The following is a 64969-nucleotide window of genomic DNA, read 5'->3' on the forward strand; positions in this document are numbered from 1 at the left end:
GGCCACTTCCGGAGTCCAGAGTACTCTATGTGTATGCACAATCAACAGTCTTTGGCAATTTCTGGGGAAGTCTGATCCTAGGCTTTTTTCTACTCAGTGCTTGATGGTGGGGCTAACACTGGCACATTAAGGCAGTGTTGGATTGCTGGCTAGATTCTCCTTATTTGTCTTAATTGATGCTTCCTACTAGGGAGTAAGTTTTGACACAATCTTTTTTTTTTTTTTTTTTTTTTTTGGTTTTTGGGCCACACCCGTTTGACACTCAGGGGTTACTCCTGGCTATGCGCTCAGAAATCACTCCTGGCTTGGGGGGACCATACGGGACGCCGGGGGGTTGAACCGCGGTCAGTCCTATGGTAGCGCTTGCAAGGCAGACACCTTACGCCTAGCGCCACCTTCCCGGCCCCAAACACAAGTCAAAGATTTTTTTTTTTTGGCTTTTGAGGCCACACCCGTTTGATGCTCAGGGGTTACTCCTGACTAAGCTCTCAGAAATTGTCCCTGGCTTGGGGGGACTATATGGGACGCCGGGGATTGAACCACGGTCCTTCCTTAGCTAGCGCTTGCAAGGCAGACACCTTACCTCTAGTGCCACCTCACCAGCCCCTTGACACATTCTTTTAAAGGTGCTATTGACCCTACCTGGGGCAAGACAGCTCTGGTTTTCTGAAAAGTAAACAGCACTCCCAAGGCTGTACCTGAGATCTCCAGCCTTAACATTAGAGTCTGGCTTCCTCTGTAATTTGATCTTGGGGCTTGTGTGTTGCCAGGTTGCTTTCCTGACACATTCTCATACCCTACAGAGAAAGCTAACCTCTCCCCCACATTTCTGGGGGTTTCCTTCTGGACAAGCATAAAATGAGAATTCTCAGGGCAACTTCCCTATCCCAGGCCCTGCACCCCTGGGGTGGTACCCAATTCTTAATACTTACATCTCAGTAGTGGTGTAACATACTGTATTTTCCGGCATATAAGACGACTTTTGAAACAAAAAAAAGTCAACCAAAAATTGGGGGTCATCTTATACGCCGAGTATATCCTGAAAAATGTTTCAATATGCTGCTAAACAAAAATTGTCTGAATATGGGCCCGGAGAGATAGCACAGTGGTGTTTGCCTTGCAAGCAGCCAATCCAGAACCAAAAGTGATTGGTTCAAATCCCGGTGTCCCATATGGTCCCCCGTGCCTGCCAGGAGCTATTTCTGAATAGACAGCCAGGAGTAACCCCTGAGCAATGCCGGTGTGGCCCCAAAACAAACAAACAAAATTGTCTGAATATTGCCACAAAACGAATTTTCCAACTCGATCCTGCACCAACTCAGCCAATCCAAGCAGGCTTTTTATGCATGCAAGTTAGACAATGCTCTGGACCCGAATCTACACTGTAAAAAGCCTCCTCAGATTGGCCAGAGTCAGAGAGGAAGTCTATTACAGTATAACCTTTAAACCTTTGCTTTGTGATTGGCTCACTGTGGTACATACAGTTGCAGCACAGGAACGTTCTGATACAGCGAATATAGGCCTAAACCTATGTTTTAACTGTAAAATTAGGGGTCGTCTTATATGCCGGCAAATACAGTAATCAGAAAACCCAAACAAATTACATAGGGGAGGAATCCCTGGGTTGATTGTTTGACTCACAAATCCTCCATCCCCAGTCTGGGTAAGAGTTCCAAGTATAGTCCATAAGCAAATGGTATATTCATTCTTACCAGTCATTGCACAATGGGGGCCATCAGAAGCATCAGAATGATCTACATTCAATCCTGGTCCTGGGAGCTCAGTCAGATGAATCTGCAGGAGGTCCTTTTGACTCTCCACTGTGAGAACATAGGAGGTTCCTGGGTCTTCATTAATCCTGAAACTTAAATACCTGTTGAGGTGGAGAAGGTCCTAGAATCCAGTAGCTCAGGGATGTGAAGGCGATTGCCTTTCCTGCTCTGGGTCTGAAAAAATATCTCCCACACCTGGTGCTAATTCTTTTACCCTTAACATTACCAGGAAAGCCACAATATTTGCTCTTTCTTTCTTTTTACCACCCAAACCATTTTAGTGTCTGTTCCAATTCTTTCCGTATAGATTCACCTTCTCAGAAACAATTGCCACTTACATCGTTATTACTGTTTTTTTTTTTTTTAACTCTTATCCTTTCTAAAAAAAAAAAAGAAAGAAAGAAAAGGATACTAAACTTTCTGCTGGTACTTTAATTAATTCATTATGATTCAATAATTTTCAAAAATATTCTTTCCTTTCTCTTCCATCTCTTTAGTTTTTCTTTCAATTTTCTATTTTTTTTAATCATGTTTCTTTTGGTCTTCCTAAAACAAATGTATTATTATCAGTTATGCCAACTATGTAATGCATGTTTTTTAAATAAATTAAAAATAAAGAAACTAGTGCTGCAATAAACATACGAGTGCAGAGGGAAATAAAAGCTCTTAGGCTTCTAATCTTTATACTTTTACTTTTAGAAATGAACATAGTGATTGTAAAGTTGGTGGAGCTTGATGAAAGTGAAATACTAAATATATATTTTTACTTAGTAAACATCTGCAAAGAAAACTCAAAAATCACTAAAAGGGAATGTGGATGAGGGTCTGTCTTCAGAATAATTTCTTCAGGCTGGCAAGGAACTGTGTAGGCTCTATCCATAAGAAGGGGTGAAATATTATGTTATTTTGGCTCTTAATTAGGCAGTTTACTGGTTTGATTCTGCAGTTATCAACATCTGAAAAATATCAAATCAATTAGACAAGGGGAATATTATTTAAACCAAACAAGTCCTGGAGCAGTAAATGGTCCTCTCTATCCTTGGGAGAACATAGCTCCCTCTATAATGAATTACTTCTCCTACTGTCCTATCTAGCCAGACTAGTGACCTCATGTACAGCTTTTAGTTCATTATGACCAGTCTATTACCACCAAGAAGTATACTTTCATATAGGTTACCCAAGAGGAGAGGGCTTTAAATTAATCCTACTAGAATGCATTTAATTCAGTCAGCTTCAGAAACATAGTTTCTCTCCATCTTCACATCAAACCTTGCCAGATGACTGAATAAACTTGGCTTGTTCCTTTTCATAAACCCAGCAAGACTGGTGACATTTCCATATGAGGTACCCATTATTTACAGAGGATTTATTGGTCAAGGACAGAGCAGGTTGTTTACTAATAAAGGCACTAATACTTTACCCATCACATCAGGGTTATCCAGGCTGGCTGATGTAAAGATGCAAAGGTAGGTCAACATGATGAACCAGAAGGTGACCTTGGGTCTCTCATTCTCTGTAAAAGTGTCCTGGTAGGAGGGGGTCTGTCTCATCCCTCTTCAGGATTGGGAGAGATAATGATCTCCAGAACTTATTTTGATGCTGAGAGCAGAGCCCAGGCTGTGGCCAGTTGGTGCAGATCCAGACATTCATAGACAATCTCTGATTTCCCTAGGTCAATTCACCTCAATGGTCTTCCTGAGATCAGCATAGTACTTGTAAGAGTACTGGACCTGCTTGTCAATTAACCGCAACCCCTTTCAACTCTGTTTTCCTGAAAGAGGGCTCTGGGGTCCCCTAACTGACTTTTAAGATCTCCAGTCTGGAGGAGTAATCCCCACTACAAAGAGAAAAACTTGGGGCCGGGCGGTGGCGCTAAAGGTAAGGTGCCTGCCTTGCCTGCGCTAGCCTTGGACGGACAGCGGTTCGATCCCCCGGTGTCCCATATGGTCCCCCAAGCCAGGAACAACTTCTGAGCACATAGCCAGGAGTAACCCCTGAGCGTTACCAGGTGTGGCCCAAAAACCAAAAAAAAAAAAAAAAAAAAAAAAAAAACAAAGAGAAAAACTTCCTGCCTATATTAATGCAAATCAACATAATGCTGTGAAGCATCAAAAATACTGAAGGTGCCAAGAAGAGAGAAAAGGCAATGTTTCTCAATTTACAGAACACAGAGAACAACCATGATGTAAATAATTTTAAATTCCATTTGGAAAATCCTGTAATTTCTACAGATCCAATTTTCCAAGAGCACTATAACATGAGTTTAGAGCATCTAAGCTCCTTTTCCATAGAATTCTCTGTACAAAAACATTGGATCACCTCTAATTTAGAGACATACTAATAACACTCCAGTTTGACCATGCAGGATTTTTTCCTTATTTCACATACTTCAAACCTTCTGCACACTTCTTTATATTAATTCTATAACTTTTTGTTTGTTTGTTTTTTTTGCCACACCCGGCAGCACTCAGGGATTACTCTTGGCTCTCTGCTTAGAAATCACTTCTGGCGGGTCCGAAGAGATAGCATGGAGGTAAAGCATTTGCCTTGCATGCAGAAGGTCATTGGTTCAAATCCCGGCATCCTATATGGTCCCCGAGCCTGCCAGGAGCGATTTCTGAGCATAGAGCCAGGAGTAACCCCTGAGCACTGCTGGGTGTAACACAAAAACAAACAAACAAACAAAAAAATCACTCCTGGCAGGCACTGGAGACCATATGGGATGCCGGGATTCGAACCACCGTTGGTCCTGGGTCCACCGCTTGCAAGGCAAATGCCATACCACTGTGCTATCTCTCCAGCCCTGTAACTTTCTTTCATTTCAATTTGTAACCAACCGGTCACACTTTCACAAAATTTCCTTTCTTTTTCCCAACATCCATAAATGTTATTATCTTTTTGCTTAAAACAGTATCTTCCTCCTCCTTCATTGCACTCCAGCTTTCCAGGTTAGCAAGCTAGCTTAGCACTGCAACTCTAGGAGGGAAACTTGAAACTGACCTCTGACAATTTTGAACCGAATTGCCTTTCTCCCTACTGTTTGTTGTTCTCCTGTCTCTGTGTGTCAGGATCCCAAGTGAGCCCCCAAATGTTAGCTCCAAACCCACAAAGACCACTAGGAGATGAGTCATTAATGAAAAAGCAGTTGAGTTTATTACCAGCATGTTGGATCTGCACCACTTGCGAGTGACCTATCATGGCTGCAGTTATGTCTATACTAAGGCTAGGTTACAGAAGTGGAACAAGCAGTTAATTCTAAACCAAACTTAGTTTTAAACTTACATTCTAACAATAGTGCCTAAAAAAAGTTTATAAATGTTGAGGATTTTCTATCATTTTCTGGTTTGTACCAATATTTCTATCAAAATTAAGGCAAAACAGTGATCCCTGAGTATCGCCAAGTGTGACAGACCCCCAAAACTCCAAAAATAATAGGGGCCAGAGTGATAGTATGAAGGGCAAAGCACTTGTCTTGCATACAACCCATCCAGATTGATCCTCAGCATCTAATATGACCTCATTAGTGCACCAGGAGTGATTCTTGAGTGCAAAACCAGGAGTAACTCCTGAACACTACTGGGTATGACCAAAAAACAAACAGATACATTAATAAAGACATCTAAATTAGTTATTTGGTTTTTGCTTATTTTTATTATTTGGGGCCACAACTGGTGGTGCTTAGGGGTTACTCCTGGCTCTGCTCTCAGAAATAACTTTTGGCAGGCTCAGGGGACCATGTGGGATATTGGGAATTAAACCTGGGTTGGCCACGTGCAAGGCAAGTGTCCTACCCACTGTGCTCTCACTTCAGACCCTCCAGAGTAGTTTTTAAAAACTAAATACAAATAAAATAATAGAAATAAATACAATAGTACAATAATATAATGAAAATAATAATACAAATACAATACAATATAAATGCAATAAGTAAATACAAATAAAATAAATGAAAACTGCTGCCCTAAACTGACAGTGGTCTGAGCACTACAGATGATCATCACAACAAAGTTCTAAAACCCTGATATAGGAGAGAATACTTCTGACTCACCTCTCCCATTCAGCATCTTTGCGTAGGGTTGCACAATTTTGCAACAAAGTGGAAAACCGTTGGAAACCTTGAGCAGGAGAATAGGTCAGAGAAGCTCCTGAGGAAGGATCCTGGTCTCCATCAGAAGGGAGAGGACAAGACAGCTGTTTTTCCAGGGGGAAACCCCTATAATTTTCTCATAAGGCAGGATAAGAGAATATAAAGTTCAGGCACATTTGTATAAACAGGGCTCCATGCAGGATCTGGAGTAATAATAGTGTAAAGTGTAATATACTGGGCACCTGGCATGGTTCCCTGAGTATCATAAGGATGTGTACCAAAATCCTGTGCTTTTTATTTCATGCCATTTACTTTATTATTTATGTAAAACTTTCCTTTTTGCAGGGGTTAAATCTAGAGGTTTTCAGAACCCATTATTTCTGGTTCAGAGTTGGGATCCATGTTGCCCTTTTATGCTGGAACTCCAGCATAAAAAGCAGTTGCTCTGGTTCATGATGAGCCTTCTCTCCATCTCAAACTTGCCTTCTAAAAAAAACATAAGCTCTTTGAAAGCAGGAAATGAGACCCAGAGAGATAATACAAAGGGCTGGGCACATGCTTTGTATGTGGAAGGCCCAGGTTCAATCCCCACCATAACATGGTTCTTTGAGCACCACTCAGAGTCCCTGAACACAAAGCTGGGAGTAGTCCCCAATCCTGTCAGGTTTGGTTCCCAAAACAAAGCAAAACAAAAAAGAAAGAAAATGTTCTACACAGCACCCTATATCCACTTTTCCACAGGCGCACAACCCAAAATCCTAAAAGCAAGACTTCCGTTATGTGAGGCCATGAGTTCAATGTCTGGCATAACACACACAAATCCAAAAACTCTCTTTTATTGAATTAAGAGCTAAATTTATAGATGTGATCACTAGTAATATACACTCCCCTGAACCTAGGAGGGACCCAAGCACCAATTAGCTCCACAATTGCTCTGGTGCTGCTCAAATTGTGCCCCCACAAAAGAGAGTATGTATGTTATAGTTATCATTTTATTTGTGCAACCTGCTTAGATTCTTTTGGGTCCAACTATGGATTTTAGGATAGAGAATTTCTGAGAGTCTAATGGTTTATAATTGTATTTTACAGAAAACGTTTTAGCTAAAAGGTTAGTTTTATTCTCTGTTGTATAATAAAATCAGACTATGAAAGTATACTTTAATATTTTTTTATTTAAGGACCACTCCTGATGGTGCTTAAGAGAATATGCAAAACTCGAGTTCAAGCCAGAGGTGCCACAAGCAAAATATATGCTATGTCTGTGCATGGCTACTAGGTCTATGAAAGCATTAAGCCATACCACAGCCTCCATATCATTCCCACCCAGAGAATTCCTGAGCTTATCTAGTTAATTTTACTGGGAAGTTCCAGATTTTTACTGAAATCACACCAATAATGTCCCAGGAAGGGAGATGTAGTAATGTAGTATTTCACTGAGAGAGAGAAAAAGAAGAAAGTGGGATAGAGAGAGAGAGGAAAGAGAGAGAGAGAAAGAGAGAGAGAGAAGAAATGAAGTAATTTCCCATTTGTTTTTTTTTGTTGTTGTTTTTCTTTTGTTTTTGTTTTTGGGACCACACCTGGCAGTGATCAGGGGTTATTCCTGGCTCTGCTCTCAGCAATCACTCCTGATAGTACTTGGGATGCCAGAGATTGTACTTGGGTCAGCTGAATGCAAGGTAAATGCTCCAGCCTCTAATTTCCCATTGGAAAAAAGATTTCTGTGTCTCCCCAATAACTAACTTTACTTATTAATTTAACGAATAAGTACCAAAAAAGAATGTTTTTTTTTTTCCTTTTGGGAGATAGTGTTGGGATCCAACCAAGACTTCCTCATTAAAGGCATATGTTCTACTACTGAGTTAAAGTTATAGCCCTAACCCTACTTTCTATTATCTCTATTTTGTTTGGGTCTTAAAGCCATCTCTGGCAGTGCTCAGAGATTACTCCTTGTTATATGCTCAGGGATAAGCCCTGGTATGAATCAGGGGACCATATAGGATATCAGGGATTCAGGTGCAGGCAAGTTTTTTTTTTTTGGGGGGGGGGGTTTATACAGGTGGTGTCCAAGATTTACTTTATTAACAAATCACTCTTAATAAGCTCTGGGACCATATGGAGTGCAAAGGATTGAATACAGGTTGGCAAAGTGCAAGGCAAGCATCTTACCTGTTATACTGTCTCTCTTTCCCCTGACATATTATTGTTTGGGGGCTGCTTTTAGCAGTACTCGGGTGCTACCACCAGTTCTATGAATAGAAAATGTGCATTGACTCAATAGAAGGCCTTTATCTTTAATTTATTGTGGGCTTGCAAGAGGTCTTCATATTTTTCGAAATTTTGCTTGATATTGTTGTGTATATAGGAGTTTGTGGGGAGCCTAGCTGATAAACCTAGAACATAAAGACACCTCAGTAATTCCTAATCTGGTCACCCACGTGACCAAAGGCACCCATGCCTTGAGGACAAAGGAAATAGACAAAGTAATTCAGAGCAGCCCAATATATCCAGCCAGAAAGAAAGATATAGAGCAACTTGCCTTTGTATTAGCAAACATTATTAAGATTATAGCTGATGTTCTATTTATACTTGTTGAGTATAATTTATAGAACTCTGTTTGAATCTTATGCCTTTTAGTAAAACGTGCTCAGGTGTACCTCTTTGCCCCTCCCTATTACCTGCCCCAGTTTATGCTAATGAATGCTTGTAACTGTGATTGGTGTAAAACTTGTAACACCTTCTGACGTATCTCAGCCCTTAAAAGCTGATCCCCCAACAATAAACTTTCCTTTTTGAACAGCATGCATTGTCTTGAAGGCTTCTCTTACTAATTTCTCTAGTTCTTCTTTACAGGTCGGTTCTGCTCGAGTGAACCCACTAATAACTAGCAACCTTCATTTCCAAACCCCCGCGGGTCGGGGGTCTCCCACGGGAGGTTGCAGGTGGCGCCCAATGTGGGGCTCGAGTTACAAAATACAACCGGGTGGCAGAGTGCAACGAGTCCCGGAGCTAAATTACGTCAGGTAAAGTAAATTAAAGCAACGTAATTTAGTTAGTTTAATGCCTAGGTGAAAAACCGCCACCCCATTACAGTCCCAGAGTAAAAATGGGGACCAGTCTGAGCAAAGGAGCAAAATTTATTAAAGGTATACAAGAAGTACTTAGAAGTAGAAATATAGTAATTGAAGAGAAAGACTTGTTGAAATTTTTAATGTTTGTTAATAAAATTTGTCCTTGGTTTGCTATTACTTGCCCAAAAATAGTTTCCAGTACTTGGGATCTAGTCGGGGCAGAACTCACTAATCATTTTAACACACATGGCAGTGAGTCCGAGAAAGAGATTATACAACAATATTGGGATCTCCTCAAAAGCATCATAGTAAAATCTGCTTTTGACCCTAAGAGCTTGCAAATTGTGAAAGATGCCCAGGAGCATTTGAAGCACGTCTCCAGACAATGCTCTCACCCCAGTTCCCGCTCCAGCTCATTTTTGCATATTGATTCCCTTTCTCCCCCCCCCCCCAGGAGCCTTCTTCTCTTATGCAAAAAACTCTTTATCCCTCTCTGCAAGCGGCAGCCTCAGAGCCCCCTGAGGAGAAGCAGGACTCGGAGGAAGAAACTGAGTTGCAGGATAAAACTGATCCCTACCATGGGAATGCAACCTCTCTTCCCTCACAGCCTCCCCTGTATGATTTGCCCGCACCCATAAAAATGCCTCTTCCAGAACCCGATAATCCTTTATTGATAGAGATTCGACAGCTCAAACAGCAAATTGCCCAGCTTCAAGCTACAGATCCATCATCTCCACATTTTTTGTTCCCCGTCCATGGCCGGACGGGGAGGACTGGGAGGAGGAGGGTGAACTCCCCTCTTTACCCCTCGGCAAACCCCGCACGAGGGCGCAGGCCAGGCAAGAAGCAGCCGCAGCTGCTGCTGCTGCCACTTCAGCAGCTCCAATTCCAGCTGCCAGAGCCTTCCAACCCCCAGCCCAGCCCGACAATGGCTCCCTGAATCATAGTCCCAATCAAGCAGACATCCCTGAAGTCCCCATTCGCCCGCTTTTAACCCTTACCATCTCGGGTAAACAATTCACAGGCCTCCTAGATACTGGTGCAGACACCACGTGCTTTTCTCCCCTAAATTGGCCTCCTGACTGGCCCACTGCTTCCACCTTTGACAATGTTTCAGGGATAGCTGGCTCCGTCAAAAGAGTTCTTGTCAGTGCCAACAAACTAGCTTGGCAGGATGAAAATGGTAACACAGGTTTTGTCCGTCCTTGCATTATCCCCGACTTACCCATTAATCTTTGGGGTCGGAACATTATAAAACAAATAGGTGTTTATGTTATAAAAGTGTAAAAATCCCGTTGCATTGCAGCAAATGCTACAACAGGGCTACGCACCCTCCAAAGGCCTGGGCAAACATTTGCAAGGTATCACTCAACCCATTAACCCTTCGCAAAAATTAAATAGGGCTGAATTAGGTTTTTCACTCCCTGCTCAAAATTTTCGATAAAGGTTATTTTATTAGCATATTAACAACAAAGTATCAAATATAATTTTGGTCTTAAGTTCTAGATGTAAAAATGCATCAAATGTCTTTTACATATATTTTATAATGTCTACACATCTTGTTAATTTGGTATATAATTTTTACAAATTATTCACTTAAAGTCTTCAAAGTAGAAACAGTTGTTTGTCAAAAATTTTAACACTTTATTGCAGCTGCCTCACTGTAGGAGACCATTCTTGGCTCTGTATTAGGGGTTTATTCCTGAAGTACTCGAGGGACCATGTAATGTCAAGGATAGTGCCCAGACTAACCTTGTGCAAACTTCCTAGCCACTGTATTATCTCTCCATTCCCTCTTCATCTTTGTGTCTGTTTTGAGGCCATCACTGGTGCTCAGGGTCTAGTTCTGGAGTGAACAGTCACACGTGTGAAAAAGAAATAAATATTTTTTAGGATAATAATCATTGGCTAAATTTCATTATTTGTTACCAACTTCATAAACAAGTAAAAAGAAATCCTAGGGGCCCGGAGAGATAGCACAGTGGCGTTTGTCTTGCAAGCAGCCAATCCAGGACCAAAAGTGGTTGGTTCGAATCCCGGTGTCTCATATGGTCCCCCGTGCCTGCCAGGAGCTATTTCTGAGCAGACAGCCAGGAGTAACCCCTGAACAACGCCAGGTGTGGCCCAAAAACGAAAGAAAGAAAGAAGGAAGGAAGGAAGGAAGGAAGGAAGGAAGGAAGGAAGGAAGGAAGGAAGGAAGGAAGGAAGGAAGGAAGGAAGGAAGGAAGGAAGGAAGGAAGGAAGGAAGGAAGGAAGGAAGGAAGGAAGGAAGGAAGGAAGGAAGGAAGGAAGGAAGGAGAGAGAAAAGAAAGAAAGAAAGAAAGAAAGAAAGAAAGAAAGGAAGGAAGGAAGGAAGGAAGGAAGGAAGGAAGGAAGGAAGGAAGGAAGGAAGAAAGGAAGGAAAGAAGGAAGGAAGAAAGGAAGAAAGGAAGAAAGGAAGAAAGAAAGAAAGAAATCCTATGTACAGTGTCATAGCCAGTGGCTCAATACAATGGGAGCAAGGGAGGTAGACAGAAGAGTGCTTCCCCCTCTGCTCCAGGCATTTCCCAGGCCACTAGCATTTCAGGAAATGCCTGGCTTGGGTGAGGACTGGTAAAGTCAGCCCAGAGCACCTACACAGTACAGATGTCAGGCCAAGCCAGTTTTTTTTTCTTTCATTTATTTGTTTTGGTTTTTGGACCACACCCAGCTGCTCAGATGTTACTCCCAGCTCTGCACTGAGAAATCACTCCTGGCAAGCTTGAAGGACCATATCATATGCTGGTGATGGAACCTGTGTTGGCCACATGCAAGGCAACACCCTACACACTGTGCTATTGCTCCAGCCCCCACGCCAAGCCAGTTTTGAGGCAACCACTGGCTGTGCTTAGAGTCCATTTGTTTTACGCTGGAAACTGTGGACTCAGGCTAGAGTGACTGCAGGAAAGCAAAGTCAGGTCCAAACCTTGGCACAGAAAACACTTTCAGGAGGTGAAAGTGAAACAAGATATTTTTTATTTGAGGAAACTTAGAAAGTTGTGAGGAGACAGAAAAAGAGACAGTATGTATTCAAGAAAGGACACAGGCTTCTCCAAAGTGAAAAACACAAAGAGGATGTGTTCAAGAACACAGGTTTGAAGAACAAGCCTCAAATGGCTTTCAGGAGATTTTATGAAATTCCTTCAAGTGGGTTTTCCCTGAAACTTTGAATACAAAGAAGTGAATCTGGGCACTGTCATGGGGAAAACCTTGCTCTGTTGGTCTCTTCACAATCTCATCCCTTGTGTTAATGTCACTTCATAAATCTGATAGATTCTTCTGTAGCTTTTCCTTTACTGAGGGGCCCAAATTTCTCTAGGTGCTCAGAATTTGCATGTCAAAAGAATGTGGTCTTCATGCCTTTGGGCTGCATCAGGGCTAGGCAATTTCTTTTTTGTATTTATGGGCCACACCATGAGGTGCTCAGGAGTTATTCCTGGCTCTGTGCTCAGGGGTCATTCCTGGCAGTGCTCAGGGAACCTTAAGTCATGCTGGAGACTGAACCCTGGCTAGCTAAGTGAAAGGCAAATGTTTTCTCCACTGTGCTATTGTTAAGGTCCAGAATCAAGCTCCCCTCCAGCATGGAATTCAGAAACAGGTCTTGATAATACAATAGCAAAAGGGAGGTTTATTTTCCAGCAAGCTGGGGTTCAAGCCTGTTCAATGCAGTGGATTTTAGACAAGACCCTGAATTAAATATTCAAGCAATATTTTTTTTGAACCTACATCATGACCTTAACCTCCTATTATTTAATTATTTTTGCTGCCTCTGGCCATATTGGTGGGAACATCCTCCCCTTAATGTTCCTGAGGGGCAGTAGCCCACATCTTGAGTCCTTCTTGTTGAGAACATCCTATGCTAGCCCTTACTTCAAAAAGGGGAGAGGGGACAGAGAGATAGCATGGAGGTAGGGAGTTTGCCTTGCATGCAGAAGGATTGTGGTTCAAATCCCGGCATCCCATATGGGCCCCTGAGCGTGGAGCCAGGAGTAACCCCTGAGTGCTGCCGGTTGTGACCCAAAAACCAAAAAAAGAAAAAAGTGGGGGAGGAACCACCCACTTTAAGCCCGCATTAATGTTTTATTCTGACTCCCTGTCTGCACACAGCCTCTGCTTTATCTGGGGGACAGTTCCACACATCTTCCCTTTCCACCAACAAATTGTTTTTTTATTTTATTTATTTATTTATTTATTTTTATTTTTGGGTCACACCCGGTGGTGCTCAGGGGTTACTCCTGGCTGTCTACTCAGAAATAGCTCCTGGCAGGCACAGGGGACCATATGGGACACCGGGATTCGAACCAACCACCTTTGGTCTTGGATTGGCTGCTTGCAAGGCAAACGCCGCTGTGCTATCTCTCCAGGCCCATCCACTAACAAATTGTATGATGAGTCCCAACTTTTGGTTTTCCCATTTACACTTAGAAGGATTCTCTTTTTTGCTTATACTACCGATGACATTTAGGCCTACTGCCTCATAGTATGGAGGCTGGGTATCAAAGCTCAGCCAGCACGACCTAGTAATGTTAGAATTAGAACTATTCAGGGCACTATAATGCTGCTGTTGTGATTAGGGTCCATAATGGATAGGGGAATACAAAGTTCATGGTTATTAGATCTGCTTTTGATGTCTCCTTTCCACTGTCCATCAATAGCTACTACACAGGTCAAAGATGCACAATATAGACTCAAACCCGCACATTTCCACCTCCAATCCCCACCCTGGTGTCCTGGGCAGATAAAGAACTGATTGGACGAGATAATTTGACAAACCCTCCACTTAAGGGCTTCTGCTAGGTTCTCTAATTCCCCTCCCCCTTTCCAGATTGAAATATAAGTCAGGGAACCAGGTGTGGAGAGGAGCCACCCTAGTGGTCCTGTTCCATTCTTCATAGGTCTCCCCACTCTGAATTGCCCTGGTTTGCTTATAAGACTGGTGAATGTTGTTCATCAGGTCACTGGGGGCCAGAGTTAGCTCTATTACCATCATCCAGTTTATTGTTCCTGCTTAGATTCAATCTCAAGGGGTTGTCTGGGTCCAAGAAAGCCTTCCACTCTTGTTGCCCCTGATGGGCTTCCTAAGCACTGGCCTTCTGGGTATGGGAGTGGTGTATCCAAGGTTTTATGTTGCCCTTCAAGGCAGTGGGGGTCACAAGAGTCCTTTTCATTTTGGCCTATACTTCTTTGTTGGTGTTTCCTTACCCACACTCAGTCACCAGGGGAAATGCTATGCTCAGAGTCAGTGCTTTTCCCTTGCTCCAGTATGGGCAGCCTGAATCATTGGCCAAACTTCATTGTGCACACACTGTAAAGCTTGTAGTGCCTGGCTTAGTTCCTTAAGGCCCTCCTCCTGGGATCTCAATCCAAAAGAGACAATAGGAGGAGACATACAATGGGGACATACATTATTTCAAACAGTGTCAAATTTAGAATATAGGGGGAATTTCTGACCCGGAACACAGCATAAGGCAAGAGAGTCATCCAGTCCTTGCACTAGTCTCTATAGCTAATTTGGCAAGAGTCTCCTTCAGAGTGTGATTCATCCTTTCAACGTGGCCTGAACTTTGAGGGTTATATTCACAATGTAATTTCCAATCTGTTCTCAAAGCTCTGCTTAGTTCTTATACAATTTTACTGACAAAAAGCAGGGCCATTTTCTGAGCCAATTGCCTTCAGTATTCCATACTTGGGAGCTATCTCATCTAGCAGCTTCTTAACTACAGTAGAACACTCTACTCACCTCGAAAAGGTGTCTATCATGACAAGAAGATACCTATACCCATACTTGCTTGGTTTAACTTTAGTGAAATCCGAGGTCTGGAAAAACTCCCTCTCCCTCTCTACCTCCCTTTCTCCTTCCCCTCTCTCTCCTTTCCCTCTCTTCCTCTCCCTCTTCCTCTCCCTCTCTCTCCCCCTCCCTATCCTTCTCTTCCTCTCTCTTTCTCCCTCCCTCTCTTCCTCCCTCTCTCTCTCCCTCCCCTTCTCCCTCCCTGTCCCTCTCTTCCTCCCCTTCCCTCTCTCTCCTCCCTCTCCCTCCTTCTCCCTCTCCTCCTCCTCTCTCTTCTTTACTCTCCTCCCTCTTCCTCCCTCTCTCTCCCTCTTACTCCTTTCTTCTTCCCCTTCTCCCTCTCCCCCCTCCCCCTTCTCTCTCTCCCTCTCCCCCCTCCTTCCCTCCCCCCCTCTCTCCACTCTCTCCTTCTCCTTCACTATCTCTTTCTCGTCTCTCTCATCCCTCCCCCCCAAAAAAAAAGAAAAAAAAACTTTAGTGAAATCCACTTTCTAACATCGCCCCAGATTTCTCCTCTTAACCCTCATACCTGCATGTTGATATGAAACTTTCCCTGGTTTCACTGCCTGGAAGGCCTGACATCCCACCACCAGCTCTCAAGTTATCCTCCTTTGATGTCTAAATCTCAGCCACCTGATGTCCAGGAGAGCCAACATCTTTCTTTCTCCTAAATGGGTGGTGTGATGTTAGTGCAAAAGCAAATACCTTCCTGGGTCCTCAGGCAACATCAGTTTGCCCTCTGGGTCTTGGTGCCAGCTGTCCTCAGTCTCCTCTGCTCCTACTTTCTCTTCCATCTGCAGAGTAGAGGGGGGCCGGCGGCCCTCTACCAATTCTTGGTGGGGCATAATTACATAACCAGCATTGGAAGTTCATTTGGGGGGGAAGTAGGGGGGGCCACACCCGGTGATGCTCAGGGGTTACTCCTGGCTATGCGCTCAAAAATCGCTCCTGGTTTGGGGGAGCAAATCAGACGCTGGGGGTTCAAACCTTATCCGACCTAGGCTAGCGCGCGCAAGGCAGATGCCTTATGCCCTGCTCTACCGCTCTGGCCCCGGGAAGCTCATCTTGAGACAGGTACAATTCCGCTGCTCTGGCAGCATCTACCACTTTATTTCCACTTGCTTCCACAGAGCCACCACATTGTATCACTACAACTTTTTTGCACAGCTATTTGCACAGCTTTTAAGAGTCTCTTTCGGGCCCGGAGAGATAGCACAGCGGTGTTTGCCTTGCAAGCAGCCGATCCAGAACCTAAGGTGGTTGGTTCGAATCCTGGTGTCCCATGTGATCCCCCGTGCCTGCCAGGAGCTATTTCTGAGCAGAAAGAGTCTCTTTCCCCTTCGCAGTGCAGGAATCCCCCCAGTTCTGGGTTTGGCAAGAGCATGTCAGGGTTAAGAGAAGTTGGGACCAGGAAGCATATTCTCAAGGTGTCAAGCAAAAGTCCTTGGTCAGCTGGGGGTTAGTCATTCACCTCTCGGGGGGAGCTGCTTTAATACCCACTTCTTTTCATCCACAAGATGAAAGGGATTGGTCCGGTTGGGAAGAGTCAGGGCAGATGCTTCCAGAAATGCCCTCTGCAAAGCTTCAATGCCATCTGAGCTTTCTCAATCCATTCCCAATCCCTTTTCTGCTTGCTGGCATCATTAAAGAGAGTGGAAGAGTTCTTAAAACCCTAGGCAATATTTTAGCTGATAATGTCCTGAATTGTGATTCAGAATTAAATCTAAGAGTCAGGGTGGGGCTCTGAGTCCCCCATCCCTAATTGCTATCCTGTCCAGCCTTTAAGACTCAGGGCCAGCTGATTGGACCACTGTGGGGTGTCTATTTAGATTTCCTGCATGAGTCCTCTCCTTTCCAATGTCCCAGTTCCTTGTGAAAGGCACACTGATTCTTCTGCAGGCATGGACATGATGAGTTGAATCTGGCCTGCCAGGGTCTGTCTCTTCCTCCTCCGCTCATGATTCCTATTCCTACATACAGTATTTTAGCTAATTTCCTCTGCTATCTCCTTTCCTCCTTGACCTGGAACTCTGTTTTCCTGTTGAACCTTGTTCGCCCTATCCTGATCCTCCTGGTGCAGCCAATCTTCTCGTTTTTCTAGGGTTTTCCTAGTATTGGGTAAGTTTTCTGCCAACTTCAATAAATCTTGCACTGTCTGATCCCCTAGATCTTCTATCTTGTGAATTTTTTTTCCTAATGTCTGGGGCAGCCTGGTTAACAAAAGTTAAAACTACTGCAGCCCTAGTTTCCTCCGCCAGGGGTCCATGGGTGTGTACTGCTGAAAAGCCTCATATAGCCTTTCCAGAAAAGCTGCTGAGATTTCTTTGGCTCCTGTCTAACTGCATTAACCTTGGCCAAATTTGTCAGCTTTCTTGCTGCCATATGTATGCCTGCTATCAGAGTCTGGTGGTACACTCGAAGACACTCCCTACTTTGTTCCTGGTCAAAAATCCTAATTAGGCCTGTTCAATGGAAAGCCTTCATTCATCAGGTTCTGCTGGGTGGTGGGGTGTCTGTCATCTCTAGGTACCAACTGTTGGGTATGTAAATATTTTAGGGGATTATTATATTACTGACCCTACCCTGATCGGTGATTGTGCCCTATCCTAGGGTGTGACCTGGCATTCTGCCCCCACCCTAGGGTGGTACCTGATTCTGCTTTCACCATTGGTTGGTATCTGATCCCACCATTGGGTGGTACCTGATTCTGGGGGATAAAAACAAGGGTCTGTGGAAGGCAAGGGGCTTTTGGCTGGAACTTATGCTGAGTCTTTGGACTTCAGTCTTGTCCACCTAATAAAGCTAATATTTCCACAAGCCTGACTGTCTGCGAGCTGTTTACCCACTGTTTCACCTCAGAACCGTTGGCTAGACAGGGTGGCAGACTCGTGCTCCGAGCTGGAGGGGAAAGACCTCATCCTCCATCCCTCCATCAGTCAACCTCTTCAGGGGCTGACTTGCAACACCAACATTCAAACTTCTAACAGGATTTACTCACACTCTTCTGTGCTGAACAAAGTCTTTAACAGCTGCTAGCAATTGTCCCTAATAGGCTTATAAGTAAAAAGGACAGAATCAAAGAAGTCTATTAAATCTTTAGGCTTTTCAGAGAAAGGTGCATTTTTGAGAAAAAGGGCCAGTTTATACATTAGAATCGGGTAACACAAGGGGTGGGGCATTTTCTCAACAACAGTGGGGTCTTCTCAAAGCTGGGGGTGTCTTTTCCTAAACAGCAGGGGAAGGTATCTTTTTCTCATTTCTTAGTCCATCCTTAACTTTTACAGCCAGTACCTTTGGAACCGGGAAAGAAGTGAAATTAGTTTCTGATGAACCTGCACCAATTCTGGGGGTAGAAAAAGCTTGATCCATGTTGTTAGAGGGGTAGTTTGTGATTGGCCCATGAGGTCATAGATTAAAGGAATAAAAAAAGAAAAGGCAACACACTAAAGCAAAACAACAGATGAGGCCAGGAGAGAACAAACACACACTAAATAACAACCACACACTATGCACACGGTATCCTAAGGCCTTTGCCCTGCTTTTCCTTCTGATCTTACTGAATGGTATTTACCGTCCCAAGGGTATCCAGAGAATTCCAGGGACGTCTCCCTGTTCACTCTTCCAGGGGCCTTCCAGCTTGACGTTAGGCTCACTGCTGGCCTCAGACTTAGGCGCCTTCCCCCTTTTGTCTCACAGACTGTTTCGTATGTGAGACCCAGATAGAACAGGTCTCTCGACTGGTTAGTCCACTTACAGGCTTTAAGTAACTCCCTATATTAAGCCTGGCTGAACTTCCTACCAAGGGAGAGCCAATCCCAGACGAGTCCCCAAAAATCGTAAGGTCCAGAATCAAGTTTCCCCCATGGCACAGAACTCAGAAACCTTGGACCATAGAGATAGTATGTGGGGGGAGGTCAAACCCCTTGTTGATAGTCTCCAAGTCAAAGAATGATTCCCAAAAAGATAAATTGAATCCCATTCTTCCGTCCCCCCTTTTGGGGGAGACTTTGATAATAATATCCGACGTGAATAATCAACGAATGCAAAATATTAGGGGACCAAAGGTTCAGCTAAGAAAGTCTTTTGTCAGTTGCAGCCAGCTCCAAAAAGCAAACTGAACAAGCCGTCAGTTCTGGCAAAAGAGCTCCCTATGCCTCCCCAACAAGCTATTTATTTGTTTCCTTAATCACCCCCACCTGGAAGATCCAGGTGGGATGACAGGCAAAAACATTATTACAACAATCACACAACAATAGTACAGCGGTAGGGCATTTGCCTTGCACACACCAGACCCAAGATGGACCTGAGTTTGATTCCTGGCATCCCATCTAGTTTCCTGAGCCTGCCAAGAGCAATTTTTGAGCACAGAGCCAGGAGTAACCCCTGAGCACCACCAATGTGCTTCCCCCCCCCCCAAAAAAAAAAGAACTCAGAAACCAGTCTTGATAATATAATAGCAAAATTTTTCAACTATCTAGGGTACAAGCCTGTCCAATGCAGTGGACTTTAGACAAGGACCCTGAATCAAATATTCAAGCAATATATATGTAGGATTACAGTGCTTAACATTTCAAACAGCCACATAGTATCTATTCTAAGTGCACTATGTAGTTTGTTTGTTTGGAACCTACGTAATGACCTTAACCTCATTGTTTAATTATTTTTGCCATCTCTGGCCATATTGTTGGGAACATCCTCCCTTTAGTGTTTTTGAGGATCATTAGCCCACATCTTTGGCCCTTCTTGGTGAGAACATCCTGTGCTAGCCCCTCCTTCAAAAGGGGGGGGCATTGACAACTTATTCTCACACTATCACTCCACCCCCACAATTAATGTTTTATTATTTTTCCCAAATATATGATAAACTCGAACTATCACCCTACAGTGTTATTTAGATTTGTTAATATTTACCCACAAACATGTATTCACTGGTGACCTTCAACAATTACCATTGCTTAAAAATTGAAAGAAAAATCTAATTTGGTGGGTAGGGGACCGTGCATTCTCAATAGTGCTCAGGGGTTTATGTTTTCAGATTGTTTCTTGGGTGTCACTACTGTTGAATCTCATGGGACCATGTGGTGATGGAAATTGACATTGGCCTCCTTTGGACGATGTATAAAGCATTTTATTCTAGTCTTTGTATAGTCTCTATGAAATTTTTAACACCTCCTGTTGGAAATACTGTAAAAACTAGACACAGCAGTATTTGTGAAAATAAAACATTGTTTTTTGGCATGGAGAAATAGTTCAGGATTTTATTTATTAAATCACCATGAGATACAGAATTAAAAAGCTGTTGATAGTTCAGTTTTGGGCCATTTAATATTCCTGCACCTATTCTTTCACCAGAATCCATTTACTGCCACCCAATTTCCCAATTACCTTTCTATTATCCCACCCACCCCTACCACTATACTGCCTCTGATGGCAGAACACTTTTATCCCTCTCCCCCCTCCCTCCCCTTTTTCCTTTTAGGCACTGTGGTTTGCAATAGTATTACTGAAAGGTTATCATGCATATCACTTTACTTCAATTCCCAATCCTTGTCCAGAGTGATCATTTCCTGTAGATGATACAGGTGATGTTGGAGCCTGGGCAAGTAAAGCACTTATGGATCCAAACCATCCATAAACCACATCGGGGAGTTATTCAATTTATTTTAGGTGAGAGTGGGATACTTACAACGTGCTTCAGCCAATCAGGTTAGGGGAAAGCAGGGTGTATGCTCTGTGTTTTTAGCTACAATTTTCAACTATTATTTATGACTCAAACCCAGGTTGGAGGGGGCTGGAGAGAGACAATGGAAGTAAAGCATTTGCCTTGCATGCAAAAAGACGGCAGTTCGAATCCCGGCATCCGATATGGTCCCTGAAGCCTGCCAGGAGCGATTCCTGAGCATAGAGCTGGGAGTGACCCCTGAGCGCAGCCGGGTGTGACCCAAAAACCAAAAGAAAAAAAATACGGTAATCAGTTTATGGGATTTTAGTCCCCAACTTACTGATTTCTTTATTTCTAGAAATCTTATTTACAATTCTGTTTAAAGTAAAACAACTACTTTAATGGATTAGAGTAGGAATAAAATGTGATAACAGATGAAAAGATGCTTAGGAAAAGTTGAAACTCTCACTAAAACAAGAATTACCTACATTCCAAAGGTTTTTTACTTTTTGCTGGCTCTTTCAAACTCTAGCCAATCATTCTCCTTACTGTTCTGAAATACAATCTAAATTTGCAGACTTCTTAAAAGATATTTAAAAATAAAAATATTGCAGACTTGAGGACTTGAATTAAAAGCTTCATAACATCTTTTACAGCTCTAGAAATACATGATTTTCAACCTATATTACATGTTGAAAGTGCAAGAATGAAATTTGGCACACCCAAAGGCAGTAAATACCCAGTCAATGATAGAAGTATATAAAGTGACAGGAGAGCATTAATCTGGATATTCCCTCTGGCCAGATTTCATATCAATTATAACACATTGTCAAGCACTCTAAGGCTGAAAATATACTGGCTAGAGGGTAGAAGTATAGAGGTCTGTGACTTTTAGTATAATAAGGGTAATATTAAAAGGTTGGTTCTGCCAGACTAGGATTTGAAGATCAAAATCTCTATTTATCCTCAGCTTGACAAGTATTTTGCTACTATACCTGTCTTCTCTCTCATAAAACAGAGTACCTATTTCTTAACACAGCCGTGAGTTTCAACAGAGATTATGTGAAAAAGTCATTGTATGTGAAAAAGTCATTGGCACAGAAGTGCTTGACAGTCACAACACTTCATTGTGTGTAAATTCCGTGCCGAGTTGAAGAGGTTGATGTCAACAAGGCAGGCCGCAAAAATGCACCAAAATTTGGAAGAACCCTTAAAGACACAAGGGTCATATTGCTGAGCCCAAATTTCAGTCCGAGTCGGAAAGCAGCAAAAAATTTCAATACCCGATTTCCAATGAGCGATTGCTGAGAACTTTTTTATACCCACAGCAGCCACTTTCAATTAAGTCACTCCTCTGGCTCTTTATGTCTTTTATGGCTCTAATGACTAGGAGCAGTGGGCTGCTTGGCTGAGCCCAGTAAATAAAGATATCGTGAGCATCACTTAAAACTGTAAATATGGACTGTCTCTATCATGCCATTTGTTGGTTGAAAAAAAAAAAAAGATTCCCCCTCCAGCCCCCCAAGGTCAGAGGCCAAGGGGGTGTAATTTGACAGCTTCTAATTCTCCGGCCTCCCTCCCTCCCTCCGTCATCTCCTCTCACTTCCCCAATTTCCAAATTCTCCTCGGATCCGGCCTGGTGAGCAGGGCCTGCAGCGTAAGGAAGGGGCCGAGCTGGAAAGGGCGGGGGAGGTGGGGCTGAGACGGAACTTCATTGTTCCCGGGCCAGTCTCTTCCCGAAAGCGAGCTCGTCGGCACGCCTGCGCGCTGCGCGCCCTTTGTGCCGGGGCAGCTTCCAGGGGCTTGTTTGTGTCTCTCGGAGGAGGGGCGGGGGCGGAGCCCAGGGGGCGTGGCCTTGAAGCTCCCACCCCGATTGGTGGCCTGCCGCGGAGTGGGCGTGCCTGGGGCGGGGCTTCGGATAACAACACTAGACCCCGACGCCAAAGCTATTTGTTGCTGCGCCGCTTCCACCCAGCTATGCCGCTCTGCGCTCTCCTCGCTCGCCCTCGCCTGGCAGTTGTCGCCGCCGCCCTTTGACCAAACGTCGGCTCCGCTTCCTCCTCTCCCTGCCCGGCTGCTGCTGCCGCTCCCTCCGCTCGCGATGACCGTCGTCTCCGTCCCTCAGCGGGAGCCGCTCCTCCTGGGCGGCCGTCTGGCTCCCCTGGGCTTCCCGGCCCGCGGCTACCTGGGGAGCCTCCCGCTGATGACTTCGGCGCCGCCGCCCGCGCCCCCCCGGATCCCGGACCCCCGCGCGCTGCCCCCCACCCTGTTCCTCCCGCCCTTCCTCGCGGCGGGGGACGCGCACGGCCTGGCCCCGCCGCCGCCTCTCCCCGGCTGCGGCCTGGCCGCCGCTTCCGCCGCCGCCACCGCGCGCGCCGCCCCGAAGAAGCGGCGGAGGAAGAAGGTGCGGAGCAGCCCGGCGGGGCAGCTGCCCAGCCGCTTCCACCAGTTCCAGCAGCACCGGCCCAGCCTGGAGGCGGCCGCACGGAGCCCCGCGGCGGGCCCGCAAGTCCCGGAGCAGGCCGCCGCCAACGCCTCGTTGAGCCCGGCCCCCGCGCGCGCCGCCAGCCGCCCCGAGGACGCCGCGCTCTTCCCGGGCCTCGTCCCCCTCGACCACCCTTCCTTGCGAAGAGAGGTGCGTGAGCTCCGGCCGACCGCTGGGGGCACTGTGGGCCCGGAGCCCCGCGCGTGGGGGAGGGCGGGCGGCGGGCGGGCCGCCCGCCCGCCCGCCCGCCCGGCCCCGCACTCGGGAAGTTTCCGTGACGCGCGCCGGGCTCCGGCTCTGACGAGTGGAGGTGGGCGGAAGGGAGGGGCGGGGCGGGGCGTCGCGCGCTCCCGCTTTTCTGATTGGCTCCCGCGCTCAGCCAATGAGCGGCGCGCTCTGCCCCGGCAACAGCCCCGATTTAGAAGGCTTTGGCGGCGTTCCGTCGCCGACGGGTCGGGCCGCTCGGGTGACGTCAGCGCGTTGTGTGCCGGCCTCCCTCCGCCGCGCTCCGGGCGGGGCCGAAGTTGGGTTTTGGTTGGTGGATTTCGCGAAGGTTTCTCTCCCGCTCCTGGCCCCGTCCCTGACTGCCATGGGGACGACGCGAGCCAAGTGCCCGGCTACCTTTCCCGGAGCCGGGGTCCCTGCGCTTGCTGGCTGCTTGCGGGGCTTGCCCTTGCCTCCGGTTTTCAAAACAAAACAAAACCCTCTGGTGGGGGGAGGCAGTAGGGCTGGGAAAGGGAAGATAGTTCTTGGAAAGAACATTGCTTGGGCAATGTAAAGAGGGCGATCCGTAGTTCCGTGCTCCTCACTGAACAGGGGAAAGAAGAAAGTGGATCCCGGCCGCGGTTAACTCCCGGTGAATCCAAACCCTAGCAGTGACAAGAACGAGCAACCGCAACCGTTTTCTCGGAAGGCTTGTTTCTTGTTTTGGGACCACACCCGGTGATGCTCAGGAGTTAACTCTGGCTTTGTGTTCTGAAATAGGCTCTGGAATCCTAAAGCATGCCGGGGATCAAACCCGGATCGCCGCTTGCAAGGCAAAAGCCCTCCCCGCTGTGCTATCATTTTCCTTTAAGGGCTCTTAAGATTACTTCTTCAGGGCCCGGAGAGATAGCACAGCGGCGTTTGCCTTGCCAGCAGCCGATGCAGGACCAAAGGTGGTTGGTTCGAATCCCGGTGTCCCATATGGTCCCCCGTGCCTGCCAGGAGCTATTTCTGAGCAGACAGCCAGCAACGCTGAGTGTGGCCCAAAAACCAAAAAAAAAAAAAAAAAAAAGATTACTTCATAATTAGTAGGGAGGGGCAAGAGGTTTGCCATTTGCCTATTGTATCGACAGATTGTCAGCAGTTGCACCTAATTTAGTTTTAAAAGCTTTTTTTTTTCCAATGTGTTACTATTTTATTATTTTTATATAGTTGTTTAAACACCTTGATTACAAAATTGATTGTAGTTGGGTTTCAGTCATATAAAGAACACACACCTTCACCAGTGTAATATTCCCATCACCAGTGCCCCGATTCTCCCTGCTCCCCACTCCCCCAAAGCCCCCCCCCACTTGTATTTGAGATAGGCTTTCTACTTCCCTCATTTATTCGCTTTGTTATGATAGTTGTCAGTGTACTTATTTCTCTAACTGCTGAATTTGGAAATAAGTGTTTCGTTGAAATGGTAGTTTTATTACCAAGTGCTGTTTTTGTGCCTTGCGTCCTTACCAAGGCAAGGGGGGCAGTATTTGTTTTACCAGCCATTTGTGATTTTACATAAAGATCACATTTAAGTTTTATGGGAATAGAATTTAGGCCCCAGAGTTCTTGAGGCAGTTAATGCCGAAAGTAGAGTGCAGGCAGGAATTTTTCTTAGGCATTTATTACAAGCAAGTGCATACAGAAAAGGTGAATACTGGTGTTTTCGTATGATCAAACTCAGGGTCTCACAAGCAGTGTTAAATATCCTCTGAGCTGCACTCTTAGCCCTTACTCGAATGTTTTAAAAAAGGTGTGTGGGTGTATTTGGGATAGTGGGCACTATCCCGTTGCCTTTGTAGGCAGTTGATCTTCGTTGAATTATCAACATCCCACATGGTCTACAGATCCAGAGCACTGCCGGAAATAAATACTGAGCGAAGAGCTAGGGGTAACCCCTTAATTCCTCAGGGTATGACCCTAAAAACCAAAAACAGATTTGAGAAAAATACTGTTGGCACAAACTGGCGAGTTTATCAACTTTTAAAATAAGTTTTATATTTCTCAAAAATTCTGAGCATAATGAGTATAGCACATAACTTCTGTAGATATGGAACGATGGACATCTGCCTTTTGTTTTGTTTTTGTGCCACACTTGAGGCCCCTACTTTGGGTTTTATAGAAGTCTGACATGTTAAAACGTGCTCACAAATTTCATCCTGATAACTGGTGATTATGTTTTCAGTAGTAAAATGAGAGGTGTATTTTAGTCATCGCATGCAAATACGTAGGTGAAATTTGACAGCTTTTCTATCGTGAGATGATTCACTTGTGTTCCTTGTCTTACAGGTTTTAAAAACAAAGATGGGAAAACCAGAGAAAATTGTTATTCCTTATGGCCAACTTGTTCATGGTGTACACTTCTGTGAACAACCAAAGATAAACAGACAGAAAAGCAAATGCCATTTGTCACTCACCATGATCACCTCAACAAAAAGCAATGAAAACAACCTTTGTCGGGATTCTGTTTCGTCTGATATGATTCAAAAGCAGGAAAAAAAGCCTTTTAAAAATACGGAGAACATTAAAAACATGCAGTTGAAAAAATCTGCATTTCTAACTGAAGTAAGCCAAAAGGAAAATTATGCTGGGGCCAAGTTTAGTGACCCACCTTCTCCAAGTGTTCTTCCAAAGCCGCCCAGCCACTGGATGGGAAGCACTATTGAAAACTCCAACCAAAATAGGGAGTTGATGGCAGTCCACTTAAAAACTCTTCTAAAAGTTCAAACTTAGATCTCAGTATGTACGTAAAAAGTTTTTCCACAATCCCCGGACACTTAAATTGGTACAGAAAATGGAAATTGCCTTGTTAAAATATGCAAGTGCAAAAGGCAAGCTTAAAAATGACAAACAGCTGTATTATATTTTCCATTCTGTAAATACTGTATACCATGTATTATGTGCATATTGTTCATACTTGAAAAGGTACATTATAGTTTTGTTATGAAAGTGTATTTTGCCCTGCCAATGGTAGAGGTATTTTGTATATATACAAAGGAGAAAGTATGCTAAGGAACATAAAAGCCCTATTTGTACTAGGTACTGAGGTTTATCCCACAAAAAAAAAAAAATTGCCTAATCTCAAGCTGAAAATATGAACAGTTCACTACTAATCCACTATTGAAATTTAAATCTATGGTATAATCATTGTAAACAAGAGTTTGTTCTAAATTATTCTACTTTTAATCTGTAATTAGTGGAAGACTCATTCCCATATTCACCAAGTTTCTGGATATTGGTTTTGATCCAAATTTAAAATGCCGCTAATTTGAATGCCAACATAATCGGTTGTAATCAATTTTCAAAATAATAATTTGGCCCTCCCCTTTTAAATGTCTCGGCTCTGTCTGTGTGTGGCTGTGTGTCTAGGAAATGTGTATTTAATGCATTCGTAGAGAGCTTGTTGTTATACTTCTGACCTCCCTCCTGCAATTTAGCCTCTAATGTAACACTTACCTAAAGAACCTCAGAAATAGAACAAAAGTTTAGGTGCTTGCCTTGAGTACACTAAAATTTTTCTCAGGTACCATATACAGTACCCTGAACCCACAACTGGGTATGGCCTCCAAACAAGACAAACACTGCTATCTTTAAAGGGAGATGCATCTTTTCTTGGAATTTGCCCAAAGTAGTTAATTTACTTAAAATAGGGGCTGGATTGATAGATAATACGGTGAGTAGGATGACCCAATTGCATGGTGCTGTTCTGGGTTCAATGGCTGCACCCCATAGGGTCCCTCGAGCAATGCCAGGAATGGTGATTCCTGAGCACTGCTAGTTGTGACCTAAAAAAATTGCCTGCTTTGAGGCTGTGCATTCCTGCATCACCACTTGCTAAGTATATATTTTACTTAATGCCCTGTCTTTTCACTTAAAAATTTACTCAAAACTTTTAGTTCTACATATTAAGTTGCATTTGAGTAAGAAATTCTCAAACACAACTCTTAGTATATACATAGTGGTACAAAGCTAAAGATGGCTGTGTATAAATGATACTAGGAGTTAAAAACCATTAAAAACAGATCCTGGCTCGCCAAGGACATCAGATTATCCTTCCCTAAAAACCTCCCCCACCAATAAAATGCTTTGATCTGGAAAAAGAGAAAAAGGTGCTGCTATTACTCAGGCAAGTTTGATCCCGAAAGGAGGTTTAATATTCTGATAATTGAGGCCAGAGTGACAGCACAACTGTAGTTCTGCATGCGAACCTGGGAGGGACCTAGGTTCAATCCCCAGCATCCCATATGGTACCCCAAGCCTGCCAAGGGTGATTTCTGAGCACAGAACCTGGAGTAACCTCAGAGCACTGCCTGGTGTGGTCCAAAAACAAATCAGTTCTGATCACAAAAAGGTGTATTAACGTACTAAAGGGTTTTGGGGCACACACAACAGTGCTCAGAAATCAATCGTTCCTGGCAGGCTCTAAGGACCATATGGGGTGCTGGGAATTGAACCACTGTCAGTCTTGGGTCGGCCACAAAAACCCTAACGTGTTATTTCTCTGGCCCCCTAGAAAAGGAGTTTTTTGTTTTATTTGTTTTTGGAAAGGAATGGCAGCTCTTTGAAAAGGAATAATGAGCTGGAGAGATTTCGGGGATTTAGGTGGTTTCCTTAGACATAGCAGGTCCCTGATGAATTAATAACATCATATACTATACCATTTACTAATGATACTAATGCTTGGAGTAAGCTTTGGACACATACACACAAAGACTGAAAAAATAACACTGGAGCACATGGCTTTGCATGCGGAAGGTCCAGGTTTCATCCCTGATACCATTAAAGTCACTCAAGTTTTGCCAGGAGTGAGCCCTGAGCACCACCAGGAAATAGAAATTTAAAGTGAAATGTATTGGCTTTGACAAGGCTACAGGTGGTTTAGTGACCATTTTCTCAAAATTTGAAATGGAGTGGAAAACAAAATGTAGTTTTATCTTTACTCTGGACTTCTGTCAAAATGCTTAGTGGTTTAATAACAGAAATTTGTTGGTCAGGAACCTATAAATGCAAAAGCATTGGGTTCAGTTCCTAGCACCACATAGTTATCCAAACCCAAAATTTATTTATTTTGTCCTCCCTCTTGTCTTTTTTTTTTTTTTTTTAGTTTTTGGGTCACACCCGGCAGTGCTCAGGGGTTCCTCCTGGCTGTCTGCTCAGAAATAGCTCCTGGCAGGCACGGGGGACCATATGGGACACCGGGATTCTAACCAACCACCTTTGGTCCTGGATCGGCTGCTTGCAAGGCAAACGCCGCTGTGCTATCTCTCCGGGCCCTTTTTTTTTTTTTTTTTTTAATTTTTTTTTCAAAATTTATTTTTTACAGTTGTGTAGCATAAGAGATCCAAAGTCAAGGCACCAGCTTTGTGTTCACTCTGGTTGAGGGAAACCAGTCAAGCATGTAAACTAGGCTTCTTAGAGCCCATGGGTCAGCCAGCAAGCAAGGCTTACTGGTTTTACTATCTCTGGCCTAAATGCTGGTTTAAAATGTCATGGTTTAATTTAAAATATAAAGCTTGGGGCCGGAGAGATAGCCCAGCGGCATTTGCCTTGTAAGCAGCCAATCCAGGACCTAAGGTGTCTGGTTTGAATCCCAGCATCCCATATGGTCCCTCATGCCTGCCAGGAGCTGTTTCTGAGCAGATAGCCAGGAGTAACCCCTGAGCACTGCCGGGTGTGGCCCAAACACAAAAAACAAAATAAAACAAAAAAACTAAAATATAAAGCTTGCTCTCTTCTCCCTCCTTTCCTCTTTCCCCCTTCCCCCTCCGCAGCTCCACTCCACTCAGACACGGGGGGGGGGGGGGCGGGGGCGGGCAGATGAGCTCTTCTCCCTTCTGTGTTGCATTCCCCAGGGTTTATTGTTGAGATCTTTGAATTCATTTCCTAGAGCAGCATTTATAGTAATGTTTTCCTTAAGATAGGACTGGTAAACATTTTAGACTAGAGCAATAGCTTTACACAGACATGGCATTATCAGCCTCTGGATTCAAATGGTAAAATGGGAGACCAAAAGATGCAACCTAGGGCCCGGAGAGAGAGAGCACAGCAGCGTTTGCCTTCCAAGCATGGACCAAAGGTTGGTTCGAATCCCGGTGGTCCCATATTGTCCCCCTGTGCCTGCCAGGAGCTATTTCTGAGCAGACAGCCAGGAGGAACCCCTGAGCACCGCTGGGTGTGAACCAAAAACAACAACAACAACAAAAAAAAAAGATGCAACGTACTGGGATAATCATGGTAAGTCAAAAATGACATGATTACATAATTTATTAAGTTATAGTTAAATGAAGTAATGCATATTAGGAGGAAAATATTTTTTTCTAGGTGGCCTCATAGGAGGCACTGCTCAAGGGCAACACTTCCTGTTTAGGAGTGACCCTTGGTGGTGTCCAGGAACCTAATAGGATGGGTAGTGCAAGGCAAGCACCTTAACCCCTATACTATTTCTTTTGCCCCACTTTTTTTAGTGCTGGAGTTTCCTTTTCATGGCTGATCCTATACCTCTGAACTGTATCTCTAGCTTTTGGGCTATATCTGGCTGTTCAGGTACACTCTGCTTGAGGATAGAAGGTACTAACAGTGTCTGTAGGACCATTCATCATCTGGGCTTTAACCTGAGTTTCCCCTGTGCAAAGGAAGTTTCAGTCTTTGAGCTATTCCTCTACGATTTTTGTGTTTAGTATTGATGAACCCAAGTACGGCATGTGCAAAAGCAATTGTTCTGCTGCTAAGCCACCTTCCCAGTCTGCTCCAATCACAATCACATTCTTAAAAACAATGAGGGCTGAGATAGTGGGTAAGGTGCTTGCCTTGAATACAGCTGACCCCTCTACTATTTATGGTCCCTAAGCACAACAGGAGTGATTCCAGAGCTCAGAGTCAGGAGTAGACACTGAGCATGTGCCCCAAAATAAAAGATGAAAACATAGTTTACCTAGTCACCAACACCGTTTTTTGCCACAAGTAGCAGTGCCAGGTACCAGCATGCAAAGCATGGGATCCAGCTGTGGATCCAGGCCTGCTCTGTACTCACTCATCCTTTATGCAACTTAAGAATCAGGGAAAAGTTACTAATCTAGAACATAAAGTAGCAAAAGAAAGTTATATACCTAGTTTAAAGGTAGTAAATATTAGAATTCCTCCAAAGTAGGCAATATGTTTTGTTCTGAATTATATGTCCTAAATTAATACAGATCTTTTATTCCTAGAGATCTGACCAGTCAAGACCAAATTACAAATGTGTTCTTAGAAGTCTGGGGAGGGGGTACCAGGTTAAAGACATTTAGATGCCTTCTGGTTATTTCCAACAGGCAAACTTTTAAATTAGATCAGACTCAAAATTCCATTCTAATAGATCTTTATGCGGACAGAAACTATAATTATACTTTATGTGGCAGCATGAAACCAAACAGGGCTTTGGTTCTTTATCAAAACACTAGAGACATTTACAATTTGGCAGACCTTACTATCAAATAAGGGCTCTCAATGATCTCTTCCAAAGTTGGAACACTGGTTTACCATAGACAAATGCCAGGGATCAAACTGGAGTTACTACATGCAAGGCAAGTGACTTATCTCCTCTCTCTCCAATCCCTCTTACTAAAGACTGTTAATTTGGAAAAATTAAGGCTTTACTAGCCCACTCCAACATTACACATGTTGAATATTAGTAATTTCACTTACTTTTTTTGCTACAACTGGTAGTGCTCAGTACTTATTCAAAGCTCTGCACTCAGGAATCACTACTAGCAGTGCTCAGGGGACCATCAGGTACTCAAATCTATACAAGTGCTCTATTCACTGTATGATGTCTCGGCCCCTAGAGCCCTATAAGCTCATATATAAAAACATCTATATATATATACATACATACATACACACACACACACACATATATATTTATGGACCACAACAGCAATGCTCAAGGTAACCCCTGGTGGGCTCAGGGGGCCCTATGGGATGCTGGGGGTTGAATCTGAGTTAACATGTACAAAGCAATCACCCTAGTCTATACTATCTCCCCAGCTACAAGCTCATATGTAACATACAACACATAATATTCTAAAATTTTTATCGTGAATATTTTTCTTTGCAGTCAAGTAGGCTGGTTATTTCATTATAATACACTAAAATAACAAATCTAGCCAATGACTGAAACACCAAAGGTATTATAGACAGAAATGACTATTCATTACCTTAAAAAATGTTTTTAAGTCCTGGGTTTACTTAGGAAAGGGACTAGATATTAACTAGGGAAGATTAAAGGGGTAGATAGAGATGATTAAGATTCTGAAAGGGCTTAGAATAATCCCTGGGTTTGAGAGGAAACTTCAACCTGTGCATGACCGAGATATCCTAGCGATAGAAAGGATGGCAGAAGCTGGCCAGCATACCTACATGAGCAAGGCAGTGCACAAATTCAACTAGTTTGCTTCCTACCTTTCCAAACCTGTATTGCGGAATCTAAGATAAAGAAAACTAATGGAATGTTAAAAGAGATGGTTCAAAATGCTTGCAGGAGGCCAGGGTACCATCTCTGATACACATGATCCTGACCACCACTGAGGAAGACCCCTTAGCAAAGCAGGGAATAGCCCCCAAACAGTGCTGGTAATCACTCCAAAATAAAACAAAGGAAAACCATTTATAATTATACTTAATACTTCTTAGGATATAGTCTTAAAAAGTTTTTAGGTTTTGACTCAACTATAATTGGGGGGTTGAGATAAGGAGATAGGCAAACTTGGTTTTTCTCAAGGGCTGGGTTTTGGCAATGGTGAGGATGGAGTTGGCTGTATGCAAGATAAGCTCCCTCTCTCTTGTATTCTCTAGCCCTTAAATTTTTCTGGAGGGGTGGGGGTTCACACCCAGTGGTGCTCAAGATTTACTCTTGGCTCTGCTCTCAGGAATCACTCCTGGTGGTGCTTAGTGGACCATATGGGATGTTGAGGATCAAACCCAGGTCAGCTGCATGCAAGGCAAGAGCTTTAACTGCTCTGCAATCTCTCTAGCCTTGATTTAATTACTTTTAGTCAATTTGCTTCATGATAAACATTAAAAAACAAACACACACAAAAAAACAAGGGCTGGAGTGATAACACAGCAGTAGGACATTTGCCTTGCATGCAGCTGATCCAGGACCGACGGTAGTTCAAATCTCGGTGTCCCATGTGGCCCCTCAAGCCAGGAGCGATTTCAGTGCTCAGAGCCCAGGAGTGACCCCTGAGAGTCACCGGGTGTGGCCCAAAAACTAAACAAAAAAATAAAAAATAAACCAGTATAATGTATGGCCCCCGAACAACACACTTAAATATTTGAATATTGCTTAGGGAACAAAGAAGCAGTTGTAAAGACCATTTTAATTTCCACTGACATTAACTTATTCTTTAAGATCCAAAAAAAAAAATAAATAAATAAAAAAAATAAAAAGAGGAAAAGTAGTTCCTATATTAAACCTGAAAAGAACCCACATAAATTCCTTTAAAGGAAATTATAGTTGTGTAAAACATTTCTTTATTAATAATCTTTTCTCTTTGGGCCACACCCAGCAGTGCTCAGGGCTTAATACTGGTTCAGAACTTAGAGGAGTTATTCCTGGTGGAACTATATGGAATGCCAGGGATCAAACTCAATGCAAGTACCAAATCAACAGTACTATTGCTCTGGCCCCTTTATTTTTATTTTTAATTTTGGGGGACTTGGGCTACACCTAGATGCTATTGGGTTACTCCTAGCTATGCTCAGAAATCATCCCTAGCAGGTTCAGTGCCAGGGCATAACTAAGCTTTTAGGGGGGCTCAGCCCACCAGATGTATCCTCAGATTTTCCTGGTGGGTAGAACTAATTTAAGCCCCATGGGGTTCCTCAAATGGCCCTCTGTGGATGCCTTTTTCCCTTGCATGGATGGTTGAGGAATTTCCAAAGAGATGCTTGGCATTACATTTTCAGTCAGTATTTGGCTATTCTCCTTTGTAATTATCAGGCAAAATGGCCTCTATCAAATAATTTGGCTCAAATTCCAGCACCAAATTTTATTTGAGAACCCCTTTTCTGGATAATAGCCAGCCCTAAAAGCGAAGACAATATGTTTTCTTTTTCAAATATGTCCTTGCAGCTGCATTTCCTGGTAATCAAGGGCGTAACCAGAATGCAGATCCTAGCTATTGACTATTGACTCTCCTTTAAAAATAGGGAAACTCATTTTTGGGATTTGGTTCCTTCCTTTACTTAACCTCTAGTAAAGATCAAGTTCCTAGATATTTTCTACTCCCTCCTAATCCTAATTTTGCATTTAAAGTAAGCTTGCAAAAGAGTTACCTTGAGGGGCCGGAGAGATAGCATGGAGGTAAGGCGTTTGCCTTTCATGCAGGAGGTCATCAGTTCGAATCCCGGCGCCCCATATGGTCCCCTGTGCCTGCCAGGAGCAATTTCTGAGCCTGGAGCCAGGAATAACCCCTGAGCACTGCCAGGTGTGACCCAAAAACCAAAAAAAAAAAAAAAAAAAAAAAAAAAAAAAAGAGTTACCTTGAGTTGTAACCTTCTCTTTTGTAACCTAGAATTTTTACAGTTACACCCATAGTTTAGGTATTGTTACTATTGTACTATGCTTTGTGATTTAACTATTCTTTACCTCTGGCTAATTTTACCCCCAAAATTCCCCTGCTCAAAAAATTAAACTTGTCGCACTCTGCCAGAAGATGTATTGACCCCACATACTCTGTGTGGTTTCATTTATTTCATATTTCTCTGTACAATGGTTCGGGAAACCCACTCTCCCTGAAGTGGATTCACCAAAATCGCACTGGCGCTGCAAGACAGAAGCCGCTTGCAGCTGTTCAGGGGGCCATATGTATGTAACTCAGGAACCCAGGTCAGCAGTATGTAAGGCAAAGGCTCAACCCACTGTGCTATCACTTTGGCCCCTGGCCCCTTTATTAACAACCTTACTCTCAGCATCCTCTTTTAATTGGGTGAATTAAATAATCAAAACAATCCCATAATACTTTTACATTCTACTTCCTCTGACACATATCCATACACAATGTAGATTTATCTATCTAGCTATATTCCATAGTGACATCTTCAAACCTGAGAATTATATTAGAGCTGTAAAGAAGAAACAGTAGTACTGAAAGTACTGAAATGTTATATAATCATAAATCTTCCCTATTTATAAACAGAATATTTTGATAGTGAAAATTTTTACAGGAGAAAAAAGTGAGGAATTTAGTTTTTTTTTCCTTGATGAAAGTAATTTATTTAAGCACCATGGTTACAAACTTGTTCGTAATTGGGTTTCAGCCATAAAATGCCCACTCCCCCTTGAGTCCCAGTTTTGCTTGCTCATCAAGCTGATATTCTTCTTTCAACAAATATCTTACTTGCTTATCTCTATGACTTTTGTTCTTTGGGGGTCACACCCAGCAATACTCGATTTATTGACTGCATTCAAGAATTAATCCCAGGACCAAAGGTGGTTGGTTCGAATCCGTGTCCCATATGGTCCCCTGTGCCTGCCAGGAGCTATTTCTGAGCAGACAGCCAGGAGTCACCCCTGAGCACCGCCGGGTGTGGCCCAAAAACCAAAAAAAAAAAAAGAATTAATCCTAGTAATAATCAGGGAATACATGGGATGCTGGGGACCAAACCAGGGCCAGCCACATGCACGGCATGTACCTTACCTTTTCTACAATCTCTCGAACCCATTGTTGCTCTGCTTCTTCACTTGCCTTTGTCCTACTGTCCTACATTGGAGAATGAAGCCTGTGCTCCCCTGTGTACTTCTTTCTCCTTTTTTCTCCTCACATCTTTTCTAAATAAGTTTCTTTTTTTTTTTTTTTTTGGTTTTTGGGCCACACCCATTTGACGCTCAGGGGTTACTCCTGGCTATGTGCTCAGAAGTTGCTCCTGGCTTGGGGGACCATATGGGACACCGGGGGATCGAACCGCGGTCCGTCCAAGGCTAGCGCAGGCAAGGCAGGCACCTTACCTTTAGCGCCACCGCCCGGCCCCTCTAAATAAGTTTCAATAAAATCTTTTTTGTGGGGCTGGAGTAATACTATAGTGGATAGGGGATTTGTCTTCAATGTGACTAATCTGGGTTTGATCCCTGGCATACCATATGGTTCCCCCAAATACTGCCAGGAGTAACCACTGAGTGTGACCCAAAAACCTAAAAACAAAAACCAATTTTCTTGTTTCACACAAATAAAAAAAAAAAAAAAGGGAATCCCACAATTTATACCTAGAAAAAATTCCAAAATACCTGCACAAATGACATTCACTTTCCAGTTAGCATTTCAGAACCCATTTTCATTGATGCCTTCACACTTTTTTGTTTTTGGGTCACACCCATTTGATGTTCAGGGGTTACTCCTGGCTAAGTGCTCAGAAATTGCCCCCAGCTTGGGGGACCATATGGGGCACCAGGGATCTAACCACGGTCCTTCCTTGGCTAGCGCTTGCAAGGCAGACACCTTACCTCTAGCACCACCTCACTGGCCCCGATGCCTTCACACTTTTAAATTTCATTCTCTTTCCCTAAAAACATCATCTGAGTTAACTGTCTTACAATTTAGTAGTCAAGCCAAAGATTTAGAATTGAGATCAAAAGTCTAATGGCTGGACAATTTTATTTTTGGAGGATCACATCAATCAGTGCTCTGGATTTATTCCTGTCTTTGTGCTCAGGGATCAGTTGGCAGTTCTCAAGGACCTGTATGCAGTGGGGATAGAACCAGTGACAGATGTGTGCAAAACAAGAGCCCTCTCCGCTGTTCTATCATTTCAGCCTACTTTTGATTCTCTTTGTATCTCATATCACTGATATGTGAGTAAAATCATTATTTTACTCAAGAGTTGTTATGCAAATTAAATGAGCAAATAATGTAAATGCACTACCAAGTATGTGTTCATAGTAAATGTTTCTTTAAAAGTCTGAACTATTGGGCCTGGGGAGATAGCACAGTGGCGTTTGCCTTGCAAGCAGCCGATCCAGGACCAAAGGTGGTTGGTTTGAATCCCGGTGTCCCATATGGTCCCCCGTGCCTGCCAGGAGCTATTTCTGAGCAGACAGCCAGGAGTAACCCCTGAGCACCACTGGGTGTGACCCAAAAACTAAAAAAAAAAAAAAAAAAAAGTCTGAACTATTAAATAAAAAGTCTGATCTATTATCATTCTAGTTTTCCCACCAAACCAACTAGGAAGATATTCATAAATAGTCTAGGGATTATAATAGAAATCAAAATAGAAGTATATAAAATGATTACACCTGTTCAGAAACAATGCCTGGTTAACTTTTACTAAGAAATACTAACCAGGGGCCCGGAGAGATAGCACAGCGGCGTTTGCCTTGCAAGCAGCTGATCCAGGATCAAAGGTGGTTGGTTTGAATCCCAGTGTCCCATATGGTCCCCCGTGCCTGCCAGGAGCTATTTCTGAGCAGACAGCCAGGAGTAACCCCTGAGCCGCTGGGTGTGGCCCAAAAACCAAAAAAAAAAAAAAAAAGAAATACTAACCAAATGCAAAGTAAAGAGATGATGACTGATTTCCTAGTTAATACTTAGAACAACTGCATATGTGTGAATGTAAATTCTTTTATTTAGAAAATATAAAAAGTTACTATTTGTCTTACTCTTTCTTTGGACTAGCCTTTAAATTTTCAAGAGTGCCACAAATGTTATAACTAATTTTATTACAGTTGAACACTCAAAAAATTATAGTTTTGAAGTAACTTTTCTATGACTAAATAGAGAAAATCTATTTAGAAAGTACAGTATACATGAATTTATGGTACTTGTCTAAATATCAGCATATAAATTATTTTTAAGGTTGTTTCTTACACATACTCTAAGATGAGGGGAAAAAAAAGAAATTTATATTCAAAACAAATAGTAACAATACTGGGTCCTCTATGCTAAAAATAGGATATTTTTCTTAAGTACTCTAGATACAAATATTAATTATATGGGCTGAGAATGTTTAATTTTCAATATAATTCAACAAGATACTCAACAAGTAGAATTTTATAAATATATCCCCTAACCATGTAAAACCATTTTTATCACAAATACTACCAAAAATCCTCTAAAAACAAACTACAAACATGTTTCTAAAGAAATTTTTAGTAATAACTACAAAAGCAATAAATACCAAGTTATTTTGATAAAAAAAAAAAAACAAAAGGGCCTTGTAATGTAAATCTGAACACTGCAAAGTTAATTTTGAGGATGCAGCTTCACATTTAATACGAGGTACTAAATACTTTCAAAAGTAACAAACTTATTTATACAATTTAAAGTCTTGAGCTAGTCCCAGAAAGAAAAAAATTAAGCTGAAGATAAAGAGTACATATGTAGAAATAATAGTATAAAATGAATTACATATAAAAGATGTACGACTGTTCAAATATGTAAGGCTTAATATGAATTTTTGGACTGAGTGTCATACACTTTTTTGAGAAGTTTCAAATGTCATAATTTCTAACTATTTTGATCTTTCTGAAGTGAGTATGGTACAGAATTTAAATCTCTCTAGGTTATTCTACTGAATAAAAGCAAAACTTCTGAGCTCGGGTAGGGCTTAACTTTACCTTTTATATACAGGAGCCATTCTCAACAGTGCTACAGGAATCACCAGAGCCACACCTAGTTGTGGTGCTCAGGGGCCATGTGGTGCTGGCTTAAGAGTCAGGGCTTTGCCTAGGCTAGGCATGTACTTTACTATTTGACCCAGCTCTCCAACCCTAGATTGTATTTCATTTATTATTTTGGTTTTGGGGCCACACCTGGTGATGCTCAAGATCACTCTTAGTGGGATTCAGTGGGCCATATGGGGTGCTTGGGATAAACCCAATCAGCCATATGTAAGGCAAGCACCCTTCCTACTATACTGTCCCTTCTCAGATTGTGTCTTTTGGATGCTCAATCTCTATATAAAAATTCTTTTGGAAATTTTAGAACTTCAGAATATGACGTAATGCTGGTCAAAATTTGCTCAAGTTTAAGCACAAGACACAAAAATGTCAAAAGTTTGAATCGATCCTAGCAATAATACAATCATAATTACTTTTTATAGAAAGTAAAGTGCTTTAAAGTAAAAAATGTTTGCAAAAAGTATTAAAATGACTAATACTTAACATCCACAAATTCAGGATTCAAGATTGATTTTACTGGTTTCCTTTGAAAAATGCCCTCTGTCACAATGTAAACAAAAAATGGTCCATAAAATGGTGACATTTAAACATCTCGTAGTTTGTGTTGCGGGCCCTTCAGACTACATATTTATTAATCCAAAGCTAAAGACGTAATTATTTCTTGCACATGCCCAAAGTAACTAATATCAACCACATTTCCTGTAAGCCTTGAAGAATTTTTATTTAACATAATGAGAAGTTTAATAACTTATATTAAAGACTATGTAATGCTCTGCTTTTGTTGTTTACCAACTGTTTTTGTGACGGTAACTCCGAGATCTGTAATGTGATCGAAAATGCGAGTGTTTTGCTGTTTGTGCTTTAGTTTCAGAATTGGTATACCCTTTGGGAGATTTACATGGGGATCTTGCTATGGAGTCAGAATGTCTTCCATGGGATCTTGATTTTGTTCCTGAGCTAGTCTGCTTTTGAGGTGAACTTGACTGTGATTTTCCTATTGACTTGGACCTTTTTTGTAAGGACTTGGACCTTGACCGTCCTCTAGAACCAGAATTTCTTCTTGGAGTTCTTGACTGCCTTGCTGAGGTAGACCGCCTTGGGAGCGATTTGGAGCGAGACTTAGACTGGCTGTAAGAAAATCTTCTGTGCCGAGACCTGCAAACATCCATAATGTTAGAGTGCATATTCACACTTGACAGTGAGAAGGCTAGGAAACATCACTCTCAGAAATGCATCTCACATATAACATTATTTATATTTCTATCATACATGCTGAAACAATCCTAGCTTTATTATCATGCATTTGATTAAATTAACAAGTTTGTAATGTTTGTTATTAGAAATATATACATGTGTATATATATGCTTTTGAGAGATGCTCAGGGCTTATTGTGCAGAGGTCACTCACTCCTGGTGGTGTTCTATATGGGATGCCAGGGACTGAACCTGGATTGGCTGCATACAAGGCAAGCACCTTATCTACTATACTACCATTCCAGCCCTTGGCCAAAATGTTTTTACTTGCTAAATAAATTAGATGATATGGGAAAGTTCTATAAAATATAATGCATACTTAATTTTGGTTAGATAACTACTAAAATAGGAAAAATGAAATTAAAGTTTATCAAGTAATACTTATAAAAGCAAAAATACATAGCCAAGACTTATGAGTCATAGCATGATTAGTATTTGTCTAATATTCCCATTAAACCTCTACAGAAAAAAATAGCTCTGCAACACTTTTTTTTCTTTCTTTTTTTTTTTGTAGTTTTTGGGTCACACCTGGCAGTGCTCAGGGGTTACTCCTGGCTCCACGCTCAGAAATTGCTCCTGGCAGGCATGGGGACCATATGGTACGCTGGGATTCGAACCAATGACCTTCTGCATGAAAGTCAAATGCCTTACCTCCATGCTATCTCTCTGGCCCCATAGGCAACATTTTCTTATCGTTTGCTTTTGGGTCATATCCAGGGGTACTCAGGGATTACTCTTGATTCTGTGCTAGGGATCACTCCTGGCAGGCTAGGGTGCTGGGGATACAACCAAAATCAGCTGCATATAAGACAAGTAAGTGTTCTACCAGCTGTACTAGCACTGGTGCTAACCAGCACTTCATGGAACAACTGTTAGGACTGCAATTGGAGAATGCCTAACAGAAGCAGAATTTGAAAAATTGTAACTGTGGCTCTTTCTCTATGACCATTTTTCAAATGCCAGCATGGGAGCTTGAACAAAACCCTAAAACAGATAGATACTTGACGAAAATGAAAAGACAGAGTTAAAACTTTAAGGCTACCAAAATGATGGGAACTTGAGAAGCAATTGCAAATAACATCAGTTACTGGCCATTTTTCTTCTGTTTTTTTTTTTTGTTTTGTTTTGTTTTTGAGGGGAGGAAGAAGCTGTAAAAGTCTTTTTTTTGTTTGTTTTGGGTCACACCCGGCAGCACTCAGGAGTTACTCCTGGCTCTATGCTCAGAAATTGCCCCTAGCAGGCATGGGGGATCATATGGGATGCTGGGATTTTAACCACGGTCCTTCTGCATGAAAGGCAAATGCCTTACCTCTATCCTATCTCTCCGACCCGAGCTGTTCAAGTCTTACTCATGTCTCTGGACTAGGGGATCACTCCTAATGGGCTCAGGGGATAATATGGGGTGCTGCAGACAGAACCCAGGTTGGACGTGCGTAAGGTAAGTGCCCTCTACCTTCTTTCTATACTATTGCTATAACAGCTCATTCTTTTCTTATTTTTGGAGGGGAAGAATCATACCCAGTAAGTATCTTACCTGCTATACTATCACTCTGGCCTTGGTCATGTTCTAAACTACTTAGTTTATTACTACAAGATGAGACTTCAAAATGTCAGCAAAATCCAGTTGCTGAAAGACTGGAGAACTGAGCTGAATTTTATCAGACACACAGTACTGGAGAAATTGTAATAGTACTGGAAGGTCAAGGAGTTCCATCAACATCCCAAGCTTTCCAAATCAGGACTCAGACAGCCACATTATCCAGGAGTTAGCTAAAACAGTGGGGCTCCTGGAAAAACAGTACAGAGGGGAAGGTGTTTGTCTTGTACACAGTTGATCCAGGTTCCATTGCTGGCACCAGAAATTAGTCCCCTGAGGATCGGCAAGAGGAAGTCCTGAACACTGCTGAGTTTATGAAAAAAAAAAAAAAAAAAAAAAAAAGTAACAATAGTGGAACCTTTTTGTTTTGTTTTAGGGTCATAGTCCCTAGGTGCAAAGGGGTTGGTGCACCAGTTTGGTTTTCAGGAGTGACCTCTTATGGCGGTTTGGGGGGGGGGGGAGGAGTTTGTAGTGCCAAACCTAGGACTTCTCAAGCCTGCTGAGCACTTTATTCATCCTAGGTCGGCTGCGTGCAAGGCAAATGCCCTACCACTGTGCTATCTCTCCGGCCCCCCTCCCTTGAAACAGATTTTAACAACACTCTAAACCATGTCTAATTATCTGCTAAAACTCTGCATCTGAAAGAAAAGAAGTTTCTAGGATGATAAATCTAAAACCACTATAATTTTTCATCATTAATACAAAAATACATACAGTATGAAAAAATACAGTGGTTATAGCAAATCTTAAACACATTAGAGATTAGAGATATTTAGTCATATACCTTAAATTCTATAATGCTTAGTAAAGATAAAGCAATAAAAAGAAAAAAGAAAAACAAAACAAAGCAATATAAGAAAAACATATAGGTTAAACATTACTGATAGCTATGGAAAATAGACCCCAAATTATTTAGATATTATTATTCAGACATGAATTTTGAAAAATCACTATGACTAGAAAAGGGACTGGACTTTTAGAGAGAACATGATTCTTTTTATCTAAGGCCCTGGTCAATAACAGGGAAAATGTAAAGGGGAAGGGAAAGGGGGAAAAGGAAAATAATTATGGGAAGACTGACAAAAAAGTAAAATAGATGAAATGTGAAGAATTCCAGCATAATAACTAAAATCTATGTTGTAGACTCAGATTCAGCACCACATGCCCCCTCCCCTAAAACAGACTTTCATTTTGGTTTTTGGGCCACACCCAGCAGTGCTCCTAGCCCTGTGCTCAGAATTACTCTTGGCAGGCTCAGAATCATATGGGATGCCAGGGATCGAACCGGGTCCATCCCAGGTAGTTCAAGTGCAAGACAAAAATGCTCCACTGCTATGCTATCACTCCAGACCCACCTTTTATTTTTTTGCTTTTGGGTCATGTCCCATGGCTCTCTAGGTTACTCCTGGCAGTGATGGGACTATGTGGGATGCCGGATTCGAACCACCGCCAGTCCTGAATTGGCTACATGCAAGGCAAACGCCCTATCGCTGTGATCTCTCTTCAGCCCCTAACATTTTATTTTTTAATTAAAAAAATATTTTTGGTTTGGCCACCACATCTGGAAGTGCTCAGGGCTTACTACTTCTGGCTCTGTGCTCAGGAATCACTCCTGGTGGAGCTCAGGGGACCATACGAGGTATGAGATTAAACTCATTAGTTGCATGCAATACAAGTATCCTGCTTGACCTCTCCAGTCACAAAAAAGACATTTTAGAACTAAAAATTTATCTGAAATTGAAATTATTATTAGATGGATTAAACAGAAATCTTGATACAGAAAAAAATAAGTGTGGGATGAAAGACAATAGCTAAGAAGAAGCCCTGAGAATCACCAAATGTGTCCCATCTCTCCCCCAAACAGTGCACAATAAAATCAGCCTTTTTGTAATCAGGTCAAGGATTTTTTTGTCCATTTTCCCATTTTTCTGAACCTATGCAAACAACGGTGATTGCCACTACCACAATTTTTGTTTTGTTTTGTTTTGTTTTTGGGCCACACCCGGCGGTGCTCAGGGGTTATTCCTGGCTGTCTGCTCAGAAATAGCTCCTGGCAGGCACGGGGGACCATATGGGACACTGGGATTTGAACCAACCACCTTTGGTCCTGGATCGGCTGCTTGCAAGGCAAACGCCGCTGTGCTATCTCTTCGGGCCCATATTTTTTACTCTTATCCTTTAAGGAAAAAAAATATAACTAACTAAACTTAAAAACAAATAACTGTAGTAGAATGCCTATCTCGAATACAGGTAGGGGATGGGAAGGGGAGAGGGGGTAATGTTACACTGGTGAAGGGGGGTGTTCTGGTTATGACTGTAACCCAACTATGATCATGTTACTTAAATAAAAAGGCTTGGCAGGCCCCCAGCCATCCTTGCCTTTTTCCCCTGACTCCAGGCCTTCCCTGGATGCTAGCTCACATGGCCAAGAAGTGGGTTCAGGTGGACTCTTAGGGGTCCTCAGGCTTCCCCCCTCCCTCTGTACTCCAGGGGGGAGGTGCATGGGGAGGAGTTTGGGCAGATATCTGGCTTCCGATTTTCTTTTGATTCTGGAGGTCAGCTCTTGCCAGGTATGGGGTTTGGGGAGGCCCCATGCTGAACGCCTTCTCCCTAGCCTGGGGAGAGCTGGGAGGCTTGGCGGGCCCCCAGCCATCCTCCTCTTTTTCCCCTGGACTCCAGCCCCCCGGGTACTGGCTCAGATGGCCAGAAGTGGGTTCAGGTGGATTCTTAGGGGTCCTCAGGCTTCCCTCCTCCTTTTGTACTCCAGGGGGCAGGTACATGGGGAGGAGGGCGGGCAGATATCTGGCTTCCAGTTTCTCCTTTGATTCTGAAGGCCAGCTCTTCTCAGGTATGGGGTTTGGGAGTCCCCATGCCAGAGGCCTTCTTCCTAGCCTAGGGAGAGCTGGGATGCTTGGCAGGCCCCCTTCCGTCCCTCTCTTTTTCCCCGTCCCTCTCTTTTTCCCCTAGACCTGAGACCTGGGTGCCAGTCCAGGTGGGCTCTATAGGGGTCATCAGGTTTTCCTCCTACCTCTCCCTACAGTAATGAGAATGCGCTTTGGGAGGAGGGCGGGTCGTTCTAGCACTGATTTATGTTGGGACAGTCACTGGAAATTTTTTCTCCTTGGTCTCCTATTGATAGTATTGTATGCATATAGTTTATATATGCATAATATCCATCTTGTATTGTGACCTTGATACTGCCCTTACAAAGCTCATTTCTAATCTTTTACTGCCTCAGTCCCAACCCTTATTTCCCCCCATCTTCCCATGTAGGTGAAGCTCATGACATGAAGCTCACCACATAGAGTGATGAGTGCAGTTAGAAAAATAACTACACTGAAAACTATCATAACAACGTGAATGAATGAGGAAAACAGAAAGCCTATCTTGAGTACAGGTGTGGGTGGGGTGGGGAGGAGGGAGATCTGGGAAATTGGTGGTGGGAATCTTGCACTGGTGAAGGGGGGTGTTCTTCACATGACTGTTATACAACTACAATCATATTTGTAATCACGGTGTTTAAATAAAGATAATTAAAAAAAAAAAGAATATAGGGGCCGGAGAGATAGCATGGAGGTAAGGTGTTTGCCTTTCATGTAGGAGGTCATAGGTTCGAATCCCGGAGTCCCATATGGTCCCCCATGCCTGCCAGGAGCAATTTCTGAGCCTGGAGCCAGGAATAACCCCTGAGCACTGCCGGGTATGACCCAAAAACTGCAAAAAAAAAAAAAAAAAAAAAAAAAAAAAGAATATAAAGATAAAAAAATAAAAAAATTAATTCAAATGTTTTTAGATGAAAAGCTTAGAAAATTCACTTCTACTATATGTTAATATTTTTTTTTTGTATCACACAAGCTGTGCTCTGAAGTTACTCCAAGTACAATGCTCAAGGGATCATGTGGTGGGAGCTCACATCTGGGCTTCCGACAAACAAAATACGTAGTCTAGAAACTCTGAGTCACCTCTCCAAAGAAATATTAACATTTGGGGCCAGACTGATAGCGCAGTGGTCAGGATGCTTGTTTTGCACAAAGCTGAACCAGGTTTCATCCGTGGTACCACTTATGGTCCCCTGAGCCCTGCCAGGTTTAGCCCAAAGTGGGGAGGCGCAAAAACAAAAAATATCAACACTCCTTTAGGGTTAGAAAAAATCATTCCAGATAAATAAGTGCCTGAACATACAAATCAGAATAAAGAGCACTGGAACATGTAAATATATTTACTTAGAGCAGGGCATCTTAAAATTTTTTCACTTGTGACCCAGTTTTGCCCAAGAAATGCAATATAGATCAGTGTTACCAGAAGTACCTCAGATTCATTATATGGTCAACTTTAAATTAATTTTTGGATACAATGCATTCAGAAACCTTTCACTGCTACTACATTTTCATAAGCCTCACATTTAGTTATACAATCCCATATGGAGTAGTAACCCCAGTTCATGTCTTCTGTGAACCAGAAGCTGTTGGAGCAGGGAGCAATAGCACAGTGGGTAGGGGCATTTGCTTTGCATGGGACTGACACGGGTTCGATTCCCGGCATCACATTCTAGGGGAAATTTCTGAGTGCAGAGGCAGGAGTAACCCCCTGTGCACCACTGGGTATGGCCCAAAAACTAAAAGAAAAAGAAAAAAGAAACCAGAAGCAGTCTTTTCATTGGTATGAATATGACTTCCCTATACAAAACACATGCAAGAACTTTAAACTACCAATTTACTCTCATATTTTAAATTATATAAATATAATTTTATACTTGGAATAAACTTCTATCATGGTCTAAAATTAAGTCATTAATGGGAAAATAGGCTTCTTTTAGCAATTGGACACAATGAATTATTCTCTGTAGATGTAAGAGAGGTTTAGAAAATAGGGTACAGGAAGGATCAAGTTCCAGAACACGACTATTTTTAAATATTCCTTTACCAAACCTGCTACTCACTCAATCCTGACCTGAATTCTCCTGGCTTGTAAAAGTAGTTTAAGGCTTCCAACCCATATTCAGGCCATTCCAAGGATGGGCAAGCCTCAAAGTACTTAGTTCAAACCTTAGAAGGCTGAAAGAACACTAAAAGGTATTCAATAAATCTAAGTTAAGGACATAAGATATAAAAAAGAACACAATCTTTCTAAAATATTTGATTCTTGCATATTATAAAAAATGATTCTGGCCTGCTTAAAAAAAAAAAAAAAAAACGCTTAAAAGTTTTCCCAGGGGCCGGATAGCACAGCGGCGTTTGCTTTGCAAGCAGCTGATCTAGGACCTAAGGTGATTGGTTTGAATCCCGGTGTCCCATATGGTCCCCCGTGCCTGCTAGGAGTTATTTCTGAGCAGATAGTTAGGAGTAACCTCTGAGTACTGCTGGGTATGGCCCAAAACCACACACAAAAAAAAGTTTTCCCCCCAAAAAAGTAAGTTTTCAATCCTTTCTTACTTACTCTTTAAGGCTATCAGACCTCCTCCTATTTCTTCCCCATGAAGAACTTCTACTTCGAGTTCTCCTCTGGCTGGGACTCCTTGATCTTCGATGATCACTTGGAGAACAAGGATGACGCTCTTTTGATTTCATTTGACCTGGTGCTAAGAAATTGAAGTGCAATACTTTTAATTCATCAATGGAACCTCATCAACCAAATAGTAATTATGACATTGTGATTTATAATAAGGAATATAGGTTGGAACTGGAGTAATATTACAGTGGGGAACACATGCCTTGCATGTAGAAGACCAAGGTTTGATCCCTGGCACCTCATATAGTCCCCTAAGTCCCTCTAGGAGTGACCCTGAGTGCAAAGCCAGGAGTAAGCCCTGAAGACCAAGTGTAGCCCCAAACCAAAATGAAACAAACAAACAAAAAGAACAAAAGAAATATATATTGGTCTCTACTCCTGGTACCTAACAAAAACTCCTACAATTCTAGAAACCACCTGGGTACTAAAGCATTAGGAGCATCATTTCCTCTTGGATCCAAGTTCCTGACAGAGGACTCCTGACAGGATTAATTTCTGGGTAAGAAGAATGTCTTTGGGGCTGGAGCGATACTATAGCAGGTAGGGCATTTATGGTCCCGAGTCTGCCAGGAGCTATTAATGCAGAGCCAGGAGTAACCCCTACACACTGTTTTGGGTGTGACCCAAAAACAAAAAAGAAGTGTCTTTTGTTCTAAGGAAGCAATTCTGAGTAGTTTCCTTGATGGGTTGGTTGCCAGAAACTTCTAATTTTCAGTCCTACCTCCCATTTTCTTAAAAAAAAAACACAAAAAAAAACACAAAAAAACGGGAGGGGGGGATGGTGGGTTAGAAAGCAATTAATATAGGATTCAGGGAGATAACTGAAAGGGCTAGAGCATGAGAGAATCTTAGGATTGACACCCTTTCCCAAGTATGCTTCTCCTACCTACACCTCCATTGAAAATGAAGTGAATCATCAGTAACAGCATGTGATAAACCTCCACAACCCAGCAGAATGGGGTCAGGGGTTAAGTGAAAATTAATGCCCATGAAAAGAATCTATGCCTGGGACCTAGCTCAATGAATGTGTCTCTTCTGTCTAGCTGTTCATTTTTAACATAACATTTCCAAAGATGATAGTCTCACTCCCCCTAGGGGGCACTAGATCAGGGGTAGAGTGGATAGGTATAGTTCTGGTGCAACTGGGGAGCACTTTCTGAATGCTTAGAGAAGGTAGACTTTCTTTTCTTTTCTTGGTTTGTTTTTTTTTTTTTTTTTTTTTGGCCATACCCAGCAGTGCCCAGGGCTTACTCCTGGTTCTACTTCAAGGATCATTCCTGGCAGGATCAAAGGACCATATGGGGTGCTAGGGATTGAACCTGGGTCAGTAAGGTATAAGGTAAGCACTCTACCCACTGTATTATCTCTTCAGCTCAAAAGAAAGTAGATTTCTACAGACTGATTCTAAAAATTAATCTGCTGAATTTTTTTTTCCTAAAAAGGGGACAGCAGGGCTATTAAGCATAGGATGTTCTGATCTCTACCCTTTAGCACAGTCTTCTATAATAAAATAGTTGACAAATGTTACCCTGTAAGTAGCTCTAGAAAATTAATCCCAAGCAGGTTGAAATCTCTCATTTACAGAAATTTGATCAGAAGTGAGGTGATAATCTGGACTTGTGGTTGGCATCTGATGTCTGTGTGTGATGAAGGGTGGTGTAGAGGAACACAAGTGCAACTATTGCTATCCAGTGGGAACTGATGTTCTCCACACACGAGAATTGGTTAAAATTGTAAGAGACTTCACTAGTGTCAGTGATGTGACAATTCCTGATTTGGTGATCAGAAAATCCAGAAGTGAAATGTCCTCTTGTATAGAAAAAAATAAGGGAAACACAGGGGAAAATCCACAGTAGAAAAGAACTGGGCTTTTTCCTACAGAGAAAAACTGTGTTGTCCCATACTACAATATCCTTTTCTGATATAACTAAATGAAAAACACTGCCGAAACTCATGCAGATGAGCAAGGTTTAATGTTGAGTCGCACTTACTTTTGCGGTCCCCTTGTGCAAACTGTATTTCAATCTGCCGGCCACATACCCACTTTCTGTTAAGGTTATAAAGAGCATCTTCAGCATCTCGGACATCTTCGAATATGACTAGCTGTTAAGGACACTTTGAACAGTAGATATCAAGTGAAAATATTTTTAATAAATTATTTACATGTGACAAACAAGTAACAGGAAAAACACATTTGAGTTATTAAGTTCACATGAACAATGTAGAAGGCTTAACAGAAAAATTTGCTTTCTAATAAACACCATATAATTACTTATGCATCTAAAAATAAAAACAGAAATAAATGAGCAACTATACTTTTAACTATGCATCACTATATTGCAGTATGCATATCTAATTTGGAAAATATCCTAAGAAAAACTTCAATCCAATAGAGTGAAGAGACTACTGGGATATGTTGCTTGCCTCACATGCAGTCGTCAACCTGGTTTTGATTCCCAGTACCCAAAATGGTTCCCTAAACACAGCTAGGAATCATTCTGGAGAACAGAGCTAGGAGTAAAGCCTAAGCACTCCTGGTGTGACTCCAAAACAAAAGTCAACAAAAACCAATACTGGTATTATAAAAATGATCTATTCAGAACTCACTCCCTTCTTCCATGAAAAAGAGTCATCAAGTTATTTAATGAAAAGAAAAACACCAACATGTAGGTCTTTATTTCTGAAATTAAAAATTAAAAGATTGGGGCCTGAGAAATAGCATGGAGATAAGGCATTTGCCTTGCATGCTGAAGGACGGTGATTCGAATCCTGGCATCCCATATTGTCCCCTGAGCCTGCCAGGAGCGATTTCTGAGCATAGTGCCAGGAGTAATTCCTGAGCGCTACCAGGTTTGACCCCCCAAAAAACAAAAAAACAAAATTACTTAATAGGGGCTGGAGCGGTGGCACAAGCAGTAGGGTGTTTGCCTTGCACAGGCTAACCTAGGACAGACCACTGTTCGGTCCCCCATCATCCCATATGGTTCCCCCACACCTGGAGTGATTTCTGAGTGCATAGCCAGGAGTAACCCCTAAGCATCATGGGGTGTGGCTCAAAAAAAAAAAAGACTTATAAACAAAATTACACACACAAATTATAATTTGAAAATTACATTTTCAAAACTAATTTAGTTCTTTAAAAATGACTGGTTAGGGGCCGGAGAGATAGCATGGAGGTAAGGCATTTACCTTTCATGCAGAAGGTCATCGGTTCGAATCCCGGCGTCCCATATGGTCCCCCGTGCCTGCCAGGAGCAATTTCTGAGCCTGGAGCCAGGAAAAACCCCTGAGCACTGCCGGGTGTGACCCCCCCCCCAAAAAAAAACCACAAAAAAAAAAAAGACTGGTTATCTATGAATCAGTTTTTAGAAACATCTGTACTTGTTTTTATAACTTGGGAAATAATAGCAGTCTACAAACTCTCGCAATATATATTCAGTTGTTTGGAATAACCCACTAAAATCTTATTCCTAAATAAATAATAAACCTAACTAAAATAGAAATAAGCTATTATAAGGAATAAATCAGTGTATTCCACGAAGTTGTTCACTGTTTTGTTTTTGTTATTTTTTGTTTGTTTTAAAATATAAAACAAGAAAAAGCTCAAGAAAGGCAAAACAAAATTAGACTTTAGCAATTACCTCAGTGTCACTTGATCTTGAACCTTGACCTTTACTCTTTAATGCTTGCAAGATGGACTTTATAAGTGGCGTAGAACAAACAAAATCAGACTTGGCTTTGACTCTGGATCTCTGAGTAAATGTAGGAAAGCCGAAGTCTCAACCTGATGCTGGCTTTGTCTTTTGCTTGGTAAAGACTTCCCCTCTTCCAGGTCTTTATATCTGTGTCCACCCTCCCTCTTTACTCCTTGAAGCTTGCTTGGCCTTTAAGGTGCCTTTTGTCTCGCCTGCTCGGTTTAGGCTTGGATTCTAGCTAACAGGTTGGTTCAAACTGAGGGGCGCTTGCCAGCTACTGTGGACTGCTTTAGCTTTTCTGAGATAAAGAAATAAACACATTGGATTAGACAATATTAGTCTTATAATTTATGTTCCTGAATGCAAGTATATATACATGCAAGCATAGAGCCCAGTCTCATGTACAATAAATAAATAAATAAATAAAGGATATTGAACATAAGCAAATCCTCTTGGGCGACGGGTGTAGAAGTCAAGTGGAATGTAAACGTCTACTATAGGGCCATATCGACCAAACTCACGGCGCAAGTCCTCAGGCCTGAAGTAGTTTAGAAATAAGGCAAAGAAATAGGAATAGCTATATTAAAAGTTTGCCCATAAATAGCCAGCTAAAATTTTCCCAAGAAGGTTCATTATCTAAAATTGACTTTTTGTATGTAGGAACCCTGGCTGTGATGCCTAGCACAGCACCACCCTGAGCACCACTAGAAGCAAGCAGAACCCACCAGCCAGCATTAAACAGGAATAACTCCCAAGCAGTACCAAGTGTAGCCCCTGCTCCAGATAAAAGAAAAATAACATTTATCTCACTATATATTTTATATTTATGCTCAATAAATTTTATTTTTGTTTTCAGATAGTAAAAAGGTAAGTATTGTTTTTAAATCCTAACATCATTTCTCAGATTTTAAAGAAAAAATGCTTTACTATCAAAAAAGAGAAAGAACTACTGTATTCTCAAATCTAAAGAATGTTTGGGTTTCCTATAAGTCTTTGACTGTATTAGTAAAGAAATACCAAAGTAGTACATAGTATATTGTCTTCATAGGATAGTCTTCATATATAGTCTTCATAGGATTACAATTTAATTCTACTGAGTATAAACAGCTGAATACAGTTATCACATAGCTATATACCAGCTGCTTAGAACCACTACATTCTCGCAAGATTCCAATGGCTGTTTCCAGTTGAGAGCCTCATAGATTGATCTTAAGTTGCACAGTTACCAAGTTGAGTCTTTTTAAATACAATACCCTATTGTCTCACAAAGCTCTGAACTGAGCCAGGACAAAAGTATGAGTCCAGAGTAATAAAGTGCGTTAGGTGCTTGGGATATAGTTCAGTTGTAGAGCACCTGCCTTGTATAAGTAAGGACTTGACAATTCTCAGCAAGAAGAGACATTTTTTGAAGCATACTGTGCAGAAAACAGACTCAAAATGAAACCAAGGCCAATGAGATAGCTCAAAGGGACAGAGTACATGCTTTGCATGCAAGAGCCTGGGTTCAAGCCATGGTACAACTACATCGTTCCCCCAAGCACCCCAGGAATGATCCCAGAGCAGAACCAGGAGCAGTTCCACACTGGCATTGGCAGATATGGCCCCTATTTAATGTGATTTGCCTTGCTAGCTAAGGCAAATGAAAGAAAGAGGAAATTAGTGTCAAAAACAAGATAGAAATAAAAGAATGTTAAGACTAAAGAAACAGCTTCCAGGTTTAGAAGTGTTGAATTGTATTAGGGAAAGAAAAGAGGCTATTGTGCATGTTTTTCATGCTGTAGGCCCAGGTTTGACCTCTAGAACCAGGCAGGGGATGTAGCTTAATGGTTATGTTCTTGCCTTAAATGCTTTGCATGCTCTGCATGTGTAAGAGCCTGGTTTAGTCTCAGCACTGCTGACCAAAAAAGACATGAACGCTGAATTTGAGTTGACTGTAGAACATTCACAAAGTTCTGCAAGTAACTAGAAATTGTGGTCATACACATATTAAATATTTTCTTTTAAGTTTTTAATTTATTTGCTTTTGATCACACCTGGCAGTGCTCAGGTACTGTTCCTGGTAATGCCTGGAAACCATGTGGTACCAGGATTGAACCAGGACTGGTTACATTGTAGGTAAGTGCCTTAATCCCTATATTATCTTTCCAGCCCACAAATTTCCCCTTAAAGAGTAGGAGTCAATGATTAATGCTGGAGATAAGAATTTTAGGTATGGGTGCCGGAGAGACAGCATAGTGAATAGGACACTTACGTTGCATACCATCTACCTGAGTTTGATCCCTGACATTCCATATGGTCTCATGAGTAGTGCAGGAGTGATACCTGAGCATGGAGAAAGGAATAAGCCCTGAGCACTGCTGAATGTGGTTCTTTCCCTTTCATTCCACCTTTTTCTCCCCCCACTCCCCAAAATAGATCTTAGCCATCACTGGATACCTGGATCACCTGTGAGATATAAAAAAGAAAGCACACTAGCCTAATCTTAGAACTATCTAGGACTTTAAAAAATTGTATTTGGGCAGGGGATGTCACAGCCATCAGTGCTCAAGGGGTTACTCCTGGCTCTGCTTCCAAAATTACTCCTGGAGGTGCTAGGGGGACCATATGAGATCCCAGGGATTGAACTTGCATCAGCTTTGTACAAGGCAAGCGCCTTACCCACTGTAATCTTCTCTCCAGCCTAAATTTATCTAGTACTTTCCATGGAGAACTCTAATTACTCTGAATCTTTAATAATTTCATGGCAATTCTGAAACTCAGGATCAGATATCTCCAAAGTTACCATAGATCCTCGACACATAATAGGCACACAAACTATATTTGCTGTATTAATGAGTTAACACACACTGTGACCAAGGAATCAAGAGATTGAAGAGAAGCTACTCTGCTGGAAGGAAGGTAAAAGCAGCACTAAAGGAAAAATTCTGTCCAATGGCTCTGAGGAGACCAATATCATCAACCACAGTAGGTGCCTGACAGGGAAAGGGCACAGAGCAGTGCAATGTATGTCACAAGGGCATGCTGTGACACCAGGGAAGGCTGAGGAGTCTGGAGGAAAAGATCTTAAAACATGCCAGCTTGACTCACACTGTTTCCACTCCCTTCTGTATAAGCTGTTCTTTCATTTTCATTATTTTTGTGGGTTTTGGTGTTATCTATGCTGGCTTTCTGAATAGCATGTAAAGAGTATAAAACACCTATGGATCCACCAACTCTATGAATATTTGTTCCACTTGCCATAATTTTTGTGTGCATACACATTTAGTTTTATTGTAACAAAGTAACTTGTACAATTTTTTGTTTGAGGGCCACACCTAGCACTGCTCAGGTGTTACTTCTGGCTCTGTGCTCAGAAACACTCCTGGTGGTGCTCAGGGACCATATGGATGTCAAGGATTGAACCTAGGTGTCTGTGGCATGCAAGCAAGCACCCTCCTTACCCATTGTGCTAGCACTCCACTTCCACAACTTGTACACGTTTTTTTTGTTTGTTTGTTTTTTGATTTTTGGGCCACACCCAGTGGTGCTCAGGGGTTACTCCTGGCTGTCTGCTCAGAAATAGCTCCTGGCAGGCACGGGGGACCATATGGGACACCGGGATTCAAACCAACCACCTTTGGTCCTGGATCGGCTGCTTGCAAGGCAAACACCGCTGTGCTATCTCTCCGGGCCCAACTTGTACACTTTTAATGTTTAAAAATGAGTACTTGTTTTTTTTAAATGAGTACTTTTACTGTGAAACAAATTTAAAAATAAGTAAGAACAAGATTATAAGAGAGCACATCAATTCCAAATCAGATCACACCGAGTGATAGTACAGCAAGTAAGGAGTTTGCATTGCATGCTGCCAGCCTGAGTTTGATTCCCAGTATCCAAATGGTTCCCTCAGCAGCACCAGGAGTGATTCCTAACTGCAGAGCCAGGATTAACCCCTAAACATCATAGGGTGTGGCCCTAAAACACACACACACACACACACACACACACAAGGATTATCACATAGGTTTTGCTGATTCTCTCCAGGACTACAGGGTTCATGGTGTTACCACTGGGAGACAATTTTATTTTAAAACTGACCTCCTGGACCTTAATTTACTTGCTGTTCCATCATGCTAAGTGAGACTTGCCTCTGGCTGACATCACTGGGCCTGTTCCAGACCAAGAGGCAGAGCCCCTCCCTACCAGGTGTGTCCCAGCAGCATCCATACCTGATCTATGCCATTTAAGGGCCTACACCACAGTTCCTGAAGTGATGAACACTTAGGTGGCTGTGCAACAGATCTATTCAACAAGTTACACACTGCTCATGATTATTCTTCCTGTCATCCAGCAGAGAAGACAGAGAGCAACCTCCAGTTTAATCCCTCAGCATCTTCCCGGGGTCTAATTACAAAGACTTACCGTCAGCACACAGAAAGAACAATGGAAAATTAATGTGGAAAGCACTTGAAACATTCCAAGTTCAATAAGCAAAAATAATTATCACTGAAGACATAAACAGCACTAGGAAATCCTCAGAGCATGTCTTTAGAGACACTCTGATGAAGATTTCACTAGTTCAAAGAAACGATATCATAGGTAGCGAAATATAAGAAAGTATGACAGTTGAAATTAAAAATATACAGTCACCAATGACAGAAATTATGAACGTGTAGTAAGTGATATTAAAAAAAATCAGGTCTATGGGGTCGAAGTGGTGGCACAGTGGTAGGGTGTTTGCCTTGCACATGGCTGACCTAGGACAGATCGCGGTTTGATCCCTGGCGTCCCATATAGCCCTCCAAGCCAGAAGCAATTTCTGAGCACATAGCCAGGAGTAACCCCTGAGCATCACCGGGTGTGACGCCCCCCCCCCCCTGAAAAAAAGAATCAGGACCGGAGAGATAGCACAGCAGTAGGGCGTTTGCCTTGCACGCAGCCAATCCAGGACAGATGGTGGTTTGAATCCCGGTATCCCATATGGTCCCCAGAGCCTGCCAGGAGTGATTTCTGATCGCAGAGCCAAAGAAGCAGAAGTAGCCTTTGCACACCACCAGGTGTGACCCAAAAATCAAAAAAGAAAAAAAAAAAAATCAAAAGAAGAAACCAGAGTGATAGCACAATGGGTATGTGGGTGACCTGGGTTCGATCCTAAGCATCCACGCACTACCAGAAATGACCCTTGCACAGTAACCCCTGAACACGGCTGGATGTGGCCCAAAAAGCAAAACAAAAATCTAAAGAAGCTCTGAATGGCAGAATAACAGAAGCTGATTAAGAAGGAAACCACTAGGAAACAGCAAAGGTTGGGAAAGAGTTTGAAAGAAATGAACAAAAATATATATCTGAAAGCTATGGAATGAGCTTGAGGAACAATCTAAGAATCATTGGAGTCCCTGAAGAACAGGAAGGTAAATATGGTGAAGAAACAATAGCTAAATAAATCATAAATAGGAATTTCTCAGAGTTAAGGATTACTTTACCGAGATCCAAAAGGTACAAAGGGTCCCAGAAAAACAAACCAATGAGGCAACTCTAAGACACATTATACTCAAAACAACAAAATACAAAGATAGAATATTTAAAGCAAGATCAAAAAGGAACTTACATGCAAAGGAAAGCCCATTAGATGTACTGCAGACCTATAAAAATGAGATTCTACGAGTCAAGATAGAAAGATATAGTACAAAAAACTCAACAAAAGAACACTACCAAGAAATACTATGTCCATCTAGATTATCATTCTGATTTGAAGGAATGATACAAAGTTTCATAGAGAGGAACTAGCTTAGGAAATTCATAGCCTGGAAAGGAGTTTTGCAAGAAGTGTTAAAAGAGCTTCCCTATAGGATAGGACAAACTTTGCAACATGTGGTGTAGAGTATGGCACTCACTAATGGTGCATGGTGCATATGGCTGTCCTCAACGAGATTAAGAAAGGTTTTTTTTTTAAAAAAAAAGGAATTAATCTCACAAATTGGCTTTTATTGATTTATTTTCTATAATTCTATTTATTGTACCTAGTAAAATAAAATAGCTTTATTTGCCTGCCATGAAGGTTGACTGGGTGGTGGGAGAAATCTTAGGGATAATGGGGGAGAGAAGGGGCCATTGGTGGTGGGATTGATGTTGTAACATTGTATGCCTGAAACATCTCTATTATGAACAAAAATAAATAATATGAATGTGTATATTTTTAAAAAGCGAACTCTTAAACTGCAAAGAAGTCCATTACACATCACAATCCATCATGTTACAGAAGCCATGATTCAAAATGCCCTTAACCCACACAAATAGCTCGACCATAACCCCCAAATCTCCCTTTTATTTATTATTTTGGCAAATGTCTCTTGGGCCACATCCAACAGTGATAAAGATAAAGCATTCAATAAATTCAGCAACATCCATGGTAAGACAGCAACAAACTAGCCATAAAAGAGAACTTCCTCAACCCAATAAGGAGGAACTCAAAAAAAAAAAACAAAAACAAAAACAAAACCAAACTATAGGTAGCTTACTCCTAACTTTGAACTCGAGAATTACTCTGGCCATGTTCAAGGAACTAACCACATTGGATGCCAGGAATCAAAAGTAGGTTGTCTACATACAAGACAAACACCTTGCCAACTGTATTATCTCTCTGGCTACTTGGTCATTCCTGTATTCTTCATTGTCTGTTTTTAAGTTTGTTTTAGAGGTGTTACCAAATGGTGATCCCAGATCATCCCTGGGATGCTTCAGGGGACTTTGAAGTATGGGTGGCTGAACTTTAATTTCTGCATGCAAAGCAACAACTCTAGCTCCGTTTTTGAGTTTTGCTGGTCTGTTTTTGTTTTGTTTTGTTTTTTGTTTTTTTGGGCCACACCCGGCGTTGCTCAGAGGTTACTCCTGGCTGTCTGCTCAGAAATAGCTCCTGGCAGGCACGGCGGACCATATAGGACACCGGGATTTGACCAACCACCTTTGATCCTGGATCGGCTACTTGCAAGGCAAACACCGCTGTGCTATCTCTCTGGGCTCAGGTCTTTCTGTTATTGACTTACAAAATTCACCAATTACTTTTCTTTTATGGAAATGGCTTTGTCCTATTAGAATCTTTTCTTGCCTATCCTCAAGTCAGGAAGATATTCTTCAGTTTCTTTTAAGCACTTTAAAAATTAGGGGTGCGGGTGGACCACACATGACAGTACTCAGGAATCACTCCTGGCTCTGCCTGCAGGAAGCCCTGCTGGTGGGCCCGAAGGACCTAATGGGATGCTGGGAGTTGAACCTGAGTCACCCATGTGCAAATCAATTGTCCCACTAACTGTACTATCTCTGCAGCCCAGACACTTTAGCTTTATTTTTTACACTTGGGGGGGGGGGTGAAGGAATGGCCATCAGTTAACTGCTGAGGATGCTTAACAGTTACTCCTGGCTCTGCACTCAGAAATCCCTCCTGGCAGTGCTTGTATGCTAGGGATTGAACAGATTGGCTGTGTGCAAGGCAAGTGCCCTACTTGTTGTTTTATTTCTCTGACACTTTATCCTTAACATTTTGAAAAGTGATCTGGCTCAAAGTATGACATGAAACAGAAGCCGACACTAATCTTTTGCCTATATAGGTACCCAGTGGTTACAGCTCTACTTGCTAAAAAGACTTCCTTTCTCCTCAGGATTGCTTTGTTGCTTTTCAAGAATTATTAAGCTTTTATAGAATTAAAATAATTATTTAAATTAGTTAAGTAAAAGAATTATTAAGAATTATTATTAATGGACACAGAGCCCATTACTTATGGGCTCTTGATTCTCTTCTATTGATCTACTTGTCTATCCTCAAGTAAATACCACATTGTATGGGTTAATGAATCTTTTAAGAGTGTGAAACCAAGTATGTCTTCCAGTTTCAGCGATCTTTTTCAGGATGATTTTGACAACTCTAGATCCTTTGCATATCAATATATAATTCCAATCGAATTTTCAGTCTCTTTTTAAAAATATTTGATCGGAAATACTTTGATTCTATAGAATTTGAGACAAACTTGGGGCTGGAGAGATAGCATGGAGGTAAGGCGTTTGCCTTTCATGCAGGAGGTCATTGGTTCGAATCCTGGCATCCCATATGGTCCCCCATGCCTGCCAGGAGCAATTTCTGAGCCTGGAGCCAGGAATAAACCCTGAACACTGCCGGGTGTGACCCCCCCCCAAAAAAAAAAGAATTTGGGACAAACTTAAAGAAAAACATTGTTCTTTTCAGTGGTGGGGACAGAACGTATTTTACACATGCAAGGCATGTGGCTTACTCTCCCAATAAGCCACAACCCAACTACTTGTCATTTTGCTTTCCTATCTATGAACATGGTATACTTATCTGATTATTGCGGGGTCAGAACAATAGAACAGCAATAGTACAGTATAGGTAGGGTAATTGCCTTAAATGCGGCTGACCTGGGTTTGATCCCCAGCATCCTGTATGGTCCCCAGAGCCTGCCAAGAGTGATTTCTGAACACAGAGCCAGGAGTAACCCCTGAGCACCAATGGGTATGGCTCAAAAACAAACAAAAATCTGTTTATCATATGTTGGCAATGTGACAGATTTCAGTCCCTCCCCCTCCAAATTTTTCTAATGAAGCATAAGTTTTATTTAGGAAATATAAGAGAAGCAAGCTCATAAATTCATGAAGTAAAAGGAATTACACAAATCCTAATGTGGGATACAGGTGACACCAGAGTGAAATTGTACTTTCAGTAAAGAATGGTTCATATAGTTTCAGTTAAATTTTCTCTAAGTATTGGCGGGTAGTTGGATCACATCTGGTGGTACCAAGTAGTAGTCCTCAAGAGATTACTATAGTCATACATTCAAAAGCTACTCCTGGCAATGCTAGAGAGACCTTGTAGGAAGTTGGGGATCAAATCTGGATCAGCTTCATGCAAGTGATGTTATAACTTTGGTCCCTCAAAGTATTTTTGTTTTGTTTTTGGACCTTACTTATCTTTAAGAGTAAGTGTAATGCTATATATAGATTTTTTTCAGAGATGCTCCATATTAAGCTGGTGAATGGTGGAAGCACGACTTCTGGCACTGTGTCAGGAGTCATACCCAGCGGTACTGGAGGGGATGTCATATGATAAGGATCTAACCAGGGTACACAGCATGTAAGAAAAGCACTGCTTTCCCTAGCCCCATATCTGGCTTATTTTCTGTTGAACACACTAATAAGCAAGTGAGACGAACCGTAAATATAACTTTTAAGAATTGTGTGTAGAGTGAACACGCCCCCCTGTAATGATGAGGGTCAAACCAGGGTCAGCCAAGGGCCTATCTCTCCAGCCGCTGTTTCTCTTTATTTCCAAGGAGGTGGGGGCCGGGGGAGCAGAACCCAGAAGTTCTGAGAACTTCGAGGTGCAGGGGATTCAAACCTGGCTCCCAGCATGCACTCCAGTCCTACCATAACATTTCCTATGCTTGTTGATGTCTATTCCTTCTGAACCTATGGTTGGGGCACAAATAATTGCGGGAAACCCATTTTTAAAAGGCGACGTGTGCTCTTCAAAGGCGCCCTGCAAAGCTCACTCCCCTTGGCTCTGGAGTCTAGAGAGGTTCTGAGCTGTGTCACTGTGCAGACCCCAGATTATTCGTGGAAAACTGAGGTTCTGCTTCCAGGGCGGGTGGAGGCATCTCTGAGGGAGCCACGAGAGGCTGAAGAGGGCCGCAGGAACGTCCGTCCACTCGTGGCGTTCCTGGAAATCCAAGTTCCAGGGAGGCGCGGGGTGGAAGGCAGAGCTGGCCTTGGGGAGAGGTGGAAGGGGGTGCGGAGGGAGCCCCCAAAGCCACCGGGAGGAAGCGTACAGGCGGGGTCGGTGGGTGGGCGTCTCCCCACCCTTCCGTCGCGGCGGGGGCTCCCAGCTCCCATCCCACGCGCAGAAGTTGGCTTTTGTGCAGGGGCGCGGGCGGGGAGAGCGAGGCAGCATCCTCCTCGGGCCCCCTTGCTGTCCTGCCCCCCAGCAGCTCGGCGACCAGGCCTTGTACAAAGGGCGACGGCGCTGGGCGCGGGTGGGCCCGGCAGCGGCGAAGCCCGCACGGCGCGAGGAGGGGGCGGGAGGGCGGCGCGCGGGGCGGCCAGACCCAGACCCGTCCCCGTCCCCGTCCGCATCCGCATCCGCATCCCCGGGCGCTTCGTTCCTTCGTCCGTCCGTCCCTTCGCCCGGGCCCCGGCGGCCCCGCGGCCGTTACGCGCCCCTCCCCCGCCCCCGCACGCCGACCGCCTCGGCCGCCGCTCACCTGGTGGCATCCGCCACGTTCCTCACGAAGAGCGACGTGTTGGGGGGCCTCGTGTAGCGCGACATGACTGACCGTCCCTCCGCTCCCTGGGCGCAGCCGTCGCCGCCGAGCCCGTTCGCTCGCTCGTTCGCTCCGCGCCGCGCCGCCGCTGCCTCAGCTCCGCCGGCCCCACGACGCGAAGAGACGAGACGCGACGCGACGCGACGCGACGCGACCCTCCCCGCCCCTCTTCTCTTCTCCCCTCCCCTCCGCCGGCCGCCAGCGCGCAGCCGCACACCGGACGCCGAGGGGCGCCGCGCCGGGCGAGCGGTGGGCGGGGCTGCGGGGCGGGGCTAGGCGCGCGGGGCGGGGCCTGGTCTGCCTAGAACCCGGAGGTGGCTCTGCACGGAGGGAGCCGTGTGGGGTTTCCCGGATGGGAACGGCCGGGCGTGGGGCGTGGGGCGTGGGTCGGGGCTGCGAAGGCCGGGGGGAAGGAAGGAAAGAAGGAAGCACCCGGGTTGGGGACGGGGGTCGCGGGGCTGGCCCGGCGCGGGATGCGAGGGGCGACTTCGTGAGGGCCGCGTCGGGACGGCGAAGCCACGGGCGACTGACGGTCCGTCGCTCCTTTGTCTCACTTGATGCGGCCGCCCTAAGTCCCGACCCGTTGGTCCCAGGCGGCACAGTCGCAACTTCTCTGACTGACTTCTGTTCCCATGAGCATGATGGCAGTTTTCTTGAGCTCAGAATCTGGGATTCTGAGGTTCTCTCAGCCAACCTTTCAAGTGGTGGGCCTCCGTACATACACCATGTGTGCTGGTGGTGGTGGGCGGCGGCGGTGTTTTTTGTGCATTTTTCTCAGCTTAGCCCTCGACTATTATTTTGTGCCCAGGGTGCACCAGGAGCTTTTTCAAAGGTGCAGGCAGGATACAGCGGGAGATGAAACAGGCCAAAGCTCACCACTCTCTGGCTCCTATAGTTTAGACTCGAGGCTGGGGCCTACAATAAAGAAATAAGAACATGTAATGTGGAGAAAAAAAAAAAACACGAAGAATTTATGGCTGCAACACAGATTGAAATTACCTTCTCAAAAAAAAAAAAAAAAAAAGAATTACCTTCTCCTCACATCAAAATAGTGGTTGCCTACCTTGCATGGAGCAGAACCAGCACCCTATATGTTTTCCGAAGCTCACTAGGAGTGATTCCTGACTGCAGAGATAGATAAAAGTAACCCCTGAGTATGGCTCCAACCCAAAAAACAAAATGTGATTGCCCAGCCCATGTAGCTATACTGCCTTGATGTTTGCTCCTGTCATGCAATGACTTAGAGATGGATTTGATCCATCTTCTCAGGATACGTCATATTGGACACCCTGGCTAGCCCACAGTAGTCCCAAAGGCGGTAAGGCTTTCTTAAGGTTGGTATTTCTTCAAGAAAGAATTGCTGTGGCCCTGCAGCACAGAGCAGCACACAGCTAAGCAGGGAGTATAATGGGGACAGACAGATTTCCTAATCTTGTGGTTCTTCTCATTGTTCAGGAAGGCAAAATCTAGCAAAGTGATCACAAATCAAGATGTAAGCTTAAAGCCACAAATGATGTACTTAAAGCCACAAACACATGCCACTCAGAGGGGAATATGTGAGCAGTGTCGCAAACAACCTAGACTCAATGAACTTTTTTCCAAAGAAGTCTTGAAGAGGAGTACAGAAATCGGCTCAAAGAGCTGAGTCCATCTTTGGCATATGGGATGTCCATGTCCTACCCCTGGTTTTACATGGTCACCCAAAGCATCACCAGGGTCCTCCTGGTGATGAAAAAGGAGCAATATCTGAGCTGAAAGTAGGCCCTAAGCACCACTAGGTGTGCCCCTCCCAAACCAAAAAACTACACAATAGTAGTGTTGGAGGGCAGTGGAGATAGTAGAGTGATTAGGGCATTTGACTCTGGCACAACATCTGGTCCTCTCAGCCCCACTAGGAGTGATCTCTGAGCACCACTGGGCGTGGCTCTCCCTGTCACCCAAATGAATATCTTAGAGACTTGAAGAATGAAGAATACTTCATATACTAAAATAGCATGTGCAAAGAGGCAATAAAGGAAACAAAAACTGGCAAATGAGAACAAAATAGAATAGGAACATGAAACTCCAGAGCAGGTTGGGTTTGTGGTGGGAAAGTCTGAAATGTTGACTTTGCCAGAGGGCGGGTCACTCCTGGTCCATAAAAGCTGTGAATGAGAATATCTATCATCTATCTATCTATCTATCTATCTATCTATCTATCTATCTATCATCTATTTTAAGGGTAAACGTTTATTTGGAGTTGGCTGGGCAGCAGCGGCCACATGGGCATAGCAGTTCCTTGCTTGATTCAAGGCCCTTCAGGCCAAGTTGAGAAGCTCCTGGATGACCTCCTGCAGTACTTCGAAGATCTGAACTTGGTGAACTGCATTTGGCAGGCATTTGGCACAAAGGTCATCGTGTTTAATAGCCTCATGCATCTCTCCCTCAGCGATGATGCTGAATATTTTGGGAAGATTGGTATTGTTTGGGCCAAGAACGATTGGGTGATTGCTCTTGATCAGAAGGCATAGATAGCTTCCTCTTGGTCTTTGTGTAGCAACAACCAAAACAGCCAGTGGGGCAGTGTAGTAAATCAGCCCTTAGGATGGGCTTGGATGGTGGAGATGGAGGCCTTTGTCCTTAGGCCCCGGCCACTTGGCTCCATCCCCCATTAACCGGCAGGTCATTATCTTCAGGCGGTCATGGCAGGAAACAGATTCACTCAGACAGGCTTCATGAGAGAAAACATCTTTATTGCCCTGGCCATCACGTGTGTGGCCTACATCATAAACCTATTTATGCTATATATCTATTCAGCCTGCATTGTACTTGTCTCTCAGCCATCTCTGCTTCTGCTCCCTCTCCATGCTGGCAAAGACCTTAATCCTCTCCGGTCAAAACCTTATCTAACCTTTCCAAGACCCCACCCAGGAATGGACGGGGTCTTTCAGGTAAGATCAAGTTACCCAGGAAGAATGGAGGGATGGGGCTTCAGAGCAGGACCTCTTGGATGTTCACACAGTCATGCTTATACTTCATAATTCTCCTGACTGCTAAAATGCAGTTTTCTGTGGTATTGACATTTTCTTTGGTCTTCAGTAGACTGAATAACTCTTACCAGCAGTGGAAGAGCTTCTAAGAAGTACAGAAAGGCTAGTAGCTCTCGCTGCCATACTGAGCCATGATGCCCAGGCCGTAGATGGCCACCTGCAGGACCTCAGACCTGCTGTCATACATATACTAGAGCATTAGACACAGAAAATACTCTGAGTATTTAAATGCAGACAAATTAACATGGTTAAAGCACCACAAATAATTTTTTCAGAGTTCAGGAAGCCAGAAGTCTGCAATCAAGGTGTTTTAAGGGTCACGTCTCTGAAGGCACTTGAGTATTCTTTTTCTAGTCTCCTAATCTTTCTTTTTTTTTAATCTTCCTTTTATCTGTGGATGCATACTCCCAGTCTTGGCCCTCATTATCACAGGGCCCCTCTGTGTCTTAGAGCAATACTAAGCATTGGATTTAGGAACCAAGTAATACAGGGTGACATCATTATAGCTACAAAGAATTGTTTTCCAAATAAGGTCTAGTCCTGGATAGATAGTACTTCGATAAAGCTGTTTTGTTTTGTTTGTTTCTTTGTTTGGTACCACATCTAGAGGTGCTCAGGGTTTATTCCTGGTTCTGCGCTGAGGGATCGCAGGGACCACTCTTGGCTGTTTTCAGGGGAGTCTGTAGGGTGCTGCAGATTGAACTCTGGTTCTCCACATGCAAGGCAAGTACCCACTGTACTATCTCTTCAGCCTGGCCCTTCTCTCTGTCTCTATCTCTCTTTCTCTCCCCCACCCCACCCCTAGGAATGAACCCAGAGCTTCATGCCTATATGGAGTGAGTTTGACCACCAATAAGCCACTTCCCTAGGTTTTAGATGTGTCTTTTTAAGGAACCACTATTCAACCCACTGAACTGACCTTATAGAGAAAAGGGGCCTGATTTATAGAAAGGCAAGTTAATGAACCCATCCCCTGGCATATCAGGGGATCAAAATTCACTTGACTCTATGAACTTCCTTAATTGAATCTTTCCTGGGACCAGAGAGATAGGACAGGAGGTATAGCACTTACCTTATATGAGGCTGACCCCAGTTTGAATCCTTGGCACCATGTATGGTCCACAAACATTGCTAGAGGTCCCTAGTAAACACAGCCCTGAACTGATTAACCCTGGGGAACTGCTGGGTGTGGTCCGAAATCCACCAGAAAAAAAGTAAAGAAAAAAGTGCATTTAGCTGTATGTTCATGTATAAATGGAAATTTTTGCATGTAGAAGCATTACATATATTTTTTAAGCAGTGCTGAGGGAACCAAATGAGATACCAGGGATCAAATTGGATTGACCAAATGCAAGGCAAATGCCCTACATATTGTATTGTCACTCTGACCCCTATGTCTTATTTATTGCTAGGGGAACATATTTGGTGGCATTGGGGGCCCAAGGTGCCCTTTTGTGTTGTCCCTACTAGTAGTGCTGGTGAAGAGGCATGAACCACACTTGTGGTAGGAATTGAACTCAGACCCTCACACATCTGAGACAAAAGTTTGGAAAAAGACCTTTGTTGGGGGAATGATTTTTTGTTTTTGTTGGTAGGAGTATCTTAGGAAAGGGTCTTGCACAATAAAAGAAGGTTCTGTTAAAAACTAGAATTTTTTAATCTTATTTAAAGAGCATGTCTTACATAGTTGACATAGTTGATCATAATACATTTGTTTCCACATAAGTGAGAGCAAAATTATTTTTAAAAAATGGAAAGGGGAAAAAAGAAGAGAATAAAAAAGCATAGCAACAAGCAATTTGTGAAAAT

The 64969-nt window shown here is 43.1% G+C and overlaps 2 protein-coding genes and 1 pseudogene across 3 annotated transcripts; 1 reads left to right on the forward strand and 2 right to left on the reverse strand.

Moving 5' to 3' along the window:
• Positions 1-3250, reverse strand: part of LOC126007093 (double-strand-break repair protein rad21 homolog) — a 31994-nt pseudogene extending 28744 nt beyond the window's left edge.
• Positions 3251-22491: 19241 nt separating this feature from the next.
• On the forward strand, positions 22492-26165 carry PNRC1 (proline rich nuclear receptor coactivator 1). The gene is made up of 2 exons (XM_049772321.1): positions 22492-23030; positions 25413-26165. Exons 1-2 carry the CDS (start codon positions 22497-22499, stop codon positions 25854-25856), a joined length of 978 nt encoding a protein of 325 aa, XP_049628278.1. The 5' UTR covers positions 22492-22496; the 3' UTR covers positions 25857-26165.
• Positions 26166-36697: 10532 nt separating this feature from the next.
• SRSF12 (serine and arginine rich splicing factor 12) lies at positions 36698-60200 on the reverse strand. 2 transcript variants are annotated; one of them, XM_049772282.1, is made up of 5 exons: positions 60072-60200; positions 50259-50365; positions 48124-48225; positions 46061-46202; positions 36698-38928 (listed from the first exon to the last, which is right to left on the reverse strand). In XM_049772282.1, the coding sequence occupies exons 1-5, from the start codon at positions 60134-60136 to the stop codon at positions 38559-38561; spliced, it is 786 nt and encodes a 261-aa protein (XP_049628239.1). In that variant the 5' UTR covers positions 60137-60200; the 3' UTR covers positions 36698-38558. The 2 variants fall into 2 exon arrangements, with proteins under 2 accessions (XP_049628239.1, XP_049628240.1); XM_049772283.1 differs by lacking the exon at positions 60072-60200 and having other exon boundaries at positions 48124-48247; positions 49774-50468.
• Positions 60201-64969: the final 4769 nt, after the last annotated feature.

The sequence above is a fragment of the Suncus etruscus genome, chromosome 4 (assembly GCF_024139225.1).
Source record: "Suncus etruscus isolate mSunEtr1 chromosome 4, mSunEtr1.pri.cur, whole genome shotgun sequence".
Classification (NCBI taxonomy): domain Eukaryota; kingdom Metazoa; phylum Chordata; class Mammalia; order Eulipotyphla; family Soricidae; genus Suncus; species Suncus etruscus.

What these genes read in the sequence shown, in the direction of transcription:
- PNRC1 (XM_049772321.1), top strand. Translation starts at nt 22,497, where the DNA reads ATGACCGTCGTCTCCGTCCCTCAGCGGGAGCCGCTCCTCCTGGGCGGC. An exon ending in ACCCTTCCTTGCGAAGAGAG is followed by an intron (nt 23,031 to 25,412) that starts GTGCGTGAGCTC and finishes CTTGTCTTACAG; the next exon opens with GTTTTAAAAACAAAGATGGG.
- SRSF12 (XM_049772282.1), bottom strand. Translation starts at nt 60,136, where the DNA reads ATGTCGCGCTACACGAGGCCCCCCAACACGTCGCTCTTCGTGAGGAAC. An exon ending in AGGATTTGCTTATGTTCAAT is followed by an intron (nt 48,226 to 50,258) that starts ATCCTTTATTTA and finishes AGCTAGTCATAT; the next exon opens with TCGAAGATGTCCGAGATGCT. An exon ending in AGGTCTGATAGCCTTAAAGA is followed by an intron (nt 38,929 to 46,060) that starts GTAAGTAAGAAA and finishes GGATGTTTGCAG; the next exon opens with GTCTCGGCACAGAAGATTTT.